We start from the raw sequence: 72089 nt of genomic DNA, 5'->3' as shown, positions 1-72089 counted from the left end.
CCATAGACTGTAGCCTACCACACTCCTCTGTCCATGGGATTTTCCAGGCAAGAGTATTGGAGTGGGTTGCCATTTCCTTCTCCAGGGCATCTTCCTGACCCAGGGATTGAACCTGGGTCTCCCGCATTGTAGGCAGACACTTTACCATCTGAGCAACCAATGAAGTGCCTAAAAAATAAAAATAGAATTGCCACATGGTCCAGTAATCCTGCTTTTGGGTATTTATGCAAAAGAACTGATATCAGGTTCTTGAAGATGTATTAGCCATCTCATGCAACTTACAGGACTTTTTACACAAACCAAGATATGAAAACAAAGTAAATTTTTATCAAAAGATGAATAAATTTTAAAAAGTGTAGCATACATGTGTACAATGGAGTATTATTAGGCTTTAAAAACATAAGGAAATTCTATAGTATGTGACAGCATGGATGAATTTTGAGGGAATTATGCTAAATGAAATAATCCAGTTGCAAAAAGATAAATACTGCATGATTCTACTTACATGAAGCATCTAAAATAGTCACATTCATAGACTCAGATTTTAGAATGATGGTTTTCTGGTGCTGGGGAGAGGAAAATTAATGGGGGTAAAATTTCATTCAGCATGATAAATAAGAGAGATAAATGTAGAAATCTGCTACACTATAAATATAGTCAACTGTAAAATACTGTACATGTACAAATTTGTTAAATAGGTAGCATCGTGTTAAGTGTTCTTATCAAGATAAATCTTATAATGGGAAAAACCTGGGGTACCTTGTAAAGACAAAGCTTATGGGTGTCCTAGAAAGATTTTCCTGAAATCTGAAGTATTAATGAGAATAAATTAGGCATTTGGTGGGGAGGGGATTCTTGAAATAACAAGAACAATACATGCAAATTCACAGAGATAAACAGAATTTTGACATAAGGCAGAGATGATATAAAGGTCAGGATGATTCTATCCCAGGGACTGATGAGAATAATGGCAAAAGAATAAACTATAAATAAAAGCACTGCCTTGATATAAATGCCTGCATGGATCTGAAGGATTTTGTTGTTGTTGTTCAGTCACCAAGTCATGTCTGACTCTGCAACCCCATAGACTGCAGCACACCAGGCTTCCCTGTGCTCCACTGTCTCTCAGAGTTTGCTCAGATTAATGTCCATTGAGTCGGAAGGATTTGATATTTATCCAAAAGACAATGAGAAACCATTAAACTATCTTAAATTAGAGCAATGTGTATCTCTTTCTTTTTAAAAGTTCCTATTGGCTTTACTATAGAAAGGAAATTACAAAGATAAATATGGGAAGATGATTCACATGACAGAGTAACTCAGAATCAGGAAGATTATATGGAGCTGGAAAGGAGAGGTCACATTTGAAAGTATTTGAGGAGATAATTTTGAAAAAAATTAGTGAGCAACTGTGTAGTGGGTGGGTATGGAGGAAGTGTCAAGTGATACTTCTATTTTCTACCTTGTTCAGCTAAAATTCCATTTATTTTCTGTATATAATTATATAAAAGTATAGAGCTGGGAGACATGCTTAAATTTGAAAAAAGTAGTGTCTAGATGATACAGACATTAATTGAATATAAGTGTCAAAGTTGCACAGTCATGTCTGACTGTTTGAGACCCCATGGACTATACAGTCCATGGAATTCTCCAGGCCAGAATACTTGAGTGGCTAACTGTTCCCATCTCCAAGGGATCTTCCCAACCCAGGGATCAAACCCAGGTCTCTTGCATTGCAGGTGATTCTTTACCAACTGAGCTACCAGGGAAACCCTAATTGAGTAAGGGCATGAATAAATATTATCAGCTAGAGTAAAGGGCAGGGGAAAAAAAAAAAAAGCTCTGAGTTGTAACAGTTAAAGTTCAGGTAGAGGAATGCCAAAACAAGACTGCAGTTGGCCAGTAGGGAAATACATCAGTGCAACACCATAAAGAGAAATCAAGTGTTTCAGTTTCAGAAAGGAGAGATGGTAAACAGTCTTCACTTTAGTTGAAGGTCAAGTAAAATGAGGCATTCAAAAATGCCCATTGGAATTAGAGACCCCAGGGAAAGTCATGACTATAAAATGATGAAAGTGAAAACTATCTTCTTATGGATTGAGTGGAATTGTAGCCCTCTGATTCCTTCAAGACAGAAAAGAAAATTATGAATCTATCAAAGTATAGGTTAACATTTTACTTTGTGTGGATCAATATCAGTGATGAAATTAGCAACATTAATAAGCCTAGAAATTTCTAGGCAGATAAAGCTGAATCTAAAGAGGAAATGCAGCACTTTACAAAATAACTCAGATATTTTTGGATCTAGAGAGTTCACGGGCCAAGAAAAAAATGCTGACATTGAAAAATAGAAGGCAGGAGTAAAAGATGTGAGACAAATGGGGATTCTCTTTCAAGTCTGTTTGAACTCACTATATCATCTGAACATTCTTTGATTTAATTATATTTTCAACACTTTTTCTCTCTTTATGATTTTTTTGGGGAAAGCTATCAACGGATTTTAAATTAATGGATTTGTACAATAAATCACTTTTGTGTGGGAGAGATAAAAATGTAAGTTTCTGGCTTTGTTATCAAGGGGCTTATATTCCTAGACATACATACATGGAGCTTTCAAAAATCCTAGGGAAGAACAAGGAAGATGATAAACAAATCAATGCTTATGTTAATATATCACTTAAGCTACAGGTCAATGCATGCTATAGTAGTTAAAGAAATGATGGATTTCTTCTGGACCTGGTTCTGCGCGTTCACTGCCATTCCAAGAAGTGCACTATCTCTTGAAATCATCAGGATAAATCGCCATTGATTAGAACATGCACAGAAATGAGCATCATTATCACGTAACATTAAATCAACTTTTGATTAACTCTTTCATCTAGTCCAAGGCATTTCATAACTGCCAAAATTCTTAGGACACAAAAGTTTCTCTACTCCACTAACTTAAGACATCTCTTAAAATCTCATTCAGAACTTGAACTGTATTTTCTCTATTCAAATTTTTTTCTTCCATTTGTATAAACATTTATATTTTCTGACAAATCCTTTTGAATTTCTTACCTCTCGTTCTTTCCCTAGTCCATGGATTTATGTGTGTGCCTATTCTTGACTACATGTAAATTACATTAGAAGTAAAGGTAATACTTTCAGTTCAGTTCAGTTCAGTTGCTCAGTCATGTCCGACTCTTTGCGACCCCATGAACCACAGCATGCCAGGCTTCCCTGTCCATCACCAACTCCCAGAGCTTACCCAAACTTATGTCTATTGAGTCGGTGATGCCATTCAGCCATCTCATCCTCTGTTGTCCCCTTTTCCTCCTGCCCTCAATCTCTCCCAGCATCAGGGTTTTTTTCCAATGAGTCAACTCTTCACATCAGGTGCCAAAGTACTGGAGTTTCTGCTTTAGCATCAGTCCTTCCAATGAACACCCAGGACTGATCTCCTTTAGGATGGACTGGTTGGATCTCGTTGCAGTCCAAGGGACTCTCAAGAGTCTTCTCCAACACCACAGTTCAAAAGCATCAATTCTTCGGCACTCAGCTTTCTTCACAATCCAACTCTCACATCCATACATGACCACTGGAAAAACCATAGTCTCAGCTAGATGGAACTTTGTTGGCAAAATAATATCTCTGCTTTTGACTATGCTATCTAGGTTGGTCATAACTTCCCTTCCAAGGAGTAAGCGGCTTTTAATTTCATGGCTGCAATCACCATCTGCAGTAATTTTGGAGCCCAGAAAAATAAAGTCTGACACTGTTTCCACTGTTTGCCCATCTATTTCCCATGGAGTGATGGGGCCAGATGCCATGGTCTTAGTTTTCTGAATGTTGAGCTTTAAGCCAACTTTTTCACTCTCCTCTTTCACTTTCATCAAGAGGCTTTTTAGTTCCTCTTCACTTTCTGCCATAAGGGTGGTGTCATCTGCATATCTGAGGTTATTGATATTTCTCCCGGCAATCTTGAATCCAGCTTGTGTTTCTTCCAGTCCAGCGTTTCTCATGATGTATTCTGCATATAAGTTAAAAAAAGCAGGGTGACAATATACAGCCTTGACATACTCCTTTTCTATTTGGGATCAGTCTGTTGTTCCATGTCCAGTTCTAACTGTTGCTTCCTTCCTGCATATAGGTTTCTCAAGAGGCAGGTCAGGTGGTCTGGTATTCCCATCTCTTTCAGAATTTTCCACAGTTTATTGTGATCCACACAGTCAAAGGCTTTGGCATAGTCAATAAAGCAGAAATAGATGTTTTTCTGGAATTCTCTTGCTTTTTCAATGATCCAGGGTAATACTTTAGTGATAAGCAAATTGAAGAGTCATGTTTGCTAATGTCCAGTGATCAAAAACAAACAAAAACATGAAGATAAAAAGTATATTATATCCCTTTTTATGTTAAAGCTAGTAAAGTTATTATTTGACCAAAGCATACATGGTAAAACCTTAAAAAAGTTCCTGAATTCCATGTTTGCAAACCCTGAGGTTACATACACTTGGAATCCAAAATTAATCAAATTGTAGAAAGATAATACATGCATGGAATGCATTATATAATATTTCCAGTAAGTTCTGAAGCAACATCCTATGTGTGTGTGTGTGTGAATGTAGGTGCGTGCGTATGTATGTGTATGCACTCAGTTGTGTCTGACTTTGTGATCCCCGTGGACTGTAGCCTACCAGCTCCTCTGTCCACGGGATTCTCCAGGCAAGATACTGGAGTGGTTTGCCATTTCCTCCTCCAAGGGATCTTCCTGACCCAGGGATCAAACCCACGTCTCATGCCGTCTTCTACATTACAGTTTAATTTTTTACTACTGTGCCAGCCGGGAAGTCTGCTACACCCTATGTTTACATAAATCAATATTACTGAAGTTAAGCTCAAAGAATCACCCTATTTAGGACAAAATAATAAATTATCAGTGTTTAGCTGGAGTCAAGCCATATAGTAATACACTGATAAATGATGTGAGTAGTATTCTAATACTTCTCAATTCAGAGACAATGTTCATGTTTCAACCCATTCTTCCTCTCTCCCTTCTCTCTCTGCATTTCCCCGTGCAGTAAATGTTCATTATGTCAGGTTGTTTAGAAATCTTAGTGAACAGGGCATTTCAGTGTTAACACCTTCACTGTCATCAGATTAGAGGTAGCTATGTGGTGATGGGAGAGAAACAGGATTCTCGAGTCATGAGGCGAAACTTTGATAGGCTGCTTTTAAAGAGAGATTTCAGTTTGCCTTCTTCATTAGATAGACTTCTGTCTAAGCAGTATCTAACTGAGTCAAACTGCTATAACCTTCTGCTGATTGATGATAAATGGATCATGGTCAAGGAATGAAGTTAGCTGGTCACAAGTTTTTACCATATCTGGGGGATTTTTTTCCACCTGTGTGCATAAACACTGCTCTCCTCATACTCAGGATTTAAGAAATTTCTTCATCATCTATGGGATTGCATAAGAGGAATATTGCTACAAATGTTTATCATTAATTTTTTTTCTCCAAGGATTATTATTTTTGTCAATTATTATCAAATTTGTCAGATGCTTCATGACTTATAGAAACCTTTTGCTATAGGTTTTCAGATACTTTACACAAGGATGCCTCTTGACTTTCTGAATATTCATACTTTTTAAAATATTTAATTGTTTGTGATATATTCTAGCCTAATAAAAATACCAGTTGCCATATGAGTTTCCTTCTTTACTGTTCAATCTACTTAATCATTCCCAGTCATTATCTTTTTCTTGTAATTTGTTGCTTGTTTCATTATAGTGTTTGCCCATTTTTAACTAGCTTTTGTAACCACTACCAGCCTCCAGTGTAAAATCTTCAATAACTTTTGTTTCTATTTCTTTAAATTATGTGCTTGACTTAAAAGTACTATTGGATTTTCTCTATCACATTCCTCATTAGGACACCCCAAAAACACACCCTGATGAAGATTATACAATAACACCATTTGCTGATATAGGGATAATAAAATCTGCTATAATTTTCATTTCTTGATGTTACTCGTGGAGTTGTATGAACACTTTTTGGCAATTTCATTGTTTAATTTAACATAGTGTCATAAAATATAAAACAAAAACATAAATAATGATGAAAAGAATTGTGGGACTACTAGAATATACCATTTCAAACAGTGTCTCCTATAAGTTCAAATAAGACTGTTGCACAAAATAAATTTTATTGCCAAATTTACACAAAAAAGTAAAGAAAAAGAAAATTTAGGTAGTTGAAATTTACAGGCTTTGAAATTTCCCTGAAAGATTTCAGATCTATATTGATTTAAGATAGACATTTTAATATATCTTTAGTATATCAGTTAAGGGGAAATACCTCTTGATAAATGAATATTCATGATTAATCTATAAGTAGATATTAATAAAAGGCATATTAATTGTTTAACCCGTTCCATTATGAATACTGAAACATTGCACATTTATATTACAGCTTACATTATAAGATTTTCATTGATAATCAGCATCTCCATGTGTGCCAGAAGTGCTAAGAAATGTGTTTAAAAATTCATCCTTGTTTCAGTTCAGTTCAGTTCAGTCACTCAGTCATGTCTGTCTCTTTGTGACCCCATGAACTGCAGCACGCCAGGCCTCCCTGTCCATCACCAACTCCCAGAGTCCACCCAAACCCGTGTCCATTGAGTCAGTGATGCCATCCAGCCATCTCATCCTCTGTCATCCCCTTATCATTGTTTACCTGTATTAAATAATTCATTTAGACATAGCCAGCAAGGCCCCCACAACTCTTCAGAAAATGGTTCATCTCACAGTCCCTGACTTTCTTCAATAAGGAAACATGCACTTTTATATACAAAGTAAGGACAAATAATAAATTTTAGCTAGAGCTACATTAATTTGAATTTTTAAATTTTTTTATTTGTTGAGTACTTTATATGCAATTCTCTTACTTTCAACACTTCTTTATTTGTATTTTATATTATCTTTGTTGAAATGGTTTTCACTCACATTCCTAGGAAAACAGTAATTTTGGGCCTTATTCATAAAACTTCTTTGTTTATGAAATGCATTTTTATCTTATTGCTACACTGTGCCAGTCACAATTCTAGGCATTCTGGAACTTGCAGTAAAGGAATCAAATCTCCTGAACTATTAAGAATTAAATGTGGTAATACAATAAGATTTTTAGAAGAGTACCTGACATATGGTAAGTACTTAATAAATTATAGTCAGTAATAATTTAATGGTGACTACATTTTATTATTAAACAACTCTTCTACTGGCAAATACATGCTGTAAATACATATAACAATTATAATAGTATCATTTTATATGGAGATTGGTGCCTTGAAGTAAACACAGCAGGTTAAAGAGGTGGAGTGTTCTTTAGTTAGGATAGGGAGAAAAAAATGCCTGTCAGGAACTGAAGTTTGGACTTAAGCCTAAATGAAGGGAAACAACAGCAAAACCTCCTGCAGGGTTCTGGGGAAAGAATATTTTGGGTAGAGCGATTTTTAGTGCAGTGCCCACAAGGAGGGAAAGAGACAGGTATGTTCAGAAACTTGGAAAAAAATATACCCGGAACAAACTACACCAGGAAGAAGCAGGTAGGGAATGAGGTCAGAGATTTGTAGGTTATTACCTGCCATAGGTACCACCCTAATGGCAGAATGTGAAGAAAAACAGAAGAGCCTCTTGATGAGTGTGAAAGAGGAGACTGAAAAAGCTGGTGTAAAGCTCAACATTCAGGAAACTAAGAGCACGGCCTCCAGTCCCATCGCTTCATGTCAAATAGATGGGGAAAAGTGAAAGCAGGGGCAGATTTTATTGTTCTGGGCTCCAAAATTACTGCAGACGGTGACTGTGGCCATGAAATTAAAAGACGCTTGCTCCTTGAAAGGAACACTCTGACAAACCTAGATAGCATTTCAAAAAGCAAAGACATTACTTTGCTGACAAAGGTCTGTATAGTCAAAGCTATGGTTTTGCTAGTACACGTTTGTGAGTGTTGGACCATAAAGAAGGCTGAGTGCCGAAGAATTGATGCTTTTGAGTGTGGTGGTGGAGAAGACTCTTGTGAGTCCTTTGGACAGCAAAGAGGTCAAATCAGTCCATCCTAAAGAAAATCAACCCTGAATACTCATTGGAAGGACTGAAGCTGAAATTGAAGTTCCAATACTTTGGCCATCTGATGCAAAGAGTAGACTCATTTGAAAAGACCCTCATGCTGGGAAAGATTGAAGGCAGGAAGAGAAGGGGACAACAGAGGACGAGATGGAGGGATGGCATCATTGACTCAATGGACATAAGTTTGAGCCTGGTGTGCTGCAATCCATGCAGTTACAAAGAGTTGGACACAACTTAGTAAATGAACAACAACAACAACATATTATTGTTCGGCAGGCCCAGGGGGAGGAAAAAAATATATAGAAAGAGGAGCCAAAGGGCCGGGGGTGTCTCGTGCACGTGGGCGCAGGCGTTCTTGTTCTCCCTCTTCTGTTTAAGTCTTTGGGTCGGCATGCCTTCATGCCTCGAGGATGTATTTTCCTTTATTTTCTAAATAAAACTCATCTGTCCAAGAACTATACCATGGACTGTCCAAGAGCTGTGACACACCGAGGGCTTTAATGTCCATCGCTTCACATTTTTGTTGAAATGAGACAGAAACGAGGAGAATACACTCACCTGACACTATGAAAGGGGACTGAGTTTTATGAAAGTTGCTGTGGGAAGTGGAGGATCTTAAGAGGAATGATCCTACCTGATGTGAAGTTAAATCTTTATTCTTGCTGCCCTCTGCTCATGTGTAGTGGGAAGAAAATCATTTAGGAATCTAAAATATCAGTCCTAGTTAGATATAATTTTGATTTGGGCTTTTATGCAGTGGAGATGATGGAATCAACTAAATTATAGATATAGCACTAATGGGATATGTTTGTGAATTAATACGTGAGATAGCAGAAGGAGAGGGATCAAGAATGAGATTTTTAATTGAACTTTTGAATAGATAGGGCTCACTCTTCTAGAGAGTACTGTAGGAGAAACAGATTCGATGAATGAATGAGCTAGTGTGGTGGTGTGTGTGCAAACACACCTCCTTTGCTAACTATTCAAGTGAGACAATGCATTTCAAGTATAAATTCCCTAGATTATATTGCCAGTGGGGAAAAAATCTGCAACAGCCTGTTTGCTTTCTTTAATCAGTCACTGATTTTATTAACGTACAAAATATTTCCTCTTTTAAGTTGGCTACCGGGAAATGGAGAGATAAATTTCATGCTCTGTTACAATAAAGAATTCCTTCCAATTTTACGGTACATTACGAACCTTCTTTTTCTAATTGGATTTTGAGCAAACTTAGTATTTTAGTTGATTTTCTTCATATATGTTTTAAGATTTTATGTTACTTCAAGCTAGTTTGAGGACTCTAAATCATAGATGAATAAATAAGTAAATGAGTGAATTAATTAACAAATATCTATTGTTTTAAGTTCAGTCCGTCAACAAATTCAGATAAGTACCAACACCACAAACAAAGTTCCCTAGTTAAAATGTTTGTAGTATCTAGCATTTGTGAAATTAAGCCATGAGCCAAGTTTGACCTGTTTACCGTAAATTTCTTACCTTCTCTTTCCTGAAGAATTAGCATTTGCGTAAGGGAGCACATTTTTTCTTACCAAATTGACAAAAATAGTTGGTAAAATGCAAAAACAGCGACAGTTTGCCTCAGAGCTTGCTCACATTTAACAAATAAACTGGCAAAAAAGTATTCTAATTGATATACACACCAAGAAAAGTCTTATACACATGGTTTAAGAAGTACTCTTTGAGAATGTTAATTTGCACAATCCTTTTCAGCTGCTGAGTTAATGCAGAAACAATGCATGCATTTACTTTTAGCCTTAAGAAGGATGCATAAGACTTATTTTACTCTTTTATGCTTTCAGGGCAGTTTATAATCTGGCCCTTAAATGCTTTACAAACACTGAACTCACTTGTTGTCTGTCTGCCCTTGAATAATAGCACAGCCCCACACTTATTTCAAGGAAAACATCGATTGCTTCTGGCCCGTCTCCTCTTTGCAACAGGAGAGAACTCTGCAGCCAGTCTGCCTAGTGAAGGCACTCTCCACTGCACACTGCCTGTGTATCTTGGACAAGCTGCTTGTCTTCTGAAACTTCCTTTCTCATTTACAATCTAGACATGATATAATACTCTTTCATACACTCATTGATACTAAGCCATTTAATATAATTCTTCAAAAAGAAGAAAGCTAAATTAAAATTAGCACCATCACAGTACCATTTCTCCTCCTTCTGCACCAATAAGAGGAAGGCTCACAGGATAAGAAAGTGATGGTAATTAATTTAAAATGATTTTAGTAATTTCTTTTGGAGACTCTGCCTCCGGCAGAGCAGCAGCAAGAAAGCCTCGATTCACACAATGAAGTGAGAAAGTCAAGAGTGTGTAGAGACCATACAGAATGTGTCAGGCACAGTAGTGAGTCAGCATAGTTGTGTCTTTTTAATTTAGTTTTACATTAAGGAAGATAGAGCAAATGCAAAGTATTCTCATTAGCCTTGACACTAAGATGGAGAATGTTGAGTCATGTGCAACAATCACCAGTGGCTGGAATAAACCACATTAGCTGTGGTTCCAGATGGATAAATATAAATAAAGTAAATGAAGAGAGAGAGAAGAAAGGAGTTCAGAACAGAAAGAGGACCAAAGATGATGTATCAGATCAGATCAGATCAGATCAGTCGCTCAGTTGTGTCTGACTCTTTGCGACCCCATGAATCGCAGCACGCCAGGCCTCCCTGTCCATCACCAACTCCCAGAGTTCACTCAGACTCATGTCCATCGAGTCAGTGATGCCATCCAGCCATCTCATGCTCTGTCGTCCCCTTCTCCTCTTGCCCCCAATTCCTCCCAACATCAGAGTCTTTTCCAATGAGTCTTTTCCTATTCGCATGAGGTGGCCAAAGTACTGGAGTTTCAGCTTTAGCATCATTCCTTCCAAAGAAATCCCAGGGCTGATCTCCTTCAGAATGGACTGGTTGGATCTCCTTGCAGTCCAAGGGACTCTCAAGAGTCTTCTCCAACACCACAGTTCAAAAGCATCAAAACTTCGGTGCTCAGCCTTCTTCAGAGTCCAACTCTCACATCCATACATGACCACAGGAAAAACCATAGCCTTCACTAGAAGAAACTTTGTTGGCAAAGTAATGTCTCTGCTTTTAAATATGCTATCTAGGATGCTCATAACTTTCCTTCCAAGGAGTAAGCGTCTTTTAATTTCATGGCTGCAGTCACCATCTGCAGTGATTTTGGAGCCCAGAAAAATAAAGTCTGACACTGTTTCTGCTGTTTCCCCATCTATTTCCCATGAAGTGGTGGGACCAGATGCCATGATCTTCATTTTCTGAATGTTGAGCTTTAAGCCAACTTTTTCACTCTCCACTTTCACCTTCATCAAGAGGCTTTTGAGTTCCTCTTCACTTTCTGCCATAAGGGTGGTGTCATCTGCATATCTGAGGTTATTGATATTTCTCCCAGCAATCTTGATTCCAGCTTGTGTTTCTTCCAGTCCAGCATTTCTCATGATGTACTCTGCATACAAGTTAAATAAACAGGGTGAGAATATACAGCCTTGACGAACTCCTTTTCCTATTTGGAACCAATCTGTTGTTCCATGTCCAGTTCTAACTGTTGCTTCCTGACCTGCATACAAATTTCTCAAGAGGCAGATCAGGTGGTCTGGTATTCCCACCTCTTTCAGAATTTTCCACAGTTGATTGTCATCCACACAGTCAAAGGCTTTGGCATAGTCAATAAAGCAGAAATAGATGTTTTTCTGGAACTCTCTTGCTTTTTCCATGATCCAGCAGATGTTGGCAATTTTATCTCTGGTTCCTCTGCCTTTTCTAAAACCAGCTTGAACATAAGGAAGTTCACTGTTCACATGTTGCTGAAGCCTGGCTTGGAGAATTTTAAGCATTACTTTACTAGCATGTGAGATGAGTGCAATTGTGCGGTAGTTTGAGCATTCTTTGCATTGCCTTTCTTTGGGATTGCCCCAACCAGTAACGCTGAAGAAGCTGAAGTTGAATGGTTCTATGAAGACCTACAAGACCTTTTAGAACTAACACCCAAAAAAGATGCCCTTTTCATTATAGGGGACTGGAATGCAAAAGTAGGAAGTCAAGAAACACCTGAAGTAACAGGCAAATTTGACCTTGGAATATGGAATGAAGCAGGGCAAAGACTAATAGAGTTTTGCCAAGAAAATGCACTGGTCATAACAAACACCCTTTTCCAACAATACAAAAGAAGACTCTATACCTGGACATCACCAGATGATCAACACCAAAATCAGATTGTTTATATTCTTTGCAGCCAAAGATGGAGAAGCTCTATACAGTCAGCAAAAACAAGACCAGGAGTTGACTGTGGCTCAGACCATGAACTCCTTATTGCTAAATTCAGACTTAAATTGAAGAAGTAGGGAAAACCACTAGACCATTCAGGTATGACCTAAATCAAATCCCTTATGATTATACAGTGGAAGTGAGAAATAGATTTAAGGGCCTAGATCTGATAGATAGAGTGCCTGGTGAGCTATGGAATGAGGTTCGTGACATTGTACAGGAGACAGGGATCAAGACCATCCCCATGGAAAAGAAATGCAAAAAAGCAAAATGGCTGTCTGGGGAGGCCTTACAAATAGCTGTGAAAAGAAGAGAAATGAAAAGCAAAGGAGAAAAGGAAAGATATAAACATCTGAAAGCAGAGTTCCAAAGAATAGCAAGAAGAGATAAGAAAGCCTTCTTCAGCAATCAATGCAAAGAAATAGAGGAAAACAACAGAATGGGTAAGACTAGAGATCTCTTCAAGAAAACCAGAGATACCAAAGGAACATTTCATGCAAAGATGGGCTCGATAAAGGACAGAAATGGTATGAGCCTAACAGAAGCAGAAGATATTAAGAAGAGATGGCAAGAATGCACAGAAGAACTGTACAAAAAAGATCTTCATGACCCAGATAATCACAATGGTGTGATCACTGACCTAGAGCCAGACATCCTGGAATGTGAAGTCAAGTGGGCCTTAGAAAGCATCACTACGAACAAAGCTAGTGGAGGTGATGGTATTCCAGTTGAGCTACTCCAAATCCTGAAAGATGATGCTGTGAAAGTGCTACACTCAATATGCCAGCAAATTTGGAAAACTCAGCAGTGGCCACAGGATTGGAAAAGGTCAGTTTTCATTCCAATCCCAAAGATGATATATAAATAATCAACAAGCATATGTAAAGATGTTCAACATCTCTAATCACTAGGAAAACGCAAGTCAACGACAATGAGTGCCCCCCCGCCCCCCCCCCCAAAAAAAACAACAACTCTACAGTGAGCTAGGATGGCTGCTGTAAAATACACACACATATATACACATACACCAAACAAAAGTGATAAACGGTCTTGAGGATGTGGAGAAATTGTAACCTCTGTGTTCTGTTGCTCAAGCTGTAAAATAATGCAACTACTATGGAAATCAGTATGTAAATTTATCAGAAAGTGAAGGTAGAAGTGCCATATAACCCAGCAATCTCATTTCTGGGTACATATCCAAAAGAAGTTAAAGCGAGGAAGAATTATGTACACACTCACGTTTATAATAACACTTTTCACAATAGCTAATGGATGGAAGCCACTCAAGGGTCCATTTATGGGTGAATTGAAAAAGAAAATGCGGTATACACATAATGTGGAATATTATTCATCCTTGTGAAAGAAGAAAAGTCACACATGCTGCAACATGGATGAACCTCAAAGATTTTAAGCTAAGTAAAATAAGACAGTCATAAGAAAACAAATGCTGTGTGATTCCACTTAGATGAAATATATGTAAACTATTTTAATTTCTAGAAATGGAAAGTAAAATGCTGTTTATCAGGGCTTCAGAAAAAGAGGATTTGCTGTTTGATTTGTATAGAGTTACAGATTTGAAGGTGGAAAAGTCCTGAAACTATTTTGCAATGATGTAAACTTGCTTCAGTTCAGTTCAGTCACTCAGTCGTGTCCGACTGTTTGTGACGCCATGGACTGCAGCACGCAAGGCCTCCCCGTCCATCACTAACTCCCGGAATTTACTAAAACTCATGTCCATTGAGTCAGTGGTGCCATCCAACCATCTCATCCTCTGTGATCCCCTTCACCTTCTGCCTTCAGTCTTTCCCAGCATTAGGGATGCACTTCGCATCAGGTGGCCAAATATTGGAATTTCAGCTTCAACATCATTCCTTCCAATGAATACTCAGGACTGATTTCCCTTAGGATGGACTGATTTCCTTTAGGATGGACTGATTTCCTTTAGGATGGATTGGTTGGATCTCCTTGCAGTCCAAGGGACTCTCAAGAGTCTTCTCCAACACCACAGTTCAAAAGCATCAATTCTTCGGCACTCAGGTTTCTTCATAGTCCAACTCTCACATCCATACATGACCACTGGAAAAACCATAGCTTTACTAGATGCACGTTCATTGGCAAAGTAATGTCTCTGGTTTTTAATATGCTGTCTAGGTTGGTCATAGCTTTTCTTCCGAGGATTAAGCATCTTTTAATTTCATGGCTGCAGTCACCATCTGCAGTAATTTTGGAGCCCAGAAAAATAAAGTCAGCCACTGTTTCCCCATCTATTTGCCATGAAGTGATGGGGCCAAAAGCCATGATCTTAGTTTTATGAATGTTGAGCTTTATACCAACTTTTTCACTCTCCTTTTTCATTTTCATCAAGAGGCACTTTAGTTCTTCACTTTCTGCCATAAGAGGTCTGCATATCTGAGGTTATTGATGTTTCTCCCAGCAATCTTGATTCCAGCTTGTGCTTCATCCAGCCCGTCATTTCTCATGATGTACTCTACATATAAGTTAAATAAGCAGGGTGACAATATACATCCTTGACATACTCCTTTTCCTATTTGGAACCAGTATGTTGTTTCATGTCCAGTTCTATCTGTTGCTTCCTGACCTGCATACAAATTTCTCAAGAGGCAGATCAGGTGTTCTGGTATTCCCATCTCTTTCAGAATTGTCCAAAGTTTATTGTGATCCACACAGCCAAAGGCTTTGGCATAGTCAATAAAGCAGAAATAGATGTTTTTCTGGAACGCTCTTGCTTTTTCCATGATCCAGTGGATGTTGGCAATTTGATCTCTGGTTCCGCTGCCTTTTCTAAAACCAGCTTGAACATCTGGAATTTCACTGTTCACATATTGCTGAAGCCTGGCTTGGAGAATTTTGAGCATTACTTTACTAGCATGTGAGATGAGTGCAATTGTGCAGTAGTTTGAGCATTCTTTGGCATTTCCTTTCTTGGGGATTGGATTGAAAAATGACATTTTCCAGTACTGTGGCTACGGCTGAGTTTTCCAAATTTGCTGGCATATCGAGTGTGACATTTTCACAGCATCATCTTTCAGGATTTGGAATAGCTCAACTGGAATTCCATCACCTCCACTAGCTTTGTTCGTAGTGATGCTTTCCAAGGCCCACTTGACTTCACATTCCAGGATGTCTGGCTCCAGGTGAGTGATCACACCATCGTGATTACCTGGGTTGTGAAGATCTTTTTTGAATAGTTCTTCTGTGCATTCTTGCCACCTCTTCTTAATATCTTCTGCTTCTGTTAGGTCCATACCATTTCTGTCCTTTATTGAGCCCATCTTTGCATGAAATGTTCCCTTGGTATCTCTAATTTTCTTGAAGAGATCTCTAGTCTTTCCCATTCTGTTGTTTTCCTCTGTTTCTTTGCACTGATCACTGAAGAAGGCTTTCTTATCTCTCCTTGCTATTTTTTGGAACTCTGCATTCAAATAGGTATATCTTTCCCTTTCTCCTTTGCTTTTCACTTCCCTTCTTTTCTCAGCTATTTGTAAGGCCTCCTCAGATGGCCGTTTTGCTTCTTTGCATTTCTTTTTCTTGGGGATAGTCTTGATTCCTGTCTCCTGTACAATGTCCCAAACCTCCCTCCATAGTTCCTCAAGCACTCTGTCTATCAGATACAGTCCCTAAAGCTATTTCTCTCTTCCACTGTGTAGTCAAACCTGCTTAGCGGTACTCAACTGTGTGCCTTCCCATGTGGCTCTATGGTAAAGAGTCTACTTGCTAATGCAAAAGGTATAAGAGATGGGTGTTCGATTCCTGGGTCAGGAAGATCCCCTGGAGTAGGAAATGGCAACCCACTCCAATATTCTTGCCTGGATAAGAGGACCCTGCAGAGTCCATAGGATCCCAAAGAGTTGGACACGACTGAGCACACATACACACTGAACTGTAAATTTACAATAGTTAAGAAGGTAAAATTTGTCTTTACAATTAAAGTACAAGAGTTCTGACCTCCGTCCACAGGGGTGAGATGGACTTGCACATCACCCAAAATGTATTCAGATGTTGAGACTGATGGCACCATGTTAGAAGGGTATAAGAAGGCTTATTACTCACATAAAAATGAAACTTTCTAAGGAGAGCAAGTTAGCCCCCAAACAGTTTAAATAATGGTATGAAGGACAGGGAAGAAGACTGGATTTGTTTTTATGGTGTCTTGGGGGTAGGGCCGAGTGAGGGTTTCTGCATGTGAGTTGGAGCTTGTGTGGTGTGTGCTTTCCTGCAGTACCAAAGGAAGGGAGATCCACGCTGTCTTCACTCATCCAAATGTGGAGCAGAATGGGAAGGAGAATTGGTGGGACTCGGAAGCCATAAGTGGTCAGAAAATGAAGTCAGACTGTTAAAATTCCTGGTCATTACAACCTACTGCAATTCATGATGTTTGGCTGAAACGTGCCATGCTTTATTTAATTATACTTGTGCTTGTTTAAGTAAGCTACTACTGTCCCCTGTGATAGTCTTGAGGCCATAAGTGGGTGAAATTTTCATTGAATGCTTTGTTCATAAGCTCCTCATTGTCGGTTTTGTATAGTGTCTTGTATTGTGGCTTTTATGTAAAGAAACATGCATGATCTTCATGTATAGTGAAGATATCTGTGAAATGAGAGCTTCCTAGATTTCTTCACCCCAAAGAGGAAAATCTTGAATAAGGAATTTTTGTTGTTTCTATAGGCCACACAAGACAAGCTACATCATTGGCAATAGTTTGAGTTTGTAAAAATGTGGGGATAGGGCCCATAGTTGGCCAGGGAATCCAGTGCTAAGATGAGTATCTGAAGTTTAATCAACTATGCTGACCCTTCAGTGTCATCCTGGATTAGGCACAGACCGATTACTGGGTGAAAAGCAGCTGCTTTCCAAGGAGCTTCATCACATGTATAGTGCAGACACAGCCCTTCAGTGTAGGAATCCCCTTCGTTGTACTTTGAAGCCAAGATGGCTAGGACAGAGCTGACCTCATTAATCAGCACCACGGCATCTGGCAAGGGAATGAAGTCAGGAGAGGAGGCCACCCCTTCCTGCAGGCAGACTATGCCAGAGAGCCCAGTCTTGTTTCCATCCTGTAGCAGGGAGCTCTTAGCAACTGTGCCAAACTTTCAAGTGCCCCAAGGCATACTTGGGCAGCTGGGCACCAAGGGTCACAGACTGAGGGCTCAGGAGAGCCTCTGTTTCCAACCAAGTGCATTAGCAGTCTGCACTTCACACCCTAGTGATACACAGAATAGGGCTAAGGAGAGTTTGTTGTACTAGAAGTTCATGGGCAATTTGTGGCTATCATGAGTAGCCCAGAGATTCAAAGGTGCATAAAACAAGGTTGCTAAAGCCTCAAAAAGAAAAGAGTCTTTGGGGACACTAACAAGTATGTTCTTGTCATGCAATTTGGGCAGATTCTGGAGACTTTGTTGTAGGGGGATCATTCCAAGGGGGACAATTTGCAAGTAACAGCCAGGATAGGGTTAGGGAAAATTTAAGTTAAAAAAAAAAGTGAAATTGAGAAATATATTGCCTCTAGAATCCAAAAAATCCTAAAAGACATTGGACTTGTTTCAATCATAAGGGTTCTGAGATGGCTCATAACTGTTTCTTGGCAGTGTCATGGATGGAATAGAATTTGATTATCAAACAATTTTTAGAAATTTAACTGAGGTGACAGGGCCTTGTACTATGTGTGGGGTAAAGACCCATTCGCTTTTAATGAGCTCCTTTGTGAGTATTGACCTGTCCTGAAAAGGGTGTCAAATGAATCTCCTTGGGAGATGATGTCTTCAGTGTGATATCATACCTGTGTTCTTAGAGAACGTCATTTGTGGTTAAGATCTCGCAAATGTTGTATATGATGCCAAGGGTTCAGGGTACTACAAGACTAGCTGAGTAAATGTATTTTGTGTCCCTTCAAAGAGGAAGGCAATCTGCAACTAAAAGCCCATTGTAATATGAACCAGATAAGACATATTAGCAAAATCTACTGTTGTAATGTATTTGCCTGCTGCTGATTGGATGATGTCAGTAAGTTTAATCATGTTGATAGATATACAGAAACACGAATAAAATTACATGACCTAAAGGCACTTTGAGGAGGGCCTCATTCCCATACTCTTGTCTCTACATACTGATTATAACTTCTGATTTAGCTTTGGGATGAATCTACGACAGAGATAAGGGAATACCCCTTAAATGTAGCACAGATCAAAGTACAAGCTTGCCAGCAGTTAATAATTACCCACACAACATGGAAAATGAAAATCCATTCAGTTTATTTATATTGTGATGAACTTAAATGATAAATAATATGTTTAGGGAACAGTAAACTGTTTCACACTCATGTAGAGAAATATATAATAGATATGGATAGAACGAACACTCTCCCCACCCCCTGCTTTTTTTTTCTCTTTGGGATTACAATAATTTTTGATAAACTAGAAAACTGGCCCATCATTCAGGAATGTTCTTTATTGAATCAGTTCAGTTCAGTTCAGTCACTCAGTGGTGTCCAACTTGTTGTGACCCCGTGGACTGCAGCTCTCCGGGCCTTCCTGTCCATCACCAACTCCTGGAGTTTACTCAAACTCATTCTTTATTGAATGCTAGACTTTAAATACTGAATGCTGTAAATGCTGAAGTCTCCCTTCAGCAACTTCTAACTTGGGAATTGCACATATTGATTAATTTAACAAATATATATGGAACATCTATAGTTTTGTGTTATAGAAGGATAAAAGGATTTAGAGATCCTAAGAACAGGATAGATTCTCATAAAGCCTTCTTTTCTTATATATAATAAAATATGAAATCATAATATCTAAAGTTTATAGGTATGCTAAAATCAAAGAGGGTTTCATTATCTTTGGGCAAGTCTAAAATCTGAACTAATCATCTTTCTCTTTTACTGTACTTTCCTCTGTTGGCCCTGCTTTATCGGGGACATAATTGGTCCTATTATTACATGGATTATACAGGCCTTCATCCTCAGTAATGCAGTGTTGTGCTAGTGGTCCAGAGGTCAGAAAGACTTCGGGTCATTGCACTTGTGGAGCTTACATAGGTTGCAAGCTTGCAGAGAGTGATTTTCTGTTCCTCCTAGATCTATTTCTTTTTATAGCCTTGAGAATGTAACAGGGATTTGTGCAGACTATACAGAAAAGAGCTCTGATTATAAATTAAAGGATACCCCATACATTTTAGAGATGGTATATTTCAATGTCCTTCTTACTATTTTAAAATACATAGTTTTAGGTAGCAGATGTGAAATACTAATTTATTAAAAACACATCTATATATGGTATGAATTTCATCTAGAAAAACTGCCTGTGTTAACAGTCCAATATTTTATGAAGTCTTTAAATGATTGTCTACCAGTAGAAGCAAGAAGTTCTAGGACTGCCTTTCCATATGTCTCATCAATGCCTCCTTATTTCCACCACCTATCTTGTGATAGATGTTAATCCCAAGTAAGTTTTTCCTAATAGAGGTGATTCTGTCCCTTTCCAACTAAATAGATGTGACAGCCTGTGAGGATAAAATCAATGTTAATTTTCAGTGAATTGTGTCCATATGAAAATAAACAAGTGTTCCAAGTATAAGGGGACAGAAGACCAGTAAACAAAAGAAAAAGTTAGGCCTCTGCTCAGCTTTTTTGTTTGCTTCCCTTACAAATAATTCCATCTATAATGATCTGTTTAATCTTTCTTTGTCTTGTTTCATTATGTTACGAATAATTGAGTAGTAAAAAAAAATTACATCCAGTTGACATTTGGAAGATTTGTTTTTACCTATGAAATTTACTATGTAATATAGTATAATATAAACATTCAGTTCAGTCGCTAAGTCGTGTCCAACTCTTTGAGACCCCATGAACTGCAGCACGCCAGGCCTCCCTGTCCATTACTAACTCCCGGAGTCCACCCAAACTCATGTCCAACCAAACTCATGTTCATTGATTCGGTGATGCCATCCAACCATCTCATCCTCTGTCATCCCCTTCTCCTCCCGCCTTCAATCTTTCCTAGCATCAGAGTCTTTTCAAATGAGTCAGCTCTTCTCATCAGGTGGCCAAGGTATTGGAGTTTCAGCTTCAATATCAGTCCTAGTATGTTAAAACATTTCCTCCTCATCTTCTACCTACTCCTGCTCCTACCCCTTCACTTATTTTTTCTTTCATCACCGACTCAATGGACATGAGTTTGAGCAAACTCCAGGAGACAGTGAAAGACAGGGAAGCCTGGGGAGCTGCAGTTCATAGGGTTGCAAAGAGACAAACATGACTTAGTGACTGAACAACAAATATTTGCAAATGCAGTGAAACGTTTCTAGGGATAGCAGCCAGGGATCAAAGACTAGCTAGATCTCCACTCTTTCCCAAATACCAGTTTCTCTTTTATGGGGAGGTATAATAAGCATAGCAATTAGGGCTAATTTGTATAGTCCTGACTTCAATTTATAACTAGGAACTCAGAAAACTTTTCCTTCCACAGAAACTGTTTTAAAAATGATTGGTAGGTTCTTAAAGTTTCTAAGCATACCTTATTTAACTGATAACATGCATAAGTAATTAAGGAAATCATAGTATATAAAACATATATATAATAGAAGCAATGGATAAAGTCATTCAGAGTTTAACTTGTGGGCAAACTAATACCCCATCCATAAGAGGCGAGGCACCAGGTAAGTCACTCTCTGTCCTTAGACAAACTATAGACAAACTTAGTTGACTCATCTATAAAATATGTGCAATGACGTTATCTATTTTATAGTATCAACGTGAGGACTAAATGGGACAATGTGTGTAAGTGCTTAGCACCAGATATGGCATTAAATGAACGTGAGCTGCCACCACAATAGTGAGTTCAGCAGTTTGCCCTTTACTCTCATCTTTGGAAAATGCAGATCAAACTCAGCAAAGAAGCTTCATTCAGGTCCAGAGCTTCAGAGATATGGGTGTTGGTGCAGTAATAAAATTTGGCTGAAGACATGGGATTTGGAAACTTACTGTAGAAGAGAAAGAGCACTGGACTTGGAGCCAGGACAATTAGAACTAAGTTCTGATGCATGAATTATATGCTATATGCTTTAGTCCACTTACTTCATTTGAATATAACTGTGACGTTACCTAGAAAAGGAGCCCCATCATTAAAAGTCTGCCTGTCCACTGCATGGGGAAGGGGTTTGATCCCAGGTCAGAGAACTAAGATCCCTCATGTAATGTGGTAAAAAAAAAAAAAAAAAAAAAACTTGGTAGATGTGATATTCAAACTATGCTTTTAAAAATTATGTGAGCTAAGAAGCATTGTAGAGATGCCATACTATGTTGTTATTTTTATTACAAGAAGTAATTGGGACTTATTTGCTTTCCCTAGAACTATCATGACCCAAATGGTCAAATGACCATCTCTTTTAATTGATAACTTCAAACTCTTATGCTATTTACCCAGATTTTTAGTTTCTAAAGAAATCACAGTCTATTCCCCCATTTCTTTGCTCAATTTTTTTCTCTCCCTTCCTTCCTTTTTCCTTTTTTTACTTAAATTTCATTTAGGATTTATATATTATTTTATGGCTGAGCAGTATAGAATTTGCCTGCAATGCAAGAGCTGCAGGAGATGGGAGTTTGGTCCCTGTGTCTGGGAGATCCCCTGGAGGAGGGCATGGCAACCCACTCCAGTATATTTGCCTGGAGAATCCCCATGGACAGAGGAGCTTGGCAGGCTACAGTCATGGGGTCACAAAGAGTTGGACAGGGGTGTAACAACTTAGCACATATGCTGTAAAAAATCAAGTAACAACTAAAATGTGCATTTAATAGTAGATATAAGTAAGTAAATTTGCAGGAACAGAGACACAGTGCTTTACCCAGATCATTTAGGGAAAGACTTATTTTTCATAGATAATAACTCATTTTCAGAGAAGAAAAGATATAAGAAAGATTCATCCACATTCATTAAAGGACTGAAGCTTTTTAAAGATAAGACATATCATATCAGTCATGGTTCTAAAACAGAAGTCACTTTGGGAGGATGCTCTCAGGCCACTAGCCTGGACCTAGGATGCTGCCTTTGGAAGTGGGCTTCTGGGACTGACAAATGGGAGTTGGGAGGTGGGAAAGGGTATAAGACTTCCTTAGACCATCCTTTTATTTTCCTCATCTGCCCTGATATTCCAGCAATTTAGAAATTTCCAAAGTAAATGCCCTCTTACTGATTCAGGAGATCTTTTCTATCTACCAATAATTAGAATTTTAGAGTCAAATTAGGAAAAGCCATAGGGCTCAACAAATGCGTTTTTTTCCCCTAAATTTGCCTGAGTATAAGAGATACTTATACTAAAAAAAAAAAAAAAGAGATACTTAGGAAATCTCTTCCATGGAGATTCTAATTCAAAATGTTTGTGATATGCCCTAGGAATTTATACTTCCAATAAATGTCTAGATGATTCTATTGATCATCCAGTTATAAAAATACTCCCATGTTACTGCCTTAGAGCTAAAATTTTGAGACTCATTGTAGCAAACAGATGAGTTGCAAGATCCCATAAAATGGGAGGAAACTGAAATAAGTAAAGAGTCTAGATGTCCTAAATTTTAAACCAAAGCTCTTTTATCTTTTAGAGTCTGACTCATGAGAAACAACATCACACGTATTTGTATTATTTGACATTCACCAGTCAACACCTTATAAGAACAATGCACGCCAAAATAGGAATTGATTTTGCTTCATGTAGTCATGAAAAGTAGAACAAGCTACCAAAAATATTTTCAACAGATTTTCAACTGTGAGATAAGCTACAATTTGAAACCAGACCTTAGCAAGTTTATAAGAACGGTTATAAACTAAAATAAGCTACTTAGTGAGGTTTTAGAATCCTTTTCCAAAGGACTAGGGTTTTTTGTTTGTTTTTTGGTACTTGGTTTTGTTTTGTTTTTGCCATGCAGTAGAACCAACAGGTAGTGGGAATGATGGGAAAATGGAAATGTATAATCCTTTAGCACTATAATTTTATAACTTAACAACTCTTCCTCTTTGAGTCTACCTTTCATTCACAATAAATTATTAATAGATACAGGCATTTATGTGGGACCTATGGATGAATGCAAGGAAATAATATAGATGCAATATCTTATAAGATTTTAGACTAAACATGTCATCTACAACCAAGAATTATTAAGAAAAGCAATAGAAACCCCTTTAAATTTACCCACATCATATCTCATGCTTCTCTCCCTGCCATTAGTAGGAGCAATTTGCCTGTTGGGTTGTTTAGTCACCCAGCAGTGTCTGCCTCTTTGGGACCCCATGGACTGCAGCATGCCTGATCTCCCTGTCTCTTACTATCTCCCAAAATTTGCCCAAGTTCTTGTCCATTGCATCGGTGATGCCATCCAGCCATCTCATCCTCTGACGTCCTCTTTTCCTTCTGCCCCCAATCTTTCCCAGCGTAAGGGACTTTTCCAGTAAGTCGGCAGTTTGCAGCAGGTGTAGGTGACTAAAATACTGGAGCTTCAGCTTCAGCATTAGTCCTTCCAATGAATATTCAGGGTTGATTTCCCTTATTATTGACTGGTTTGATCTCCTTGCTGTCCAAGAGACTCTCAGGAGTCTTCTCCACCACCATGGTTTGAAAGCATCATTTCTTTGGTGTTCTGCTTCTTTATGGGCCAGCTCTGACACCTGTTCATTACCACTGGGAAGACCATAGCCTTGACTGTATGAACCTTTGTCAGCAGAGTAATGTTTCTGTTTTTCACACACTGTCTAGGTTTTCATAGCTTTCCTGCCAAGAAGCAGTCTTCTGATTTCATGACTGCAGTCACTATCTGCAGTCATTTTAGAGCCCCAGAAGAAGAAATCTGTCACTCCTTCCACTTTTCCCCCATCTATTTGCCATGAAGTAATTGGCCCAGATACCATGATCTTAGTTTTTTTCAACATTTCATTTTAAGCTGGCTCTTTCACTCTCTTCCTTCACCCTCCTCAGGAGGCTCTTTAGTTCCTCTTCACTTTCTGCCATTAAAGTGGTATCATCCATATATCTGAGGTTGTCGATGTTTCTCCCACCTATCTTGATTCCAGCTTGTAACTCATCCAGCCCAGCATTTCTCATGATGTGCTCAGCATATATGTTAAACAAACAGGGTGACAGCATACAGCCCTGTCACACTCCTTTCTCAATCCTGAACCTATCAGTTGTTCCATGCAGGGTTCTAACTCTTGCTTCTTGACCCACATACAGGTTTCTCAGCAGGCAGATAAGATGGTCTGGTATTCCCATCTCTTTAAGAGCTTTCCATAGTTTGCTATGGTCCACACAGTCAAAGGCTTTAGCATAGTCAATGAAACAGAGGTAGACGTTTTGCTGGAATTCCATAGCTTTCTCTATGATCCAGCAAATGTTAGGAATTTGATCTCTGGTTCCTCTTTGTACAGTTCTTCCGTGTATTGTTTCCATCTCTTCTTGATCTCTTCTGCATCTACTAAGTCTCTACCATTTTTGGCCTTTATTGTGCCCATCTTGGGGTGAAATGTTCCCTTGCTATTTCCAATTTTTCATATCATATCTCATGCTTCTTTCCCCGCAATTAGTAGGCACAATTTGACTAACAAAGACAAAGACACTAATAGTATAATGAGAAACAGATATAAACAAATAGGAGAAAACCGTGGTTGTAAAAAGAAAAACCCTATTCAAGATTATAAGCAATTAGATATATAAAAGGAATATTTTTATGTAACAATTTTTTTCCATTTCTTTGGAAAAAATGAATGATAATTTCGGAATAGTCATTAGGATGTGTCAAAGGAACCCTCAGACTTTGCTGGTGGACAGTGTATATTTACAGGAAGGCAATTTGACAGTTTGTAAAAAGTCTTAAAATGTTAATAGTCTGTAACACAGAATTCCACTTTTAGAATTTCTAAGGAAATATTAAACAAGCTTTAAAGGATGGAGGGTCGCGAAGAGTCGGACACAACTGAATGACTTCACTTTCACTTTTCACTTTTATGCATTGGAAAAGGAAATGGCAACCCACTCCAGTATTCTTGCCTGGAGAATCCCAGGGACAGGGGAGCCTGCTGGGTTTCTGTCTATGGGGTCGCACAGAGTCGGACACAACTGAAGCGACTTAGCAGCAGCAAAGGATGGTTTACAGATTCATTCATTCAACAAATATTGAACATTTGCTATGTATCAGACAATGTTCTGGTCACTGTACATATAATTTAAAGCACGTATAAGACACTTACAGTCTAATAGAGGAGTTGATAATTAACTCAATGGTCACAAATAGCTATATGGCTGCAAATAATGGAAAGTTCTATAAGGTTAAAGAACATGGTATTATCACACACTTCTCTACTTCTCTTAAGGGTTATTTCTCTAGAGAAATTAAAATTTGAGCTAGAATTAAAGGAACAAATTGTGAGTGAACTAGGCAAGGAGAATTTGGGAGAAGGAATCATGCACACAAGGGCCAGGATTGGTGAAGACATATTCTGTTCAAGAAATGTTCTGTGTGGAGAAGTAAAGAGTGACAATGGAAGATGAGGCTGATGGTAAGCAGACTGAAAACTTCACAAGTTATCTTTTTTTTTTTTTTATCACACACAGACAAAAAAATAGAAATTCAATGAGCAAACAGTAGGAAACAATAGAACCGATTTTTCTCTTGAAAGCAACCCTCCAGCTATAGGGTAAAAAAGATATTAGAGAGAGTCAAGGAGAGATTGTAAAAATCCAGTTAGTGGGCTGTGAAGTAGAGGTGACTGGCTTATATAAAGGTAGTGCAGGGCAGATGGAGAGAAATAAATGAGCTCAAGTACTACATAAGATGTGAAGTCTTTAGGATATCTAATGAATCGGATTTGGGGAAGAAAGGAGAGGGATTCTTTAAAAGTGAAAGACTGTGAAAGGTTGTTGTTGAATCACGCGAATACATCGGGATTCTTGGCCCCTAGAGGAGAAGAATTCAATCCGGGGCCAGAGACGAGGCTTGATCGCTCAGAGCTTTTGTGTAATAAAGTTTTATTAAAGTATAAAGGAGATAGAGAAAGCTTCTGACATAGGCATCAGAAGGGGTTAGAAACAGTACCCGCTTGCTAGTGTTAACAATGAAGTTATATAATCCAAAGACTATCTGGAGGTTGTAAAGACCTCATCAGACCTACTCCCATAATTTACATTTTAAGATAACACTGTCCTCAGGTAAGATACATCCTTGTAAAGATCAGGTCTACTCCCATAATTAACATTTTAAGATAACAGAAGGTTCAATCCAAAGACTGTCCTTAGGCAGGATACATTATTGGTATATAATCCTAAGGAATGTGGAGAAAGAAAAAAAGTTTGTCCTTTCTTCCTCCTTGAGAATTCCAGACCCCTCTCTCCTTGGGGACCCCTAGACTCCCTATCAACCTGCCTAGGAAATGACTCTCTCAAAAGTGACTTTAAAAGTGACTTGTTGAAATGACTGATAAGACATTAAGTTCACTCAGAAGAGGGAATCATGGCTAAAGACAGAGTTTTGGTATCTTGTTGGGGAGGGAAGGTCAAGAGTTCAATTTTTGTACTTGTTGTGAAAGAATTGGTTCTGAGAATTCTAAGTGCCCGTGCCAGTAATTGACTTGAGTATTCAGGGCTAGAGTTCCAAGAGAGGTCTGTAATGAAGATATAAATATATACTTCCTGAGTATTTGATTCTTATTAAAGTTATAAATAAGAATGAGGTTTTCTTGAAAAGTGTAGAATGAAGAAATATAAGAAATGGACAAACAGAATTTTTTGTGTGTGGACTCTGACATGGAGTAGTGCATGATTCTGAAAATAATGATCACACCTCTCTAGAAAGCACTGGAGATAGAAAGCTGAAGGCCAACGGAGGGCATCTCACTGTGCAAAAAGTAACCAATATTTATAGATAAGTATGAAGTAGATAACGGCAAAGACTGACTAGATTTAGGAACTGGAGCAATGACACTGTTCTCATGGTGCAGGGGAAAGGAGAGCCATGTGGGAATGAGTTGAGGAATAAATAGATGTGTGAAAGTGGAGATCGAAACACTACTAAAGTAGAAAAGAATTTAGTTTTATAGTTGAAACATGGGGTTAAGGAAGGAGTTTGGGGTTGTTGCTGCTATTATTTTTTTGTTGTTGTTGTTTTTCATTTGTTTTGTTTTAAGATGAGAAAAATATGAGACAATGCAGTGGAAATGGAGGGAGAAGGAAGCACAGACAGTGAAATTTTCTGGAAAAATAAGAGGTATAGGCTGCTACCATGTCAAATAAATGAACATCCTTTATGCTACGGGATGCTTCTAGTATAATGTTCATTAAATTTATGTTTTTGTTTCTGTTTGTTTTTTTTTTTTTTAATTCTAGAGGAAAGTTAAAAGTTGCCTAAATGTTAAGCCAATATAGAGTTTACTAAATAGAACATTGTATACATATGAATAAACTATAATTTGGACTTTAAAGTTACCTAAATTTTTATTTATTAAACTGGAAATGTTTTAACGGTAGTAGAATCGTTAGGTGGCTCAGTGGCAAAGAATCTGCCTGCCAATGGAGGCAATGCAAGGCGCATGGGTTCAATCCCTGGGTTGAAAAGATCCTGTGGAGAAGGAAATGGCAGTGCACTCTGGTATTCTTGCTCAGGAAATTGGATGGACAGAGGAGCCTGGCGGGATGCAGTCCATGGGGTTGCAAAGAGGTGGACGCAACTGAGCACACAGAATTGTCCTGAAGTTTATCTTTTTGCCTTGTGTTCAACACAGTGTCATGCACGTAAGGCATTTTTGATAAACATTTACTAAGTAACTAAGCAGAAAACTACACTTTTTCAAGTAAAAATCCTCCTACACAAGCAGACATGCAAGAACACTGACGTACTGACAGCATTTCTTCATCCTCTATAAATCAGATTAATTTTGATTCCAAATCCTCCTTTCACACGGACTTGTGAAAAGTCTCATCTCAGCATCCACCCAGGCTCTTTTGCTTTCAGGAGCTGGGCAGGAATTTCAGGGAAGTACCTCTGGCCGGGGGAAAGGTTTATCAATGGTCAGCTAGGTTCTGGCTCCCGTGATCCTCTCCAGGCTGTTCTTCTGTCTTCGGACAGGAGACTCTTAGACTACAGGCATATGGTACAGGATTGGACCTTACAGTGTGTCAGCATCCTTGCCCCCAGAGAATACCCTGACTCCCTGCCAGTGTCCTGCCAGAGAGCCAGCTGGGGCCCATTGTCTCACCTGACTCACGGCTCTCTCTCCCGTCTTCAGAAATGTTCACTCAGCAAAGCAACTTCTTTTCTTCAGCCTTATTCTTCATGTCCATGGATTTTTGATAGTAATCAAAAATCTACAGCAAGTCTACCCTGACTCATAAAGCACAGAAAATGCTACCTCTTGGAAATAGGGAAATCTTATGGCCATAAAAAGAAGGATCTCAAAAGTTATCTGGTGATATATACATATCAGTTCTATGAAAAAGTCATCAGAATGTTAGATAGATACATGCATAGTTAGATAAATAGATGCAGACACTAATAAAGTCTCTGTGTAGGGAGATAGTACATTTTTAAAATTTGTTTTGCTTGACTCATTTTATTTTTAAAAAATATTTATAATAATTTCATTTATGCTATTTTACTTAATAAATGTGATAGAGAAATACTGGAAAAAGAAAAAAATAGCCTTAATATTCTGGGAACATAAATGATCTTCCTTAGAAAAGTAAAGCAAAACCTAGAGCTGACACATGGCAGAGTCTGCTAAGAATGCCAGTTTCTAAATGGCCAGAGATATGCGGGTATGAAACCCCTGTTGCATGTTGGCTCTTAGAAGCTCTATGTAACTGTTGCCTTGGGGATACATTATATTAATTATGTGCTCCACTTTTAAGTATTTTTCTTTCCCAAAGAGTCATAGTGTATGTGTTACATATGGAATAATACATATTTTTTCTTCTGTGGACTCCATCCTGCTTTGCATTTATATAATTTTGGATATATTATGAAAAGGTCTCCAATTACAGTGGGAGGACAGGGTCTAATAAATCACAGAGGAAGGAAAAACCTTATATGGGGAAAGGCATTTTTCATACCTTTACCGCTTCTAAAATATATCATCCATCCATATAGGTATTGGGGTTACAGATAGGGCTTGCACATACTGATAACGCTTTTGAGCGTATCCTTTAATCGACTGAGCTTTAGAACATCTGGGCTCGCTTCCTGCTGCAATACTGTCCGTCTTGGTCTTCTTTCACTTTGCTTCTATCAGCACGTTGTGATCGGCAATGAGAACGTGGCTTTCTTCTTTTCCCCTTAAGTATTCATCTGCTATGGCTAAATTCCTCTTGCTAATACTGACAGGCGTGTTGCCAACAAGAGTGCATACTGCTTATTGTTCTTGACCCTGCTCTGCTGGGCGCGGGGCTACACATTGAAAGAGTGTACTCTGATCTTCCCAACAGAGAAAGTCAAAGCGAAGCATGAAATGACAGCTACCGACTGTTATTCCGGTTTGATTCTAAGAATTATACATGACTCTTCTTTCATCTTCACTTTGTATAAATTCTCTTTGCTCCCTAAGCAAAAGGACTAGGAAGATGGAGGCACAGGTAAAGCTCGCAAATATTCAAGGCCAAGGGCTCTCTTAAAACAAAACCTCACCTTAATGAGAGCTATGCATACATTTGAAAAGCCTATCTCTTGTTTCCTTGTGCCTTTTGGAAGCTCAGAACTAGGAAATAGTTGTCAGATATCAGTCCAGACCTTCAGCTTAAGGATGTTGGGCAGTCTACTGGGCACAGAAGTAGGAAAGAGAAGCTGGAATTAGAAGAGCCACGGATTCAGAGAAGCTGCACAAAAAAAGGCTGAGCAGTGGATCCACAATAGAGAGAAAGCCAGATATCCAGAGCCAAATAAAAATTGAAGATCGCCGTGAAATAGTCGCTTGGAAGTCATACTGGTAAGCAAAAGCGCCAGACACCTGAATCCTAGAAGTTATTGTAGAGCATAGCTCCTGCAAATGTGGAACCCACAACAGTGAAGGGACAAGAGAAGATTTTAGGCTTTGCCCACAGCCACTGTTCAATAAGTGAATAAATTTGACTGGAGTGGGTAGCCTTTCCCTTCTCCAGGGGATCTTCTCAACCCAGGGATCGAATCCAGGTGTCTCGCTTTGCAGGCTGATTCTTTACCAGCTGAGCCACAAGCGAAGCCCAAATGTGTGATCATCTTATTTTCAATCACTTTTTCAAGCCTTTTCAAGGAAAAAGTCTCAATTTAAAGCTTTCTTTTTCATAACTCTCCACAAATTTCTTTTTTATCAAAAGGAAACCTAGTCTCTGGTTCAAAGACTTTAAACAGTGTTGTACGTTTTATCACATTTATTTTATATCGCTTCCTATTTGTGACAAGTTTTTTCATTTTTAATAGCATAAATTTTCCTGATATACATACTTAAAGTTAATTAACTTAAAGATACATGTTAAGTAAATAATAATTTTAATACATTGTTAGTGAAGCTGGTACCTAGATATGGCAAAATCCTGAAGATGGCACTCAGATGACAGACATCTGGGAAATATTATTTTGAGTACTTACATACACTCTTGCACATACCCCAGTTTCTTCCATTAGTTATAAGCTATGTCTATTTTCATACAAGACTGAGAATACTGAACACACTCACACACAAGTAGATGTTACTTTGAAGGATGGGGGAAGGGGAATCTGCTTCCAAGATTTATTATCTTCTTATCCCCCCCAAAATTTAAAATGAAACAATAACTTGAATTTTTGATTTATCCAACAGGAGTAACAACAAGAAAAAGCATGTATGCCTTATGTCTGTAACTTGTCTGAATTAACATTGGTACATAAGTGATCTAGTTTCAGAATGTCAGTGGCATTCTTGGACTTCAAAATCACTGTGGGAGGTGACTGCAGCCCTGAAATTAAAAGATGCTTGCTCCCTGGAAGAAAATCTGTGACAAACCTAGACAGTGTATTAAAAAGCAAACAAATCACTTTGCTGACAAAGGTCCATCTAGTCAAAGCTATGATTTTTCCAGTAATCATGTACGGATGTGAGAGTTGGATCATAAAGAAGGCTGAGTGCCAAAGAATTGCTGCTTTTGAACTGTGGTGTTGGAGAAGACGCTTGAAAGTCCCTTGGACTGCAAAGAGATCCAACCAGTCCATCCTAAAGGAAATCATTCCTGAATATTGATTGGAAGGACTGATGCTGAAGCTGAAGCTCCAATACTTTGTCCCCCTGATGGGAAAAACTGACTCATTGGAAAAAACCCTGAGGCTGGGGAAGATTGAGAGCAGGAGGAGAAGGAGATGACAGAGGATGAGATGGTTGGATAGCATTACCGATTCAATGAATAAGAGTTTGAGCAAACTCCAGGAGATGTGAAGTACAGAGAAACCTGGCATGGTGCAGTCCATGGGGTCACAAAAAATCTTATGGGACTTAGTAACTGAACAACAACTAAATGTTAAAGAAAAAGCTCAAACAAAATATAAATCTATAAAAAATAGTAAATGGTTAATAAATAAACCAGCAAGCAAATGAATAAATGCACAGGAAAAATAGGAAAGCTCTTCCTTGTAGTATACAACTGTAGTAAATGTGGAGATAGTGATTAGTTATGATGGCAATAATCATCAACTAATTCAAGCAGGAAGTATAAACAAATGGGAAAATAAATAGGTGATAGTTTGAACGGTGAAATCTAAAATAATTTCCATACATGATATTTGTTAATTATAAAGGGGAAAATTGTAGGTATGTAGTGAAGAAACTTTGCAGAAAATGACCCTAACCAGGGGATACAAATTAATATCACAAATAATGGGAAAGCAAACCTCACAGTCCACCTGATACTAGGCACTGGGAAGACAGCAGAACCCTTCCTATGATAACCAAAATAGCATTAAGTCCAACATGAGAACATTTTACAGAATAATTGTCCTGTATTAAAAAAAAAAATCAGTATGCTAAAACTCAAGGACTGCAAATCAATTTCAGAATCAAGGAAGTTAAAAAATTGTGATTACTAGATGTAATACACAACCAAGGATTTTAATTTTATAGAAATATAATTGGGACATGATTAAAATCTGAATTTTGGTTACCAAGTACAAAATTATATCAAATTAATTACCTGACTTTTTGTAATTTTTCTGTAGTTGTGTAAGAGAATGTACTTTACCCTTAGACATGCAAATTGAAGTATTTGGATAAACAAATATGTTTGGAAAATTATTTCCAAAGATTGTGTGGGATATATATATATATATATATATATAGAGAGAGAGAGAGAGAGAGAGAGAGAAAGAAATTATAAAATGTCAACTACCAGTATACACATATGTATGTATATACATACATAGAGGCATGTGTGTATGTATACACACAAGTAACACTCACAATTTTTTAGCCCTCTTGATTCTGAAATAGATTTGTATAGGATTACATATGAGTACATAAAATACACATATTAAATATAATACATTAATATATAATTTGGAGTATCTGAGTGGTGAAGATTTATACAGTATTTTTTTAATAGATTTATTTTTCTGTGTTTTCCTTGCAACTTTTTTGTAAGTCTTAAATTATGTCTATTTGAGAGCTTAGTTAATTATTCAATTAATAATTAGATTAATAATTTAATCAATTAGTTAATTATTTGAAAATAATTTAATTACTCATTTAATTATATAATTATTTGATTAATTGTTTGAATAATAATTTAATTAAATATATATAATTATTCAAAAAAAGAAATTATGTCAAAGCAAACAGATAAAAATTTAAATAAAAAAAGTACAGGTGCAGCACACTAGTTTTAAAAAATGTCACAGGATCAAGAGCCACACTTCAGTGAAAGATGAAATTGGAGAATCCGAGGCTAGGGATGTAATAAAGGTAAAGAAAGACAAGCTTTCAGGGATCAGTTGTTGCATCTTTCTGGCTAACTTTGCTAGGTGACTTGTCTTTCACCCAGACCTTTTGAAATCAGTCGCATGGGTACTTGCCAAGACACGGACTCTGCTTTAAAGTTGTGGCCTGGAACTGAGCAGCAATAAAACTCCACACTTCTCTGAAAACGCTAGCGATTTTGACAGTTTATCTCTATCCCTTAGCTTTATCTATGACTAGAAAGTGGACATTAGTTAACAGAGAAAGTAGTGTATACTTCTATTTTCAAACATATATTTCCCTTCAGTAGAATAATCATGCTGCCTGTTATAAAGTTTTTAGTGGCTCTTATACAGTAGTAATGTGTTTAAATTTGCAAGGTTTGCCTGACTTTTACATGGGTTTTAAAATAGACATAGAAATCTTTTGAATGTGTTTAATTAGTATTTATTCAAAGCTAATATAATCTATAACAAGCTTAATTATTTAAAATATAAGCAAGATTAAATTACCAAGTACACTATCTGTGCTGATTTAGAAATTAAGCCCAATTCACTTCATTGGAAAACTTTGAGAGACAGTAGACTGTAGTCAAATATTAAAGGTGTAAATAAAGTGGAGTTTCTCTGAAATATGTTCCTTGATTCCAGTATATCATTGTTAGCATTTGGAATTTGTGTGTGTGTGTGTGTGTGTGTGTGTGTGTGTGTGTGTGTTTGTAAAATATCAGTGTATTTTGCAAGGTTTGAAAATGTCATTTGATATTATTTTCAACTTATTTTTTCAGTGTGGAATATACAGTAAGACATGGCTTAAATGGCCAAACTGACCTTTAAATTTAAAAAAAAAAAATTAAGAAAAGCAAAGAATATTAGTGTTTTTGATTTGACAGATCTCAAAGACAAGTTAAACTTCTTGCTAGCAGTTAGAAGGGAAAAAAAGTAAGATGTTTACTTATAACTTTTTCTGAAGAAAATGTTGACTCTGAAAGCCAACACTACAAACAAAGCTTCTGCTTAGATTTTCATAGCTATTATTGCTTATATCAGTAAGTCAATGGTAACAACAAATGATAAATACTACAAATAAAATTCTAGTGAAAATAAAAATTCCATATTTGGGAGCTACAAATAACTTAGAAAAGAACTTCACTATAGGGAATTTCTGTATAGCATTATTATATTTTTGTTTAATCTAATTTGCCATGGTTTAATGTATGCCTGTATGCTAAGCTTCTCCATCCTTGGCTGCAAAGAATATAATCAATCTGATTTCTATACATGGACATCACCAGATGGTCAACACCAAAATCAGATTGATTATATTCTTTGCAGCCAAAGATGGAGAAGCTCTATACAGTCAGCAAAAACAAGACCAGGAGTTGACTATGGCTCAGACCATGAACTCCTTATGACCAAATTCAGACTTAAAGAAAGTAGGGAAAACCACTAGACCATTCAGGTATGACCTAAATCAAATCCCTTATGGTTATACAGTGGAAGTGAGAAATAGATTTAAGGGCCTAGATCTGATAGATAGAGTGCTTGATGAACTATGGAATGAGGTTTGTAACACTGTACAGGAGACAGGGATCAAGACCATCTCCATGGAAAAGAAATGCAAAAAAGCAAAATGGCTGTCTGGGAGGCCTTATAAATAGCTGTGAAAAGAAGAGAAGCAAAAAGCAAAGGAGAAAAGGAAAGATATAAGCATCTGAATGCAGAGTTCCAAAGAATAGCAAGAAGAGATAAGAAAGCCTTCTTCAGCGATCAATGCAAAGAAATAGAGGAAAACAACAGAATGGGAAAGACTAGAGATCTCTTCAACAAAATTAGAGATACCAAAGGAACATTTCATGCAAAGATGGGCTCGATAAAGTACAGAAATGATATGGACCTAACAGAAGCAGAAGATATTAAGAAGAGACGGCAAGAATACACAGAACTGTACAAAAAAGATCTTCATGACCCAGATAATCACGGTGGTGTGATCACTGACCTAGAGCCAGACATCCTGGAATGTGAAGTCAAGTGGGCCTTATAAGCATCACTATGAACAAAGCTAGTGGAGGTGATGGAATTCCACTTGAGCTATTTCAAATCCTGAAAGATGATGCTGTGAAAGTGCTGCACTCAATATGCCAGCAAATATGGAAAACTCAGCAGTGGACACAGGACTGGAAAAGGTCAGTTTTCTTTCCAATCCCAAAGAAAGGCAATGCCAAAGAATGCTCAAACTACTGCATAATTGCACTCATCTCACACACTAGTAAGATAATGCTCAAAATTCTCCAAGCCAGGCTTCAGCAAATTGTGAACTATGAACTTCCTGATGTTCAAGCTGGTTTTAGAAAAGGCAGAGGAACCAGAGATCAAATTGACAACATCTGCTGGATCATGGAAAAAGCAAGAGAGTTCCAGAAAAACATCTATTTCTGCTTTATTGACTATGCCAAAGCCTTTGACTGTGTGGATCCCAATAAACTGTGGAAAATTCTGAAACAGATGGGAATACCAGACCACCTGATCTGCCTCTTGAGAAATTTGTATGCAGGTCAGGAAGCAACAGTTAGAACTGGACATGGAACAACATACTGGTTCCAAATAGGAAAAGGAGTTCATCAAGGCTGTATATTGTCACCCTGCTTATTTAACTTATATGCAGAGTACATCATGAGAAACGCTGGACTGGAAGAAACACAAGCTGGAATCAGGATTGCTGGGAGAAATGTCAATAACCTCAGATATGCAGATGACACCACCCTTATGGCAGAAAGTAAAGAGGAACTAAAAAGCCTCTTGATAAAGTGAAAGTGGAGAGTGAAAAAGTTGGCTTAAAGCTCAACATTCAGAAAATGAAGATCATGGCATCCAGTCCCACCACTTTGTGGGAAATAGATGGGGAAACAGGGGAAACAGTGTCAGACTTTATTTTTCTGGGCTCCAAAATCACTGCAGATGGTGACTGCAGCCATGAAATTAAAAGATGTTTACTCCTTTGAAGAAAAGTTATGACCAATCTAGATAGCATATTCAAAAGCAGAGACATTACTTTGCCAACAAAAGTTCATCTAGTCAAGGCTATTGTGTTTCCTGTGGTCATGTATGGATGTGAGAGTTGGACTGTGAAGAAGGCTGAGCGCTGAAGAATTGATGCTTTTGACCTGTGGTGTTGGAGAAGACTCTTGAGAGTCCCTTGGACTGCAAGGAGATGCAACCAGTCCATTCTAAAGGAGATCAGCCCTGGGATTTCTTTGGAAGGAATGATGCTAAAGCTGAAACTCCAGTACTTTGGCCACCTCATGCGAAGAGTTGACTCATTGGAGAAGACTCTGATGCTGGGAGGGATTGGGGGCAGAAGGAGAAGGGGACGACAGAGGATGAGATGGCTGGATGGCATCACTGACTCAATGGACGTGAGTCTGAGTGAACTCTGGGAGTTGGTGATGGACAGGGGGGCCTGGCATGCTGCGATTCATGGGGTCGCAAAGAGTCAGACACGACTGAGCGACTGAACTGAACTGAACTGTCTGCTAATTCGCCTTAGTTGTGTCCGGCTCTTTGCTACCCTATGAACTGGGGCCTACCAGGCTCCTCTGTCCATGGGATTTTCCAGCAAGAATCCTGGAGTGGGTTGCCATGCCCTTCTCCAGGGGATCTTCCCAACCCAGGGATTGAACTCCCATCTTTTGCATTGGCAGGAGGATTCTTTACCACTAGTACCACCTGACAGTTATCCGAGGCTTGTGGCCAATGTAATAGAAGAGGAGACAGCGACAGTCAAAGGATTCTTATTCTTATTAAATGCTTACTACATGCCATGATAATTTGAAAATATTTCACCTAACACAACTTTTTAATATTGTCAGTATCTGAGTGATCTGCTCTGCTGACATTTATAGAGAAGAGTATACACAGAACACAAAACAAATGATGAAGTTTAAAAAATGACAGGAAGAGAGTCAGTTGTCAGAAAATACAGATTATTGAACCTTATCTCTTACTTCTCCTGAGTTCTCATAGAAACTAAAAATACTCAAATAAGTATTGATCTAAAGAAAAATTTGCTAGTTTACAGTAGGTCAATTTATGAAAATCTCTTTCTTTTCTTTATAAAGATAGATGTCTTATAGTTTATATAGGTCCCATAAACAAGTGCCCTTTCTTATCCAATTGATAATACAAGTTTTTGTCATATTTAAGAATCTAATAACATAATTTTAGTGTGCTGTAGTTTAACCTTGCATTGTGTCATTTCTACAATATATATGCTTATATGCATATTTTCATTATTTTTCTTTTTTAAACTATTATTAAAATAAAGTTCATAAAGATTACAAAGTTCATAAAGATTACATACAGTTGAAGACAGAAGAGTGCAGGGCAGTGTCGTCTATAGAATGAACCCCTAGAAGGACTGGCCAAAGCTACATAACTTTGTTTTGGCTCTTCTTTGCATTAAGTAAATATTGTATTTAACTTTTATTTTATAATGTTTTCATACTCTATTTTAAAGTAATATTTTAATTCTTTAGAAAAATAGTAGAACAAGATTTCATAAACTTCTTTGATGCATAAGAATTTTAAGCACAAAGAGACAGAGATGAAAATACAGAAGAGAGAAAAATATAGTTTTTAGTATAGAAAACTAATAACATTTAAAAATTTTTGATGAATAAACATGAGAGTAAACTAAAAGAACCTTTGTTTTAAGAGGTGAATCTTAAGAATGGACAACTGAAACATAACTTCTGTTGAGTCTTGTGGAGAGGAGATAAAGCAGAAGAAAAGACTTCTACAGGAGGGATGAGGATAACTCCAACCACACTGAGTTCATTAGAGCAAACTTTGTGTTGTTTTGTGCTTTTTCTTGTTGTTGTTCATGAATGTCATGTCCACTGCGTTTTCCCTTTGGTTTCCTTTCATTTGAAACCCTGGGAAACCTGAAACTCAGAATAAAACCCCTACTCTTTGCCTACGCTCTGTGGGTCTGGAAACTTCTCTAGGGTTAAGGTTCATTTTTTCATTCTTACCAACTGGCATAAGAATTAGGCACTGAACCCAAATGAAACCACAAAATTGGTCTCCAAACAGCCTTGGCTATGAAGAGAGAGCAAGATGTTGTTTCCAGATTCACTGAAGGGTTCAGGTTTTTGAAAACATTTTATCTCTATTTTCAACCCTCAACTAAAGAGTCTCTCAAATATTAGATTTTGGTTTTAAGACAGAAGCGTGGCTCTTAACTGGTCAAACTCTCTTGACTAGATATTCAAAAAAAGATAGTTGTGCATATTTGAATCTTATAAAAAGCAAATTTAAATTTTATCTTAATTTGCATTATAAAATGTTAAGAAAACTTATACAGTACAAACTAATCTCCTTATTATGGATTCATATTGATGGAATATCACTAATTCATTCACTGGACTATACAGACATGATGTGTGCTAAGTCGCTCAGTCGTGCCCGACTCTTTGCTGCCTTGTGGACTGTAGCCCCTTAGGCTCCTCTGTCCATGGGGTTCCCAGGGATGGAACCCATGTTGCTTTCACCTCCAGCATTGACAGGTAGTTTCTTTACCACTAGCCCTACCTGGGAAGCCCCACATGACATGATGAGTGGTGCACAATATAGGCATTTAGGTAGTTAAATAATTTGAGAAAATTACAATACACAGTTTATGGCATAATTAAAATTAAAAACATAATAAATTTTATTGTTGACTTTGCATAGGAACTAGAATTACAACTATGCTGTTAGTAATTGTGAGAATTATTTTCACTCATAGGAAATGTGGAGGTAAAAATAAAGGAAAAAGGCAATTGTTTAGGGAATTAATCAAGGACATAGGTTTCTTTTCGTTTCCTCTTTCTTCTCTTATACTACACAGCTTTTACTTAATATCATTGCAATTTTTTTTTTCTAAGAAAGAAAAGCAGCTAAAAGTCAAACAAAAAAAAATAGTTTTCCATTTATGTATTCCTTTTTTATCTTATTGTGGTAAGAAAAAGTATGAGATCTATCTTCTTAACAAATTTTTAGTTGTACAGTACAGTATTATTAACTGTAGGTCTCTTCCTTTCAGAAGCTTCCTTAGAACCTCCAGCCATCAATATCTACTTATTTCATCTTAGCCAGAGCTACATCAAGTGGCAACTCCTTATAGGAAGGCAGTCTGAGAAGCCAGTCATTTTTAACTAGATACAAAATCGCCATTAAAAAAATAGGGTTGTTTAGGTAAGATAGAATGAAAAAGCAAATAGTAGTGTCTATTGAATATAGATGACTAAAAACAAATTAAAACAGTAATTCTTGCCCCATATCTATCTATCTCCCTATTAGTCTATCTACCTACCACCTCTTATCTAGATATATAGATAGATATCAAGATTAAGAATTCTGTAAAATGATAACTTTTGAGAGTTTTCCACAAATACAGAAAGATATTAGTCTTTAGATTGAAAATGCACATTGTAACTGAATAGGGTAACCAAACCTATAAACTATAGTGAAACTCCAGGAAAAAAAAAAAAAAATAGAAAGGAAGAAGGTGTCCTAAAGGCAAGGACAGAGAGAAGAGAAAGAATATCTGCAAAGTAACAATAATTTGATTAAGAGCAGACTACTCTTTTGTAACACTAGTGTCCTAAAGGGAATAAAATAGTGTTTTATTTGTGCTCAGGGGGAAACATCTGTCAATGTGGAATGTTATCATTCATGAATAAAGGTAAAATAAAAACATTTTAGGACAAAGAATTTTGTATCAGGATACATGCCTGACACACCAATATCTGTTTTACACAGTTAGTTCAGCAAAGCTTGATTCTTTCATTCTCCTTTCCATTATATAGGTGGATTTCAAGTAAACTGTAATGGCCTGAATTCCATGCATTGGAACCACTGACACAGACAAAAGTTTATTTCTCTGGGTTGAGGTGCAGACAATGGGATATTCTAAAGCCTCCCCAAAGTGATACAATACGAAACCAAGGTGAAACTGCTACAGTAAATGTGTGACAAATTCAGCTCTGTAGTTAGTTTCCACCTGAAGACCGCTGTTGTCTGGATACTGGATGTTTTTGTTTTATGAGTTAGCACAATGATTGAGGAGGAGATCCTTCATTTCCTCTACTTAATACCAATAAAGAAGAAATGTCTTCTTCTTTTGTCAACTGAAGCAACATAATGTCTCAGTTGACAATGGCATTTACACCAGCAGAGCAGTATGATGAAGAAACATAAAATTTGAGCTCCTTTTAACAAAATTGAGGTACCGACTGCATTGTCCTATACTTGCTTCTACAATGTAACTTCCCTCGTAGTTTAAGTTTGGCTTAGGTCTCAATTGTTGTTACTTGTAACTATCCTGACTGACATGTTTCCATCAGAGAACTCTTGGGCACACACAAAGAAATATTACATTTCAGACCAAAAAAAATTGAACTCAGGATAGATGGGAATAATAAAGGAAACTGATGGGAAAACAAGAAATAGAAATCAAGGTAAAACCAAATACACATAAGTGACTAGTCGGGGAATGACAACTATACAATATTTGACTAAAAGATAAAATAAAATAAAAGATTAAAATGCAAAAATAAAATGATAAAAATAAAGAATTGAATAAGTACACAGGAAACATTTAGTAAAATGAACCATAAAATAGAAAATTAACAACAAAATGTAGAAAATATTATATGAATACAGAGATATAGTTTTAGGCATTAAAAAGAAAACCCTATTCATTTGAAACTTTAAAAACCATAAAAGAAGGGAGAGGAGCCAAGATGGCGGAGGAGTAGGATGGGGAGAACACTTTCTCCCCCACAAATTCATCAAAAGAGCATTTAAACGTCGAGTAAATTCCACAAAACAACTTCTGAATGCCGTCAGAGGATATCAGGCACCCAGAAAAGCAACCCAACTCTTCGAAAGGAGGTAGGAAAAAATATAAAAGACAAAAAAAGAGACAAAAGAGGGAGGGACGGAGTTCCGTCCTGGGAAGGGAGTCTTAAAAAGAGAGAAGTTTCCAAACACCAGGAAACCTTCTCACTGCTGAATCTGTGCAGAGCTTTGGAAGCACAGAGGGCAACATAACAGGGAGAAAAAATAAATAAACAATTAAAACTCGCAGATTGCGAGCCCTACGGTAATTCCCCCAGCGGAGAAGCAGCACAGACGCCTGCATCCGCCATTAGCAAGCGGGGGCTGGGCAGGGAGGCGCGGCGTGGGCTGCATGGCTTAGAGTAAGAATCTGGCCTGAATACCCCAAGCGCTATCTGAGCGAAATAATTTGGGCTAGCAAACCAGACTGTGGGATATCTACCATGCGAAAAGCCAGCCCTAACCTAAGACACCACCAGGCCCGCGCGTGGAACAAAGGACTGAACAGAGATAGCCGGCTGCAGACCTTCCCCCTCCGGTGACAGGCAGCCAGAGCCAGAAGGGGGCAATCGCAGCCCCAGAGAGACATTATCTATAAAACTGTAAGCAGGCTTCTTTGCTAACTAAAACTTCTTGGGGGTCTGGACGGTCAACATCTGCCTGAGAAGGTGTGCCGGTTTTACACCCAGATAACCGAGTGGCGGGGAGGTGATAAGTCACAGCATTGGCGCTAACCAAACACCTCATCACCTGAGCTGCTCGGACCTGGGAAGAGCACAAAATGCAGGCCCAACTGAGTCTGCGCCTCTGAGGACTACCCGAGTGCCTGAACCTGAGCGGCTTGGACCTGGGAGGTGCATGCAGCCCAGGGATGGCCTCGGATTGTTCCCGGCAGAACAACCTAGAGCCCGAGCAGTGTGGGCAGGGAGGCTACACGCGCCGTTAGTGGGGGCAGACCCAGTGTGGCTGAGGCACTGCGAGCACACGCCAGTGTTACTTGTTTGCAGCATCCCTCCCTCCCTCCCCACAGCGCGACTGAACAAGTGAGCCTAAAAAACAAAACAAAACAAAAGTTTACTCCACCGTCCCCTTTGTATCAGAGCAGAAACCAGACACTGAAGAGACCAGCAAACAGAAGAAGTTATAACAGAGGGAAATGCCTTGGAAGCTACAGGCAATAGATTAAACCCTGTGGTTACTACGGACTACATAGGAAGGGGCCTATAGATCTTGAGAAATATAAGTCGGACGAAGGAACTAGCCAAAAATGAACTGAACCCACAATACTCACAACAAAACCAGAGAAAGTCCTAGATATATTTTTACTATTTTTACGATCATTCTTTCTTTTTTTAATTAAAAAAAAATTTTTAAGTCCTCTATTTTTCCTTTAATTTTCACTTTTATAACCTATTACTTTGCAAAAAAAAAAAAAAAAGACCCTATTTGTTTCTTCTTCAGCAAACTTCATATATATATATTTTATAATTTTCTGACCTTGTTTGTTCGTTTGTTTGTTTTCTTCTTCTTTTCTTTAACATTGTATTTTTGAAATTCCAAACTCTACTCTAGTTTTTTAATTTTAGCTTTTTGGTATATGTTATCAATTTTGTACCTATAGTTTTTTTAATAATTTCTGTGACTTTTTTTCCCCCCTGTTTCTTTCTCTTCCTCTTTTATATAACGTTGTATATCTGAAATTCCAAACTCTACTCTAGATTTTTAATTTATGCTTTTTGGTATTTGATATCAATTTTGTACCTGTATTTTCTTTATAATTTTTGCGACATTGTTTGTTTTTGTTTGTTTGTTTTCTCTCTTTATGTTTCTTCTTCCTTTTTCTTTAACATTGTATTTTTGAAATTCAAAACTCTACTCTATATTTTTAATTTTTGCTTTTTGGTATTAGTTATCAATTTTGTACCTGTATTTTCTTTATAATTTTTGCGACCTTGTTTGTTTTTGTTTGTTCATTTTTTCTCTCTTTCTTTTCCTTCTTCTTTTCTTTAACATCGTATTTTTGAAATTCCAAACTCTACTCTAGATTTTTAATTTTTGCTTTTATGTATTTGTTACCAATTTTGTACCTTTAAGAACCCAATCTTCAGTACCCATTTTTCACTAGGGAGTGAGATTACTGGCTTGACTGCTCTCTCTCCCTTTGGACTCTCCTTTTTCTCCACCAGGTCGCCTGTGTCTCCTCCCTAACCCCTCTCTACTCTACCCAACTCTGTGAATTTCTGTATGTTCCAGACGGTGGAGAACACTTAGGGAACTGATTACTGGCTGGATCTGTCTCCCTCCTTTTCATTCCCCCCTTTTATCCTTCTGGCCACCTCTGTCTCCTTCCTCCTTCTTCTCTTCTCTGTATAACTCCATGAACATCTCTGAGTGATCCAGTTGTGGAGTGCACATAAGGAAGTGACTACTGGCTAGCCCACTCTCTCCACTATTGATTCCACCTCATCTCATTTGGGTCACCTCTAACTCCCTCCTCCCTCTGCTCTTCTCCATGTAACGCTGTGAACCTCTCTGGGTGACCCTCACAGTAGAGAAACTTTTCATCTTTAACATAGATGTTTTATCAATTGTGCTGTATAGAAGGAGAAGTTTTGAAACTACTGTAAAAATAAGACCGATAACTGGAAGCAGGAGGCTTAAATCCCAACCCTGACTCCAGGGAACTCCTGACTCCAAGGAACATTAACTGACAGGAGCTCATCAAACGCCTCCATACCGACACTGAAACCAAGCACCACACAAGGGCCAACAAGTTCCAGGGCAAGACATACCAAGCAAATTCTCCAGCAACAAAGGAACACAGCCCTGAGCTCCAAGATACAGGCTTCCCAAAGTCACCCCAAAACCACAGAGATTTCATAACTCATTACTGGACATTTCATTGCACTCCAGAGAGAAGAAATACAACTCCACCCACCAGAACACCGACACAAGCTTCCCTAATCAGAAAACCTTGACAAGCCACCTGTACAAACCCACACACAGCGAGGAAACGCCACAATAAAGAGAACTCCACAAACTGCCAGAATACAAAAAGGACACCCCAAACTCAGCAATTTAAACAAGATGAAGAGACAGAGGAATACCCAGCAGGTAAAGGAACAGGATAAATGCCCACCAATCCAAACAAAAGAGGAAGAGATAGGGAATCTAACTGATAAAGAATTCCAAATAATGATAGTGAAATTGATCCAAAATCTTGAAATTAAAAGGGAATCACAGATTATTTATCTGGAGACAAGGATTGAGAAGATGCAAGAAAGGTTTAACAAGGTCCTAGAAGAAATAAAAAAGAGCCAATATATAATGAATAATGCAATAAATGAAATTAAAAACATTCTGGAGGCAACAAATAGTAGAATAACAGAGGCAGAAGATAGGATTAGTGAATTAGAAGATAGAATGGTAGAAATAAATGAATCAGAAAGGATAAAAGAAAAACGAATTAAAAGAAATGAGGACAATCTCAGAGACCTCCAGGACAATATTAAATGCTACAACATTCGAATCATAGGGGTTCCAGAAGAAGAAGACAAAAAGAAAGACCATGAGAAAATACTTGAGGAGATAATAGTGGAAAACTTCCCTAAAATGGGGAAGGAAATAATCACCCAAGTCCAAGAAACCCAGAGAGTCCCAAACAGGATAAACCCAAGGCGAAACACCCCAAGACACATATTAATCAAATTAACAAAGATCAAACACAAAGAACAAATATTAAAAGCAGCAAGGGGAAAACAACAAATAACACACAAGGGAATTCCCATAAGGATAACAGCTGATCTTTCAATAGAAACTCTCCAAGCCAGGAGGGAATGGCAAGACATACTTAAAATGATGAAAGAAAATAACCTACAGCCCAGATTATTGTACCCAGCAAGGATTTCATTCAAGTATGAAGCAGAAATCAAAAGCTTCTCAGACAAGCAAAAGCTGAGAGAATTCAGCACCACCAAACCAGCTCTCCAACAAATACTAAAGGATATTCTCTAGACAAGAAACACAAAAACAGTGTATAAATTCGAACCCAAAACAATAAAGTAAATGGCAACGGGATCATACTTATCAGTAATTACCTTAAACGTAAATGGGTTGAATGCCCCAACCAAAAGACAAAGATTGGCTGAATGGATACAAAAACAAGACCCCTACATATGTTGTCTACAGGAGACCCACCTCAAAACAGGGGACACATACAGACTGAAAGTGAAGGGCTGGAAAAAGATCTTCCATGCAAATAGGGACCAAAAGAAAGCAGGAGTAGCAATACTCATATCAGATAAAATAGACTTTAAAACAAAGGCTGTGAAAAGAGACAAAGAAGGTCACTACATAATGATCAAAGGATCAATCCAAGGAGAAGATATAACAATTATAAATATATATGCACCCAACATGGGAGCGCCACAGTATGTAAAACAAATGCTAACAAGTATGAAAGGAGAAATTAACAATAACACAATAATAGTGGGAGACTTTAATACCCCACTCACACCTATGGATAGATCAACTATACAGAAAATTAACAAGGAAACACAAACTTTAAATGATACAATAGACCAGTTAGACCTAATTGATATCTATCGGACATTTCATCCCAAAACAATGAATTTCACCTTTTTCTCAAGTGCACATGGAACCTTCTCCAGGATAGATCACATCCTGGGCCATAAAGCTAGCCTTGGTAAATTCAAAAAAATAGAAATCATTCCAAGCATCTTTTCTGACCACAATGCAGTAAGATTAGATCTCAATTACAGGAGAAAAACTATTAAAAATTCTAACATATGGAGGCTGAACAACACGCTGCTGAATAACCAACAAATCACAGAAGAAATCAAAAAAGAAATCAAAATTTGCATAGAAATGAATGAAAATGAAAACACAACAACCCAGAACCTGTGGGACACTGTAAAAGCAGTCCTAAGGGGAAAGTTCATAGCAATACAGGCACACCTCAAGAAATAAGAAAAAAGTCAAATAAATAACCTAACTCTACACCTAAAGCAACTAGAAAAGGAAGAAATGAAGAACCCCAGGGTTAGTAGAAGGAAAGAAATCTTAAAAATTAGGGCAGAAATAAATGCAAAAGAAACAAAAGAGACCATAGCAAAAATCAACAAAGCCAAAAGCTGGTTCTTTGAAAGGATAAATAAAATTGACAAACCATTAGCCAGACTCATCAAGAAACAAAGGGAGAAAAATCAAATCAATAAAATTAGAAATGAAAATGCAGAGATCACAACAGACAACCCAGAAATACAAAGGATCATAAGAGACTACTATCAACAATTATATGCCAATAAAATGGAAAACGTGGAAGAAATGGACAAATTCTTAGAAAAGTACAACTTCCCAACACTCGACCAGGAAGAAATAGAAAATCTTAACAGACCCATTACAAGTATGGAAATTGAAACTGTAATCAAAAATCTTCCAGCAAACAAAAGCCCAGGTCCAGACGGCTTCACAGCTGAATTCTACCAAAAATTTAGAGAAGAGCTAACACCTATCCTGCTCAACCTCTTCCAGAAAATTGCAGAGGAAGGTAAACTTTCAAACTCATTCTATGAGGCCACCATCACCCTAATACCAAAACCTGTCAAAGATCCCACAAAAAAAGAAAACTACAGGCGAATATCACTGATGAACATACATGCAAAAATCCTTAACACAATTCTAGCAATCAGAATCCAACAACACATTAAAAAGATCATACACCATGACCAAGTGGGCTTTATCCCAGGGATGCAAGGATTCTTCAATATCCGCAAATCAATCAATGTTATACACCACATTAACAAATTGAAAAATAAAAACCGTATGATTATCTCAATAGATGCAGAGAAAGCCTTTGACAAAATTCAACACCCATTTATGATAAGAACTCTCCAGAAAGCAGGAATAGAAGGAACATACCTCAACATAATAAAAGCTATATATGACAAACCCACAGCAAACATTATCCTCAATGGTGAAAAATTGAAAGCATTTCCTCTAAAGTCAGGAACAAGACAAGGGTGCCCACTTTCACCATTACTATTCAACATAGTTTTGGAAGTTTTGGCCACAGCAATCAGAGCAGAAAAAGAAATAAAAGGAATCCAAATTGGAAAAGAAGAAGTAAAACTCTCACTATTTGCAGATGACATGATCCTCTACATAGAAAACCCTAAAGACTCCACTAGAAAATTACTAGAACTAATCAATGACTATAGTAAAGCTGCAGGATATAAAATCAACACATAGAAATCCTTTGCATTCCTATATACTAATAATGAGAAAACAGAAAGAGAAATTAAGGAAACAATTCCATTCACCATTGAAACGGAAAGAATAAAATACTTAGGAATATATCTACCTAAAGAAACTAAAGACCTATACATAGAAAACTATAAAACACTGGTGAAAGAAATCCAAGAGGACACTAATAGATGGAGAAATATACCATGTTCATGGATTGGAAGAATCAATATAGTGAAAATGAGTATACTACCCAAAGCAATTTATAGATTCAATGCAATCCCTATCAAGCTACCAACAGTATTCTTCACAGAGCTAGAACAAATAATTTCACAATTTGTATGAAAATACAAAAAACCTCGAATAGCCAAAGCTATCTTGAGAAAGAAGAATGGAACTGGAGGAATCAACCTACCTGACTTCAGGCTCTACTACAAAGCCACAGTTATCAAGACAGTATGGTACTGGCACAAAGACAGAAATATAGATCAATGGAACAAAATAGAAAGCCCAGAGATAAATCCACGCACATATGGACACCTTATCTTTGACAAAGGAGGCAAGAATATACAATGGATTAAAGACAATCTCTTTAACAAGTGGTGCTGGGAAATCTGGTCAACCACTTGTAAAAGAATGAAACTAGAACACTTTCTAACACCATACACAAAAATAAACTCAAAATGGATTGAAGATCTCAACGTAAGACCAGAAACTATAAAACTCCTAGAGGAGAACATAGGCAAAACACTCTCTGACATACATCACAGCAGGATCCTCTATGACCCACCTCCCAGAATATTGGAAATAAAAGCAAAAGTAAACAAATGGGACTTAATTAACCTTAAAAGCTTCTGCACATCAAAGGAAACTATAAGCAAGGTGAAAAGACAGCCTTCAGAATGGGAGAAAATAATAGCAAATGAAGCAACTGACAAACAACTAATCTCAAAAATATACAAGCAACTCCTACAGCTCAACTCCAGAAAAATAAATGACCCAATCAAAAAATGGGCCAAAGAACTAAATAGACATTTCTCCAAAGAAGACATACAGATGGCTAACAAACACATGAAAAGATGCTCAACATCACTCATTATCAGAGAAATGCAAATCAAAACCACTATGAGGTACCATTTCACACCAGTCAGAATGGCTGCGATCCAAAAGTCTACAAGTAGTAAATGCTGGAGAGGGTGTGGAGAAAAGGGAACCCTCTTACACTGTTGGTGGGAATGCAAACTAGTACAGCCACTATGGAGAACAGTGTGGAGATTCCTTAAAAAACTGGAAATAGAACTGCCTTATGATCCAGCAATCCCACTGCTGGGCATACACACTGAGGAAACCAGAATTGAAAGAGACACATGTACCCCAATGTTCATCGCAGCACTGTTTATAATAGCCAGGACATGGAAGCAACCTAGATGTCCATCAGCAGAGGAATGGATAAGAAAGCAGTGGTACATATACACAATGGAGTATTACTCAGCCATTAAAAAGAATACATTTGAATCAGTCCTAATGAGGTGGTTGAAACTGGAGCCTATTATGCAGAGTGAAGTAAGCCAGAAGGAAAAACACCAATTCAGTATAATAACGCATGTATATGGAATTTAGAAAGATGGTAACAATAACCCTGTGTACGAGACAGCAAAAGAGTCACTGATGTATAGAACAGTCTTATGGACTCTGTGGGAGAGGGAGAGGGAGGGAAGATTTGGGAGAATGGCATTGAAACATGTAAAATATCACGTATGAAACGAGATGCCAGTCCAGGTTCAATGCACGATACTGGATACTTGGGGCTAGTTCACTGGGACGACCCAGAGGGATGGTATGGGGAGGGAGGAGGGAGGAGGGTTCAGGATGGGGAACACATGTATACCTGTGGCGGATTCATTATGATATTTGGCAAAACTAATACAATTATGTAAAGTTTAAAAATAAAATAAAATTAAAAAAAAACATAAAAGAGGTTTTCATAATTGAATTTATAATTATTTAGATCTGAACACTAAAGTTGGAGAAGGCAATGGCACCCCACTCCAGTACTCTTGCCTGGAAAATCCCATGGACCGAGGTGCCTGGTAGGCTGCAATCCATGTGGTCGTGAAGAGTCGGACACAACTGAGTGACTTCACTTTTCACTTTCATGCATTGGAGAAGGAAATGGCAACCCACTCCAGTGTTCTTGACTGGAGAATCCCAGGGACCGGGGAGCCTGGTGGGTTGCCATCTATGGGGTCGCACACACGACTGAAGCGATTTGGCGGCAGCAGCAGCAGAACACTAAAGTATCGGAGCATACAAAATACAAGATATATCAAAAACAGTACACAGAGAGACAGTTACCAATTTTGCATTTAAATGAAAAATTTGAAAGAAAAAAAAAAGAAAATTAATGACCTATGACTTAAAATCAACAAACCAGAAAAAAGAGAGGGGAAAAAAGAGAGAAATAAAAGATGATGAAAAATGGGAGAAAATAAAGTATAGTAATTGGGGTAGAAAATACTTAAATATAAAATGAAAACATATTAGAATGGTAAAATAAATCCAGCAGATAAATCATGGGGAGGAAAAAGTATTCATGTGTGAGAAAAAGAAATTTAAGTAAAAATTATTAGGAATGAAAAAGAAACAACCATTGGTACTATGGACTGAATGTTTGTCTCTCTCCCCCGCCATTCTTTTTTTTTTTTTTTCTTCAGCTTTATTGAGGTATAAATGACATATAAATTTATAAGATATTTCAAGTGTACATCATAGTGATTTGATACACACACACACACACATATATATATATACTGCTAAGTATATAGGTATGCTGCTGCTGCTGCTAAGTCGCTTCAGTCATGTCCGACTCTGTGCGACCCCATAGACGGCAGCCCACCAGGCTCTCCAGTCCCTGGGATTCTCCAGGCAAGAACACTGGAGTGGGTTGCCATTTCCTTTTCCAATGCATGAAAGTGAAAAGTGACAGTGAAGTCGCTCAGTCGTGTCCGATCCTCAGCGACCCCATGGACTGCAGCCTTCCAGGCTCCTCCATCCATGGGATTTTCCAGGCAAGAGTACTGGAGTGGGGTGCCATTTACATTGTATATATGCATCAATTGTGTAACTCCACATTTTCTATGTTGAAGATTTAACCCTCGGCATGACTAACATCATGGCACCCAGTCCCATCACTTCGTAGCAAATAGAAGGGGAAAAAGTGGAAACAGTGCAGCCATGAAATTAAAAGACGCTTGTTCCTTGGAAGGAAAGCTATGACCAACCTAGACAGCATGTTAAAAAGCAAAGACATCACTTTGCCAACAAAGGGCCATCTATTCAAGGCTATGGTTTTTCCAGTAGTCATGTGACAGTTGGACTATAAAGAAGGCTGAGTGCTGAAGTATTGGTGCTTTCAAATTGTGATACTGGAGAGGATGATTGAGAGTCCCTTGGACATCAATGAGATCAAGCCAGTCAATCTTAAGGGAAATCAACTGTGACTTCTTACCGGAAGGAGTGTTTCTGAAGCTGAAGCTCCAATACTTTGTCCACTTGATATGAAGAGCTGACTCATAGGAAAAGACCCTGATGCTGGGAAAGATTGAGGGCAGGAGGAGACGGAGGTAACAGTGGATGAGATGTTTGGATGGCATCATGAACTCAGTGGACATGACTTTTAGCAAGCTCTGGGAGATAGTGAAGAAAAGGGAAGCCTGGCGTGCTGCAGTCCATGGAGTTGCAAAGAGTTAAACACATCTTAGCGACTGAAGAGCAATGACGTTATACAGTACTGCAAAACAAATTCCAGATTAATTAATACAAACAAATGCAGAAAGCAAAGCTTTAAAACTATTAGGACACAATGTAGGAGTAATCAGCCAACAACCAGTGCTTAAAATGTAAATGTTTTCCCATATTACTGAAAAGGAGATGCACAATCTAATTAAAAGCTCAAGATGAATAAAAACAGGTAAAAATCTGAATATTAATATATATGTATGAGAATGTAATTCTTTGGTTATAAAATATAATTTATTATTGTTTAGTGTCGTGTTTCCCAGTGCAGTTTCTGCTACATACACACAAAGCCTGAGGATCACACTTGGACTAACAAGTTACAAGGAATCTCACCTTGTGCAAAAGGATGTGTCTAATTCTTGTTGGCAATTGATAAATTGTAAGTTTCATAAAACGTGGTCAGACAAATGAACCGTTCTGCAATCATAAATTGAGATACTGTTCCACTTTTAAAGTGAATGAACCAAATTTACATATATTAATATAAATACATTTGGGAAAATGTTAATTTTCAAATACCTTAAGAAAATATTTATCCTGGGCTAAAAGAAAACAAATCCTACTCCTGGTATGTGTATGTGATTATTTACATAACATATAAAATATCCTATGTATCAAATATTGCAAGCTAAATATAATAGTTTCCTCTTATAAAGGAGGGCTTCCCTGGTTGCTCAGTCAGTAAAGAATCTGCCTGCAATGCGGGAGACCTGAGTTCAATCCCTAGGTTGGGAAGATCCCCTGGAGGAGGGCATGGCAACCCACTCCAGTATTCTTGCCTGGAGAATCCCCATGGACAGAGGAACCTGGTGGGCTACAGTCCATGGCCTCACAAAGAGTTGGACATGACTGAGTGATTAAACAGAGCACACTTCTATAGGAGAAAAGAAGGAGGGATGGAGTAGGTTTTATCTATAATTCTCTAGATATTTAATAATGAGTGGTATAAGACAAGTATTACATTTACCAGTTAACAAAATATAGACATTTAAAAATCCAGGTGATATGTACATAAATTCATAGCATATTATGTTTTGCATGTATGAAGCATTTCACAGTTAAAACAGCTTTTTAAAATATAGTCAACTTCAATATCAATTTCTAAGTAGAAAGAATAGACATTTCTTACCAAAATTATTTTTTAAATGTAATGGTTTTTCCATATATATATATATATATGATAATTATCATTCTGTCATCAACTGAAAATCAAATCAAAACTTTTATTTTCTTCCAGCTTTATTTAAATACAATTGACATATAGCACTTGTAAAGTTTAATTTTGACTTCCGTATATTTGATTTACATTGTTTAGACTTACATACATCTTAGAATGATTGTTACAAAAAGTTTAGTGAATATTGTTTCATACAGATACAAAATTAAGTGAATAGAAAAAACAATCCTTGTGAAGAGAACTAGTTGGATTTTCTCTCTTAACAGGTGTCATATATAACATACAGCAATGTCAGTTATACTTATCATGTCGTACATCATATCTCTAGTGCTTATCTTACAACCAGAAGTTTATGTCCTTTGACTGCCTTCATCCGGCACCCCGTCCTCCACCCCCTTCATTTACAACCACAGATACGGTCCCTTTTTCTATGAGTTTATTTGCTTTTGAAGTTTAAGTGACATGCAACACTTAGTCCCTGTTATATAACATAGCGATTTGATATTTCTGTCAATTCAAAATGATCACTTTAAGTCTACTTAAAATACGTCACCAAAAAAACATTGCATAGTTATTGTCTATGTTCCCCATGCTGTGCATTCCATAGCTGTGCCTCATTTATTTCTCAGCTGTAAATTTTTACCTCTTTACTTCTCTCACTTGTTTTACTTGCTGTTTTCTTCCATCTCTCAAGGCCCCCCTCCTCTGACAATCACCTGTTTGTTTTCTGTATCTGTAACCCTGTTTCTGTTTTATCTTCCTTAATTTATCTCATTCTTTAGATGCGAGTGAAATAATACAGTATTTGTCATTCTCTTTTATTTCACTTAGCCTAACACACTTGTCCATCCATGTTGTTCCGCATGGCAAGATTTCATTCCTTTTTTGTGGCTGAATTAACTTGATCTCTCTCTTCTTTTTTTCTCTATCACACCTTCTTTATCCATTCGTTTATTGATGGACATTTAATTTGCTTCCATACACACACACACAGGAAGCATCCCATCCAAAAGCAGCATAATACACATTGTTGGTAATTGCACATGGAACCTTCTCCAGGAAGCTCATATCTATGTTACAAAACAAATCTTAGTAAATTTAAGAAAATTGAAATCTTATCAAGCATATTTTTCAGCGCAGGCTGAGACTGGGAATCAACTATTTTCTTGTAAAATGCAAACAAAACAAACAAACAAAAAACACACACAGACAAATGGAGGCTAAACAATATGCCTACTAAACAATCAATGGCTCGGTGAAGAAATAAAAAAAAATACAAATGAGACAAATGAAAACAACAACAAAAATTCTTAAAACATAGCTGTGCTGGTTAGTTTTACATGTCAACTTCCCTGGGCAAACACTAATCTAAGATTCGCAGTAAGGTGTTCTGTAGTGTGGTTAATATCTACATTACTTGACTTTAAGGAAAGGAGATGGCCCTCAGTAATGTAGGTGAGACTCAATCTGTCAGTTAAAGAGATCTCAGAGCAAAACGGGGGTTTCCCTGAACAGAAAGAGATTCTGTCTCAGGACTCTGCAGCATCAGCCTCTGCCTCAGAGTTTCTAGCCTCCCCCCTGTCCTATACTTAGCTGAGGGGTAAACCTTACAAATCTGAGCCTATTCATGAGCATATGATTTCTCTTTTCAGTGATTGATCAAGAGTTAATTAATCACGTGACTAAATTCTGGGCATTGATACCCAATGATATGTCTATTGGACCTTCTACAGGCAAACTAGAAGAGCTAGTCCCTTTCCCCCCTCTGGATGAAATACCTGGGTGTTGTTGCAACCTGTGTTCAGCTATGATAGGAGCTACCATAGTTAAGCCTTTTAGAATATTTCACATTTCCATACTTGTTACCTAATCTAGACTAGATATTTCTGTTGCTTGTGGCCAAAGTCATCCTCATGTATATTTTATCTCTTTATTTAGAAAATGTGACAGAATGTGTAGCTTGTCAACTACAAAGTTTACTGCATTTCAACCGACAGAGTAATTCAAAACTTGAGCATTAAACTCAGAACACGATAGCATATTCAGTGAAACCTCGTATCTTGGTAGAGCCTCTTCAAAGACCCAGTTTGAGTGAATTCAACTAATGACACTTAATTGCAGATTTTTGGGGCTAGTTTCAGTCAGTTGAAGGCATTATTAATGTGGAGTGCAAGTGGATATGAATTCTTCTAATCCTATTTTCATAATACTAATACAGTATAGACCAACCTTTGTTAACTACTGAAAATACTTTTCAACCATATCTGATTAATTGCATAGACTGGTAGAAATATCTCTTTGTAGAACAGAATACAGCCTTATCAGATAGCTTACCTTTCTTTATTTTTTGTCCAGATTAGGAGTATTTATGGGAAAATTACTTGAGAGGCAACGATTACTAAATGATCATTCATTTTCTTTTATATACTGCCTAAAATAGGAATGTTAACTGTTTTATATTATAATGAAAAAGGAGTATAATCCAGTCTGTACACTCTTTTGCTGTGGAGATGTGCTAAACATTAAAATGACGAAAATCAACAACACAGCAAAAACAACTTTTCAAATCTCAATGAAGTGTTTAAAGTTCTAATAACTAAATATATATTTCCATGAATTGTATCTGTCTTAACTTACATAATTACCATGCAATTTTAGTTAACTGTCTAGTTTCCATAGCCAGTGTGGAATGGAAGCTCTCAACTGTTTTTATTTCAGGATGAGTTGGTATACTATTCGGTATCTCTCCTATGAGTTTCCTTTTACTTTTCTTAGTGCGTTACTTAGATAATAAACAATAGCTTATTAACTATTCTAATGATCACACAGAGAATGAGTGCATGTTCAGGGCTGTCCCACTGCTGGGGCTGCGTCACAGGACACCCAGTCTCTGGGAAGCAACCGGAAGTCCTCCGCGCCCCATGTTGGATCTTAGGTCGTGTTACGCAGAGAAGAGCCCCGTGGTGTCTTGCCTGTGTGAGAGCTGGTGTGGGAAGTATGGGTCAGATTTAGCTGGTTCTTGGAACTTTGCGGAGTTGAGTGACAGAAACAGGCTAGGGTTCTTACCTCTCAGTTTGTCTATTTTCACCAGATCTTTGCAGAACATCCCCAGTACCCACCATCTGATCTGCTTCCCGTATCTGATGGAACGAGGGAGACCAGTTTCCTGCCTACACAGTCTGAAAGGAGGGCCCTAACTCCCCCTCTACTTCCTCTGACACAAGCAACCAACTTTCCTGGGTTAAACCAACCCCTATATTATGGCCTTGTGGCTCAGCTGGTAAAGAATCCGCCTACAATGCAGGAGACCTGGGTTCGATCCCTGCATGGGGGAAGATCCCCTGGAGAAGGGAAAGGCTACCCACTCAGTATTCTGGCCTGGAGAACTCCATGGACTGTATAGTCCATGGGGTCGCAAGGAGTCGGACACCACTAAGCAACTTTCACTTTCACTTCACTATATTATGGCCTTTGGCAATACCATGGGCCTCAAATTCCTGAGAATGTCTGACGTTTTGTGACATTAATTATCTTCCTTGTTTAGAGAATGCCTCTATATTTCCCCTGCCACAGGCAGACTTAGATGTTCTTCAGCCTGAAACATAGCTTATGAAGTGTTTTTCATTTGACCAACTTCTAAGCAACAGTTGCAATATTCTTTCCTTGGTGTCTTTGTGGTTTCACAACTTTTAAATCATTTCTATGGAGTATCAGAAAGGAGGAAAAAATAAATGTGTCAGTGTCCCATATTTACAAATGCAGATATCCTACCAAATGGCATTGCTATGCTTGCCAAACACTTACATTGGCATTATATGTTATACTACACTTAATAATCATTATATAAGAGAATTAAACTAGATACAATTAAAATCTATAGCATTTGACATTTCACAAGGCTAAATTTAGTCATATTACTGTATTTACCATTTTCCTTGTGAAATAAATTTGCAGTTTCTTAAATTTTAAAAATATTCAATGCCATACATTAAAAAATAAAACAATTTGGCTAATGAAATTAATATTTAGTAAAAATAGTCAGAAATGTAATAAGTGCATTTTGCCCCTCTCTAGAAAAATCAGATTTTACCAACTTCACTTTACCATGCACAGGCAATATGTCCTTACATGGTATCTGTTTTGAAAACTGATAAGATGCGTCTGTAAAATGTACAATCTTGCCTTCATTGATTTAGTGATACTTGATTACATGATGATGGGCTTTCCTGGTGGCTCAGTGGTACAGAATCTTCCTGCAATGCAGGAGCTGCAGGAGACGTGGGTTCAGTCCCTGGGTTGGCAAGATCCCCTGGAGGAGGGCATGGCAACCCACTCCAGTATTCTTGCCTGGAGAGTCCCATGGGCAGAGGAATCTGTCCTACAGTTCTACAGTCCATAGGGTCACATAGGACCTGACTGAAACGACTTAGCAAGCACACACACACGTGTTACCTTATGCTATCTGAAAGCTGGAATATCCTCAACTTAATAAATATTCACAGGTTTTAATAATAAAACACATGCCTATTTGACCAGAAAACCAAGAATCTTTGGCATAAAATACCCAAGGAAAACTGAGGTTTGCTTATATTTTGCTTGCTACTAATTTTGAACCAAAGGAATCTATAAGAAGAATTCAAAACAATGCTTTCTTATGTCAAAACCAAAAGTCTGAATAGCCGTTTATGCCTCCTTCACAGTCTAAGTATGTCACAATAATTGCTGGGCATTTTCAGATCTTTTTAGTGAAGGTAGTTATGGTATTATCCTATGCAGCATGATACACCTGAGTAACCCTGTGTGTGCCAATTGTGGAATTTCTGGCAGCATAACAAATGAAAGCTTGTGATTCAGAGCTCCATAGGTTTCTCATAATACATTCAATTAAGAATCATTTTTCAGTTGTTATCATTCCATGATAACATTACTTATAGTATTAAACACTCTTCTTGGACAGCTTTTATTTGGAAATTCAAATAAAAGTCTCATATTTAGCTTACTATTCAGAGTTTAGACATAGGAAAGGATAACACTAACATGATTTTTTTTGTGATTTAATGATAACATTGAATATATTGATTGGGTTGAGCCATACTGTACATCATAAACAATTATTCTTCAGTCAATCAGATTGCTATGTTTGTGAAGAAGCTGTAATTTATTAACTTTTATGCAGAGTGAATTACATTTTAATTCAAATATGTTTGATAGACTCACAGGAGAGGTGGAGAGGAACGATCTGAAACTTGTATTTTCCATTTTAACATGTTCCTATTCTCAAACCTGTAAGGAAGCAATAGAGAAGCCAGTGTGTTGTTTATGCCCAATAGCAATATCCCAGACTGAGGCAGCCTTGTGGGCTTGTACCTGAGAGTCATAGAAAGAGAATTTTGAAGAGAAACTCTAGTGAGCTCATATATGAAGAGCACCTTAAAAGCGGTGGGTAATTTTTATGCCTCCCTCTTTTAGACCGTCTGTCTTCCGTTATCTTATCAGTGATTGGGGCTATGCATCTTTGGCCTTAGCTAACAAAAAGTGGGATGTATATTCAAGAATGTTGAGGCACAGTTTTCCCTGTTCCCCTTGCATTTCTGCATGACTTGTTAGCAGAAGAACGGGCTGTGTTCTGGAATATTTTTTTTTAAGAATCGGTATATAGGGAAGAGCCTTAGAGGACAGAGATATCATCACCCTTTAAAGCAAAGGGCAGGTTTGCTTACATCCTTGAACTCTAGACATAATTTCACTCTCTGGATAGCTTGCTTGATAGTCTCTGGAGCATAAAGTAAGACATGCTTGCTGTCCATAGTAATCCATCGAATGCACGGATATCATTTGGTCTTCTTTACATTTCCCTGGGGAATTTGGGGTTGAGGAAAAAGCACGAGAAAATGCTGATCCTCTGACTCCTGCTATTACTGTGAGTGATGAAACCATTTTTGTCTCTAACCCAGGTGCTGTGCACCTTCTGCCAGTGCCTATTAAACTATCCTAGACTAACTTGTTGCCTTGCACATCGGGTGGAAATTCAGACTCTCCACAGTTCTTGACAGAAGGACACCTCCTATTATCTTGCTTCAAGTTCCTTCACTCACATTTCCCCAATTTTTTGCTGACCTGGCTACATATCTTACTTTCACTTGCTACCTCAGTCTTTTGGAAATACTGAAAGAGATCTTGTTTAAGAAATGCATAATGCCTGGAGAGAAAAATTTCCTGGTTTAAGATAGACTAACTTTAGAAAAAATAGATTTAGTCAATGAAGTGAAAAAATTAGATTCTTAAAACATTGTTTCACACACAAAAAAATTGCATTTGACTCTTCAAGTATGTGAAAACACAGAACTCATTTTTGCATTTTTTCTTTTTTCTTTGACCTTAAAACCACTGGTGTCAAAAATGCATTACCACCCCGTGCTAGAATGCACACTTTCTCAGCAGGACCATTTTGAGTGTGAGGAACCACAGGTCAACCCTATTTCAGTGCGGTTTGTGTCAGTTCTGTGTGTGCATGCTAACTCGCTTCATTTGTGTCTGACTCTTTATGACGCTATGGACTGTAGCCTGCCAGCCTCCTCTGTCCATGGGAGTCTTCAGACAAGAATACTGGAGTGGTTTCCATGCCCTCCCACAGGGGACCTTCCCAACCCAGGTATCAAACCTGCCTGTCTTATGTCTCCTGCATTGGCAGGTGGGTTCTTGACCACTAGGGCCGTCTGTGGAGCTCCTGCGTCGATTGTGTAGATCTAGTCGAATTCTAGCCTGCCTCATCACAGGAAGTCTATTTCACTTCTGTACTTCCTAAAGACACATTCATACCAGTGTGAAATGTTCTTCTTTATGTGTTTAATAGAATTAAAAGCACTTAAAAATCTGTCGTGAATGTAAGTGACACTAATTTGATCGCTAATTCTGACATGTGCTTTGGTGCATATTCATGTTTATTGCTTGCCGCTAATGACTATGGATGGGTGGAAAAGTCACATGTGTCAGTGCTCCTCTCTCGGGAGCTAGTAAATGAATCAGATGTCTAGCCTTGGGTATTCATATCTAGCAAATAACTTTGAGTTATATTTTAGTTTGAATTTATTACTTTGTTGTAAATTGTGACATGTTTGATATAATAATAAACTTTCAAGCTTCGGGATATTATTAAAAGATTATATTGGCTTCGTATAATTGAACACTACTCTTTTAAGAAATTGCAATGTTTCCCTCTGTTGTACAGGCAAGTTTCAAGAAGCATATGCCTGTCTTTTTACAGAAAATCATGACACCATTAATATTGACATATATGCCTGTTGAAGTAACAAAAATAATCTGGACACTCAATTTGTTATTTTATTGATTTGTGAGCAAATGACATACGAAGTTTGTTTGTTTTATTTTTCTTTAAGCCATCTATTTTTGCCAAGTTTTAGAACTATACATTTCTTTGTAGGATTATAGTCTACAGTATATAGTTCCTACATTTTAGGAAAGGAAATTAAGGAATAGAGAATGATGGTTTCTTGGTACATAAGGATGCTTAACAGGGGATCTGGTACTAGAATTATATTCATAGTACTATATCAATGGCATCAGAACTACTACAGAGATTATATATATATATATATATATATAATATATATGCACACACATATATATTCATATTCACACACACTCATATTATTTGGCCTGATTCTAGGAAATTCTGTAATATCCAGCAAAGAATCAGTGTCAGATGATTCAGTCAGGTCACAGGAAAAGAAAAAAAAAGTGTTTCGAAAAGAAGTGGATACCCCAAACAAGCAATGCTATGGGAAGATTTTTGAATAAGGTGGACATTGGTGGACAGTCATTTTTGTGAGCAATCTAAAAAGACACTAGAAGGTTTTCTAAGAATCGAGACACATTGTATCAGGTTTTTATTGATCTGTTTCACTCATATTTTGAAGTATATATTGTCTTCTCGGCAGAGATATGACTAAAATGAGTAAAAATAGACTCAATATCCAGTAGTAAATATTCTTTAAAATATTATACTAACAATTGTATAACTACAAGAGAGATATTCTGAAGGACAGATGAGCGTATAGACCAAAAGAACTGACCTAGTGACAGAGTGTGGCAAAACTTTCTGGGATATACTGATAACTTAAGATCTAGAGGATAAGTGCGAGAGCAAGCAAAGTTTTTGAAAAAGTGCCTATGATGAAACTATTCTTGTCACATTCAAGGAACAAGAGGAATTCAATATGGAGAAGACTGTGAATATATTATGGAAGTGCCAGTTGTATGAATACTCAGAAAAAAGGGATTGGAGAGAATAACAGAAAAGAACAAGATAAATACCATTTATTTATTTAGAGCATGTATATTGAGTTCTGTGTATATGCCAGGTACTTTGTTTAATATTCTGGAATATGAAAAAACTTGAGTAGTTCCTAATCCAATTCAGAAAAGGTAGACATTTGAAATAAATTTGTTAACATGACCATAAGAAACAATTATGGCATATTTGGGTTTCATAGTTTGATAAAATATTAAATGGATTTCAAAGAAAACTAAACAATAAAGCAGCATATAAAAGGTTCTAAAATTTCAATATGCAAATTTTTGCTGGGTTTTTAGAGACTTGCCTTCTGTTTTTACGCATTCTGTATCTTTATGTGTCAATTAACATAAACTAACAAGAAAATAACAAATGCTAGTTAAATAATATGGGACTAGCTACATGGCTGCAGTCCATGGGGTCGCTGAGGATCGAACACGACTGAGCGACTTCACTTTCACTTTTCACTTTCATCCATTGAAGAAAGAAATGGCAACCCACTCCAGTGTTCTTGCCTGGAGAATCCCAGGGATGGGGGGGCCTGGTGGGCTGCCATCTATGGGGTTGCACAGAGTCGGACACGACTGAAGCGACTTAGCAACAGCAGCAGCAGCCTACATGGAAGGTGGCAAAGAGAACTTTTGTTGAACATAAATTTCCAGACACTTGTGTTGCTAGCAATACAGCCATAGACGTGTGCATGTGCATAGTTGCTCAGTCACGTCTGACTCTTTGCGACCCTTTGGACTGTCGTCCGCCAGGTTCCTCTGTCCATGGGATTTTTCAGGTAAGGATACTGGAGTGGGTTGCCATTTTCCTTCTCCAGGGGATCTTCCCAACCCACAGACCAAACTCCAGTCTCCTGTGTCTCCTGCATTGCAGGTGGATTCTTTACCTACTAATCCATTGCGGAAGCCCGTAGTTAGTGTTGAGTGTGTTCAATTATCATTGCAAATTGACCACACTTGTCAATCTTCTAATCATTCAGTATATTCTTTCATGTTCAAGCACAGCTGACAGTTTACTCAAACAGTTAGTGTCAAAAATTTCCTCAATTATCTTTACCCGTATGTACAGAACAGTTAGATTATAAACAGGAAAAAAAAAGTTTGTCTCTCTGTTTCCATCTATTTTACAAGTACTTAAAATGAGTTGTAGATTATTTAGGCTGCTGGCTAGAATATGACAATGTAAACAAAATTTTCTAACTGTACCTGTGTTCTTTCAAGTGCTAAAGTAGGCAGGTGATGGTGAAATTTTTCACATATTGCTCAAATCTGTAGGGCTTATTCCTTAGACAGTTTATCAAAGGTCAAGATTATACTTTTGCCAATAAAAACAATAAAACTACATTTCATGCACTTTGCAGTCTCTTACTCCATACTTTATAGACATGACCTGCATAATTCTCTCTGTAGAAAGAGATTATAAAATAACCTGTTGTGCAGTTTTTATTATTTCTTCTTTACTAATCTTTTTTCTACTCTGCTTTTCTTTATGAGAAACTTATTTATTTTTTAACAAATAGGTTGTTGAAGTTGTTTGACAATCCATTGAATTATCTGATCACCTAGTTTACTAGCAGAATTTACTTTAAAACTATTGTTTTCCACTTTCCACCACAGATTAAAGGAACTTTACAAGAGAGGAGAAGTACAGTACATAAATGTACCAAATTACAGTAGAAAACATAGACCTTCAAAAAATTGGTTCTAGTAGAAAAAAAAAGTTTGAAATCTTTTGTTGAGGGCAGATTCTTGTCTATCCAACTAACAGAGAATTTGTACTTTGTTTTCTTCCTAAAGGAAATGCATGGTGGGAGATTCATAAGGGTTTTAACTTGCCCCTTCCATCTGGGGAAGTGTTCTCCAGGGACTCTCTTGTTATGCAATTTGAATTTGGCACTTAATGCCCTGTGTGGAATGTAGGTTTCTTTGTAAAGCTTTAAAAATGAAGCTTTAATCAGTAAATGTGACTTTTTGCATTTATCTAATATACACACATTACTAAATATGAGTGGAATTTAAATAACTAAAACATGAAGTAATTAAATATGAAATTTTAGTTTGCTATTTATCATCTCTTTGTTTTTTTTGGAGAATATATACTACCAAATGAAATAGATACACTTTCTGACATGCTGGTTCATTTTCCAGGGTTAGAAGTGAATACTCAATGACTTCCACCAGTTAATATAAACACTGACTTGAACAAATACATGGATCTCCATATACCACTAAATGGCCACGGATTTATCATTCCTGCTAAGGTTTTGCTCCTGGCATCTGATTAGAAACCATAGACCAATGCCTGCTTTTATCTACTTGTTTTGATTTCCTCTTTGGATCCCCTCACTGGCACCGTACTTATGACTCCCTGCTGTTTACATGCTTCCTGGCATTTTTTATCTTGGTTTTTCTCTCAGCGTGGTACCACAGTCCAACTGCATGATATACTTCCCTCTACAAGGATAATCCACATCTTCATCATCACCCAACCATCCTGAACATGGTTTCTGTAATGTCGTGATACAACAGGAAGGAAAGCAATCACCAACAACCCTAGGAAATTTCAAGTTGGTATAGAATGTTAACAAAATATGCCATATGCTTCTGTGAGCCAGGGTTTATTCCTGAGATCTATGCAAGGCACTAAAGTTTTCGGTCAAATGATGATGTCATCTAGCAGAATGGTTTTCTGGAGAAATTAATGAAGAGTCCTTATTATGCGGTTATTCAGATCCACACCGGTATTCTTCTCACTAGAGCATTTATTAAAACGAATGAGTTTTGCTTCATGTGGATGACACTGAATTCAGCCCTCCCTTAAATACAGTAAGACTGGTATGCTAAGAAGACAAGATATTGGTGTATAAATGATAGCCTGTTGGCTAATTTATTAATCTTTCCATTTTTACTAAAGAGAGAGAAAATAGTTGAGAGTGATCAATCAACCATCTCATCCTTTGTCATCCAATTCTCCTCCCGCCTTCAATCTTTCCCAGCATCAGGGTCATTTATAATGAGTCAGCTTTTTGCCTCAGGTGGCCAAAGTATTGGAGTTTCAGCCTCAACATCGGCTCAGTTCAGTTCAGTGGCTCAGTTGTGTCCAACTCTTTGTAATCCCATGGAGAGCAGCACGCCAGGCCTCCCTGTCCATCACCAACTCCTGGAATTTGCTCAAACTCATGTTCATCGAGACGGGGATCCCATCCACCATCTTATCCTCTGTTGTCCCCTTCTCCTTTTGCCTTCAATCTTTCCCAGCATCAAGGTCTTTTCAAATGAGTCAGCTCTTCTTCACAGGTGGCCAAAGTATTAGAGTTTCAGCTTCAGCATCAGTATTTCCAATGAATATTCAGGACTGATTTCCTTTAGGATGGACTGCTTGGATCTCCTTGCAGTCCAAGGGACTCAGTCTTCTCCAACACCACAGTTCAAAACATTGATTCTTCGGTGCTCAGCTTTCTTTATAGTCCAACTCTCACATCCATATATGACTACTGGAAAAACCATAGCGTTGACTAGATGGACCTTTGTCAGCAAAGTAATGTCTCTGCTTTTTAATATGCTATCTAGTTTAGTCATAGCTTTTCTTCCAAAGAGCAAGTGTCTTTTAATTTCAAGGCTGCAGTCACCATCTGCAGTGATTTTGGAGCCCCCCCTTAAATGAAGGAGCCCCCTCTCAATGTTTCCACTGTTTCCCATCTATTTGCCATGAAGTGATGGGACCAGATGCCATGATCTTCGTTTTCTGAATGTTGAGCTTTAAGCCAACTTTTTCACTCTCCTCTTTCACTTTCATCAAGTGGCTCTTTAGTTCTTCTTCACTTTCTGCCATAAGGTGGTATCATCTGTGTATCTGAGGTTATTGATATTCCTCCTGGCAATCTTGATTTTAGCCTGTGCTTCATCCAGCCCAGAATTTGGCATGATGTACTCTGCTTATGAGTTAAATAAACAGGATGACAATATACAACATTGACATACTTCTTTCCCTATTTTGAACCTGTCTGTTGTTCCATGTCCTATTCTAATTGTTGCTTCTTGACCTGCATACAAATTTCACAGGAGGCAGGTAAGGTGGTGGTATTCCCATCTCTTGAGGACTTTTCCACAGTTTGTTGTATTCCACACAAAGGCTTTGGCATAGTCAATAAAACAAAAGTAGATGTTTTTCTGGAAGTTTCTTGCATTTTCAATGGTCCTACGGATGTTGGCAATTTGATCTCTGGCTCCTCTGCCTTTTCTAAATCTATCTTGAACATCTTTAAGTTCGTTGTTCACATACTCTTGAAGCCTGGCTTAAAGAATTTTGAGCATTACCTTGCTAGCGTGTGAGATGAGTGAAATTGGGCATTAGTTTGCACATTCTTTCACTTTGCTTTCTTTGGGACTGGAATGAAAACTGACCTTTTCCAGTCCTGTGGCCACTGCTGAGTATTCCAAATTTTCTAGCATGATGAGTGCAGCACTTTCACAGCATCATCTTTCAGGATTTGAAATAGCTTAACTGGAATTCCATCACCTCCACTATCTTTGTTTGTAGTGATGCTTCCTAAGGCCCACTTAACTTTGCATTTCAGGATGTCTGGCTCTAGGTGAGTGATCACACCATCATGGTTATATGGGTTGTTAAGATCTTTTTGTATAGTTCTTCTGTATATTCTTGCTATGTCTTCTTAATATCTTCTGCTTCTGTTAGGTACATACCATTTCTATCCTTTATTGTGCCCTTCTTTACATGAAATGTTCCCTTGGTATCTTTAATTTTCTTGAAGAGATCTCTAGTCTTTCCCATTCTATTCTTTTCCTCTATTTCTTTGCATTATTCACTGAAGATGGCTTTCTTATCTCTCCTTGCTATTCTTTGGAAGCTGCATTCAAATGGATATATCTTTCCTTTTCTCCTTTGCCTTTAGCTTCTCTTCTTCTCTCAGCTATTGGTAAGACCTCGTAAGACAAGCAATTTGTCTTTCTGTATTTTTTTTTTCCCCTTGGCGATGGTTTTGATCACTGCCTCTTGTACAATATTATGAATCTCCATCCATAGTTATTCAGGCACTCTTTTCAGATTTAAAACCCTGAATCTATTTGTCACTTCCACTGTATAATCATAAGGAGATTTGCTTTAAGTCATACCTGAATGGTCTAGTGGTTTTCCCTACTCTCTTCAATTTAAATCTAAATTTGCAATAAGGAGTTCATTAATGAGCCACTTCCATACTCTTTTCCATAGTGGCTGCATTAATTTACCCCCCAACAGTATAGGAGGGTTGCTTTTACCCCTCACCCTCTCCAGCATATTTTATTTGAAAACTTTTGGATTTGTGGCCATCCTGACCATTCTGAAGTGATGCTTCATTGTGGTTTTGATTTGCATTACTCTAATAATTGGCATTAAATTACAATATTTTATGATTTGTATCTATGATATTTCAAAAGTCTAAACAATTAAAATGAAATTACCAAAAAGATAAAATTAATATTTACTTACTTTGAGTCCATTACAACAGAATCTATTATGTAGCCATGGTTTGAGAAAAGTGGAAAAATATGAATTTTTGCTCTGTAACAAATTAACAAGTTGAAATCTGTTTGAATACTATTTTTTAATAATCATAGTCTTTCTCAAAGGAAATTTAAATTTGTTGTTACTGGTTAAATAAGTAGTTAAAATTAGTTAGAAAAGAGCATGGTGAAGTCAGAAATATATAATATCATATGGATTATGTTCTCTTGGTTAATGACAATATTTTGCCATCATTATGCTATTATTTAACATGCTCTATTAATGTATATGTTTATGTAACTATATAATGCATACATTTATACATATATGCAATATATAATGTATATGTTTAAATAACTATATAATTAAAAATGTACCCATTTATATAATACAGACTGAAGAATGGTCTACATTACCAGATTACCTAGTCTTTTCAAAGTATACAGGGCCTAGGTGGAAACAATACACTGTTTAAAGTCAACAAAATAAAATGGACAGGTTTTGCGGGATAATATTGAGAGATTTTCATTTTGTTGATGATAGAGATGACTTGAATACCAATTCTCATAGTGTTAAAAATCTTAAATATTGAACATATTGAGAATAGATGAAATTTCACCCATCTGAATATATGTATCCAATATAGATAAACATAAGTAAGTGTATATAACCTAGTTATTTTAAACTCTCATTGTCTATGTGTTTCAGTGGTATTATTTCTAGAAATAATTTGGCACTTTTTTTTTCTAAATTTATTTTGGGATTTATTTCATAGCTCTTACATTATATATCATTAAATGTTAAGAATTTGTAGTTAAGTACCAAGAATATGGGGCTTCCCTGGTGGCTCAGAGGTTAAAGCGTCTGCCTCCAATGCGGGAAACCCGGGTTCAATCCCTGGGTTGGGAAGATCCCCTGGAGAAGGCAATGGCAACCCACTCCAGTATTCTTGCCTGGAGAATCCCATGGATGGAGAAGCTTGGTAGGCTACAGTCCACGGGGTTGCAAAGACTCGGACACGACTGAGTGACTTCACTTTCACTTTCACCTTCACCAATAATATATTCAAGGCAAAATATTAGTAAGACTGAAAAGCAATAGAAGCATTTGGTGTGCACATAAAATGGAAGAATAAATTTACAAGTTGTCATAATATAAGCTTTTATTTTAGTAGAAATATTTCTTTTTTCAGGCAAACACTGAGATAACTAAGATTATTTTACAAGGTAAAATGCTTGTTTACATTGCCTTGAATTTTAGTCATGTGGTTAATATTTTTAAACAGCATTACAGTAGATAGGACTTCCCAGGTCACATTTTAATAATCCTCATTCTTCAGGTGGTATCCACTTTTCACATTGCATACTAATTTGGGACAGTCCACTGTAATATATGTATGTAAGACTGTTATGTCTTAAGAGTTCCTGGGTTTAAAAAAAAAAAAAACACTTGACTTTATTTTTGCCCAAATATAACTTTGATAAGTAATTAAATCCTATATTCTATTTTATTATTGTTATATTTGGTTTGTTAATTTATTACTTTTCATATGCTTTATCTGTAATTGATTGAATACCAGGACTAAATTACATAAGATTAAATAGACAATCAGAAAGACAGGCATAAAGATAGATAAATGGGAATGGTAGAAATAATCATTGCTTCACTGTCTGAACACCAGGTGATTGCACTGTGTTTTTTACAGATATAAATAAAATTCCTAGTCACTGGTCCCTGGGAAAAAGCCTGAAAAATCTGTTAATCAAAATGTACATTTCTAGACTAAAAAACTAAGTATTGTGTTATTGTATACTAAGTGCATTACTTCAGAGATGAATATTGTGTCTCTACAAGTATTGTTCCTTTCTGACTGATTAACATACAGGGTGTCCAGACAATGGGAAAGGATTTCATTCTTCGATATTTATTACCTAAATATTCTTATTAATTTTTGTGGAATGTTTTCCTATAAACTTCACCTCATTTCAGAAGAACAACTGTAAAAATGGTCAGGTTCAATGCAGAACGTGATGTAGTGAGAGTTGCTCAGCCGTGTCCGACTTTGTGAGCCCAGGGACTATACAGTCCATGGAATTCTCCAGGCCAGAATACTGGAGTGGGTGGCCTTTCCCTTCTCCAGGGCATCTTCACAACCCAGGGATCGAACCCAGGTCCCCTGCACTGCAGATGGATTCTTTCCCAGCTGAGCCACGAGGGAAGCCCAGAATGTGATGTAAGACCTGAATAATCGTTGCACTGCGAAAGGCACTAATGTTAGATCATGGTATGCCCTTACCCATGACCTGAGTAGATCCAGTGGCAACGCACTTCTCTATTGGTAGGAGGTAGAGTTCCAACTCTAAGACGTGGACATTGGCACTATCAGCCAATCTGGGAAATAGAAGATCTTGAAGAATTTAAATAGCAAAGAGTCCTAGATAACATAGGTTTCAAATCTAGTATCACTACTATCTAGTCTAATAATGGTCACATTATCACTAGTATCTAGTCTGATAATGGTCACAGATGTTAGTTGTGGTCTCATTTTAACAATAAAATGTCTGCACTTAGAACCATTGTCTTTATTCTCATCAGCATCATTTTATCATCAGCATGATATTATATTATCATTCCCTGGCAAGAAATCTCTGGAGTCAGGTCAGGAACTACATTTTTAATGGTTACTCTGAGCTACTCGTGTTCGTTAAAGTAATTAAGCCCTTCTTAACATAATGCGCTGATGGGAGTGACTGTCTGCAGGGAAAACTGGGTCTTGCTCTTGTGGGCAGAGCCATGCTCAGTAAATCTTTAACCCAACTATCTGCTGATGGGTGTGGCAGTGATCTTTCCCTGTTAGTTGTTTGGCCTGATGTGACTCAGTCCTGGAGTCTTCAGGATCTATCATAGTGCTACCGGTGACCTCCAGAAAGGACTTATGCCAACGTGCACCTACCAGGACTGATGCTGCCAGTGCTCCCATCCCCACAGCAGGCCAGTGCCAACCCACGCCTCTGCGGGAGATCCTCAAACATTCACAGGCAGGTCCGGCTCACTCTCTTATGGGGTCACTGCTCCTGTGCCCTGGGTCCTGGTGCACACAAGATTTTGTTTGTGCCTTTATTGAGGAGGGTGAAAGAGGACAGCGAAAAAGCTGGCTTAAAACTCAATATTCAAAAAAAACTAAGATCGTGGCATTCAGTCCCATCACTTCATGACAAATAGATGGAGATGAAGTGGAAACAGCGTCAGATTGTATTTTCTTGGGCTCCAAAATCACTGTGGACAGTGACTACAGCCATGAAATTAAAAAACGCTTGCTCCTTGGAAGAAAAGCTATGACAAACCTAGACAGTGTATTAAAAAGCAGAAGCATCACTTTGCTAACAAAGGTCCCTATACTCAAAGCTATGGTTTTTCTAGTAGTCATATACGGATGTGAGAGTTAGACCATAAAGAAGGCTGAGCACTGAAGTACTAATTCTTTTGAACTGTGATGCTGCAGAAGACTCTTGAGAGTCCCTTGGACAGCAAGGAGATCAAACCAGTCAATTGCACAGGAAATCAACCCTGACTATTCATTGGAAGGACCAATTCTGAATCTGAAGCTCCAATACTTGGCCCCCCAATGCGAAGAGATGACTCATGGGAAAGACCCTGATGCTGGGAAAGACTGAAGGTAAGAGAAGGGGTGACAGAGGATGAAATGACTGAATGGCATCAGTGACTCAAGGGCCATGAGTTTGAGAAAACTGTGGCAGATAGTGAAGGACAGGGAAGCCTGGTGTGATGTAGTTCATGAGATTACAAAGAGGTGGACACAAGTTAGCAACTGAACAACAACAACGATAACTGAAATGCCCATCTTCTAAGTTCCTGCTTCTGTAGCTACCCAGTGTGGGCTGGGAGATCAACAGCTGGAAGGATTCTGATGCAGCTTGTGAATGATATGGCTTCCCTGGTAAATGATATGGCTCAGGGTAAAGCGTCTGCCGGCAATGCAGGAGACCCGGGTTCGATCCCTGGGTTGGGAAGATCCCCTGGAGGAGGAAATGGCAACCCAGTCCGGTACTCTTGCCTGGAAAATCCCATGGAATGAGAAGCCTGTAGGCTACAGTCTATGGTAGGCTACAGTCTATGGGTTCGCAAAGAGTCAGACACGACTGAGCAAATTCACTTTCACTTTCTTTCACCGAAAAATATTGGAATAAATTGAGGGGTGAATGTTTTTCTTCCTTTGTGCTCCTAAATTCTGGATGGTAAATTCAAGAACTGCTTCAGTGGGAAGTTGAGCATAACTGCCCTTGGTCCTACAGAGGAGGATGGAACTGTGTCAGAGAGGCTGCAGGGAGAGGTGTGTGCCCGAGTCGTATCACAGAAGGCACATCCAGTTGCTGTTTCATGTTAATATCTGCACTGTACCTTGTTCTTTAGAACATTCCAGGAAAATCTTGAAGAAAGATGGGTATCAGCTTGGCTCTGGGAAACAGCTTGAGACTGGGACAGAGTAGCAAATGCAAAGTCACAGTTTGAAACCTATCCACCAATAAAAGCTCACATGTGGACTAAAGGCTTAATGAGTGATTAAGCAGTAGTAGTACTATAGGGATAGGATAAGTGAGCACTTTGTTGGGCTTTTTCTTTCATTGAGAAGAAAAATAAAAACATTGTAAGGAGAATAAACAAAAAAGAGAAGGATGGGAGAAAGCAAACAAAGATCACATCATTTCTGCCAATCATAACCCTAAAGTGGGATGGCAGTTCTTAACAATTTTGAAGTTTATGTGCACTCTAGTATTTTATGTATGTAGACTTTATGATTTATTTTCATATCTCATCTCATTTTATACTCACAGAACCTTTGTGAGATATGTTTGGCAAGAACTGCCATCTTATTTTTTAATGAAAAAGATAGAAACCTAAATTATTTCCCCTGATTTTCTTCCCAGGTTTAAAATAACTTACTTTTTCTAACTAAAAAATAATAAAGAAAAATACTAGGAGTTACACTTGTTTATTAACGAAACACAGCTAAAGCATGTGAAATCTTTGTTTTCACATTTATTTGATCAAAAGACTGAGATATAACAGTGTGTGTGTGTGTGTGTGTGTATGTATATATATATATATATATATATATATAACTGTAAAGTATCACAGAAAGAAATATTATTAGTTTAGCATAGTCAGCTAAGTTGAATAATAATAACATTTTCAATTTTGAGTCTATGGATAACAGCCATGGTATCTTGAAAAAGAAAGTGGTGGTAAGGTGTTCTGTATTGGCTCTAATAAGACTAAATGGGATGTGGGTTTGCAGCATCAAAGTACCTGTATCTAAGTTTAGTAATGAACTTCTTCTCGCCTCAAAACTGTCTTTTTTCTTGCCTGTTACATCCATTCTTTTTCATTTAGCCTTCTTATTACTGGGTAATAAATGATATGAATGTGAACATAAAATTGTCTTAGGCTGTAAAGTCACACCAGATATTATGTGAACCTGGAAGAAATTTCATATACTACTAGAGTATACTATTCCTTTTCTTTCTATAATGCCACAAATGATTTCAGTGAAAATGAGTCATAGTACCCAAGAAGAACTAGATATTGAACTTTATAAAAGTACAAGCAGACCTCACCAACAGGCAGTTCATCATGCTTCTACATTTAGGTATTAATTTCAATTTCAATCTTCCTGTAAAACAAAAATGAATAATTTTTTTATTATGGAGTAATGGCCTTGTTGAAGTGACATAAATTATCATTGGAGACATTAAAGTTGCACACTAAAGGC

This window comes from Bos indicus, chromosome 7 (genome assembly GCF_029378745.1).
Source record: "Bos indicus isolate NIAB-ARS_2022 breed Sahiwal x Tharparkar chromosome 7, NIAB-ARS_B.indTharparkar_mat_pri_1.0, whole genome shotgun sequence".
Lineage (NCBI taxonomy): Eukaryota > Metazoa > Chordata > Mammalia > Artiodactyla > Bovidae > Bos > Bos indicus.
The sequence above is the reverse complement of the archived record's forward strand: the minus strand, read 5'-3'. Positions refer to the sequence as shown.